The 71,932-nt window shown below is 41.0% G+C and overlaps 2 protein-coding genes and 1 pseudogene across 7 annotated transcripts in view; 1 reads left to right on the top strand and 2 right to left on the bottom strand.

Moving 5' to 3' along the window:
• Positions 1–2,328: 2,328 nt before the first annotated feature.
• Positions 2,329–47,008, top strand: TRMT2B (tRNA methyltransferase 2 homolog B). Of its 6 annotated transcripts, none has more exons than XM_032881764.1 (13): positions 2,329–2,375; positions 3,898–4,167; positions 4,871–4,925; positions 7,902–8,036; positions 8,834–8,933; positions 9,929–9,999; positions 31,176–31,322; positions 34,206–34,300; positions 34,816–35,030; positions 35,390–35,491; positions 36,295–36,414; positions 36,860–36,959; positions 46,730–47,008. In XM_032881764.1, exons 2-13 carry the CDS (start codon positions 3,902–3,904, stop codon positions 46,854–46,856), a joined length of 1,533 nt encoding a protein of 510 aa, XP_032737655.1. In that variant the 5' UTR covers positions 2,329–2,375; positions 3,898–3,901; the 3' UTR covers positions 46,857–47,008. The 6 variants fall into 6 exon arrangements, 5 of the variants coding, with proteins under 5 accessions (XP_032737655.1, XP_032737657.1, XP_032737659.1 ...); XM_032881766.1 differs by having other exon boundaries at positions 36,295–36,424; positions 46,730–46,844; XM_032881768.1 differs by having other exon boundaries at positions 36,295–36,374; positions 46,730–46,844.
• Positions 25,369–25,468, bottom strand: LOC116881809 (annotated as a pseudogene).
• Positions 47,009–68,224: 21,216 nt separating the features above from the next.
• ARL13A (ADP ribosylation factor like GTPase 13A) overlaps positions 68,225–71,932 on the bottom strand; it is a 13,037-nt gene continuing 9,329 nt past the window's right edge. Inside the window, exons 6-10 of the mRNA XM_032881826.1 lie at positions 71,452–71,639; positions 70,745–70,835; positions 70,468–70,645; positions 68,902–68,988; positions 68,225–68,690 (exon numbers count right to left, since the gene is read on the bottom strand). Coding sequence (XP_032737717.1) covers positions 68,683–68,690; positions 68,902–68,988; positions 70,468–70,645; positions 70,745–70,835; positions 71,452–71,639 — 552 coding nt within the window. The 3' untranslated portion in view covers positions 68,225–68,682. The remainder of the gene's footprint in view (positions 68,691–68,901; positions 68,989–70,467; positions 70,646–70,744; positions 70,836–71,451; positions 71,640–71,932) is intronic.

Consider the following 71,932-nt stretch of genomic DNA (forward strand, 5'->3'; position numbering starts at 1 on the left):
TTGTCTTTCTCTGATTAACTTACTTTGCTTAGCATAATACCTTCTAGTTCCATCCATGTCATTGCATATGTCAAGATTTCATTCTTTTTGATGGCTGAGTAATAGTCCATTGTGCATACACACACTACATCTTCTTTATCCATTCATCGTCAGTGGACATCTTAGCTCTTTCTATAGTTTGGCTATTATGGAACATTGCTGCTATAAACATTGGGGTGCAGGTGCCCCTTTGGATCACCACATTTGTATCTTTGGGTAAATACCTAGTGCAAATTCTAGGTCATAGGGTAGCTCTATTTTCAACTTTTTAAGGAACCTCCATACTGTTTTCCAGAGTGGCTGGAATGAATGAAAAGATTTCATTCATTTTCCAGAATGAAAAGTACCACTTTTCATTCCCACCAACATTTTAAGAACTTTCCCCTTTCTCTGCATCCTTGTCAACATCTGTTGTTTCCTGATTTGTTAATTGTAGTCATTCGGACTGGTGTGAGGTGGTATCTCATTGTGATTTTGATTTGTGTGTGATTTGGAGTGATTTGGAGTGATGTTGAGCACTTTTTCATGTGTCTGTTGGCCATTTGTAGGTCTTCTTTGTAGAAATGTCTTTATGTCTTCTGCCCATTTCTTGACTGGATTTTTTGGGTTTTTTGAGTGTTGAGTTTGATAAGTGCTTTACAGATTATGGATACTAGCCCTTTATCTGATAAGATATTTGCAAATATCTTTTCCCATTCCATATGCTGCCTTTTACTGTTTCCTCAGGTGTGCAAAAGCTTTTTATCTTGGTGAAGTCCCAATAGTTCATTTTTGCTTTTGTTTCTCTTACCTTTGGAGACATGTCTAACAAGAAGTTGCTGAGGCCAAGGTCAGAGAAGTTGCTGCCTGTGTTCTCCTCTAGAATTTTGATGGATTCCTCTCTCACATTTAGGTCTTTCATCCCTTTTGAGTTTATTTTTGGGTACAGTGTAAGAAAGTGGCCCAGTTTCATTCTTTTGCATGTGGCTGTCCAGTTTTCCCAACATCACTTGTTGAAGAGACTGCCTATTTTATTTTATTTATTTTATTCATTTGAGAGAGAGAGAGGGTGAGGGCACAAGCAAGGGGGAGGGTCAGAGGGAGAGGAAGAAGCAGACTCTACTAAGCAGGAAGCCTGATGTGGGTCTCAATTCCAGGACCCCAGGATTATGACCTGAGCCAAAGGCAGATGCTTAACCAACTAAGCCACCCAGGCACCCCAAGGCTGTCTTTTTTAAATTGGATATTCTTTCCTGCTTTGTAGAAGATTAGTTGACCATAGAGTTGGGGGTCCATTTCTGGGTTCTCTATTCTGTTCCATTGATCTATGTGTCTGTTTTTGGGCCAGTACCGTACTGTCTTGAGGATTACAGCTTTGTAATACAGCTTGAAGTCCAGAATTGTGATGCCATCAGCTTTGGTTTTCTTTTTCAACATTCCTTTGGCTGTTTAGGGTCTTTTCTGGTTCCATACAAATTTTAGGATTATTTGTTCCAGCTCTGTGAAAAAAGTTGATGGTATTTTGATAGGGATTGCACTGAATGTGTAGATTGCTCTAGGTAGCATAGACATTTTATTTTGTTTTATTTTTTTTAAGATTTTATTTACTTATTTGACAGAGAGAGACACAGAGAAAGAGGAAACACAAGCAGGGAGAGTGGGAGAGGGAGAAGCAGGCTTCCTGCCAAGCAGGGAGCCCAATGCGGGCCTTGATCCCAAGACCCTGGGATCATGACCTGTGCCCAAGGCAGGTGCCTAAAGACTGAGCCACCCAGGCACCCTAGCATAGACATTTTGCCAATATTTCTTCTTCCAGTCCATGAGCATGGAATGTTTCCATTTCTTTGTGTCTTCTTCAGTTTCTTTAATAAGTGTTCTATAGTTTTCTGAATACAGATCCTCTACCTCTTTTTTAAAAAGATTTTATTTATTTATTTGATGGAGAGACACACAGCAAGAGAGGGAACACAAGTAGGGGGAGTGGGAGAGAGAGAAGCAGGCTTCCCTCGGACCAGGGAGCCTGATGCAGGGCTTGATCCCAGCACCCTGGAGTCATGACCTGAGCCAAAGGCTCTAGAGGCTTAATGACTGAGTCACCCAGGCTCCCCCAGATCCTCTACCTCTTTGGTTAGGTTTATTCCTAGGTATCTTAAGGTTTTTGGTGTAGTTGTAAATGGGAAGGACTCCTTGATTTCTCTTTCTTTTTCTTTTTTATTAAAGATTTTATTTATTTATTTCACAGAGAGAGAGAGTGAGCACACAAGCAGGGGGAGCAGCAGGCAAAGTAAGCTGAAGGCAGATGCCCAACTGACTGAGACACCCAGGCACCACATGGACTTCTCTTTTTCTGCCTCATTGTAAGTATATATAAATATAACTGACTTCTGTGCATTGATTTTTTAAAGATTATTTATTTGTTTATTTGAGAGACAGAGTGAGCCATAGAGAGAGAGAGAGTGCAAGCACACAAGCTGGTGGTGGGGCAGTGGGAGAGGGAGAAGCCAGCTTCCCGCTGAGCAGGGAGCCAGGACCCTGGGATCATGACCTGAGCCAAAGGCAGATGCTTAAACGACTGAGCCACCCAGGCACCCCTGTGCATTGATTGTATGTCCTGCCACTTTGCTCAATTCCTGTATCAGTTCTTTTTTTTTAAGAAGTTATTTTTTGTAAAGATTTTATTTATTTGAATGAGAGTGAGAGAGTACGACAGAGAGCACAAGCAGGAAGGAGAGGGAGAAGCAGGCTCCCTGCTGAGTAGGGATCCTGCTGCGGGGCTCTATCCCAGGACCCTGGGATCATGACCTGAGCCTAAGGCGGCTGCTTAACCGATTAAGTCACCCAGGCGCCCCTTCCTGTATCAGTTCTAGCAATTCTTTGGTAGAGTCTTTTGGGTTTTCTGTGTAGAGTATCATTTTTTCTGGGAAGAGTGACAGTTTGGCTGTTTCTTTGCTGATTTGGATGCCTTTTATTTCTTTTTGTTGTCTGATTGCTGAAGCTAGGACTTCTAGTTCCATTTTGAATGACAGTGGTGAGAGTGGACATCCTGTTGAACTTCCTTTTTATTAACCTCCCTATTTCATCTTTATTTCTCTATATAAAGCCTCCATCAACTCACTGCTGCCTTCACAATAAATAATAATATTAATATATAATAATATATATTGTATGTAATAAATACTGTATCATATTCTATATATCATATAATATATAATATATAATAATTAATATTATTATAATATTAATATAATAATTCAGGCATTAACTTTCTTCTAGATCTCACTTTGATGTAACTTTTCAACCTCATTTCCTCTGTTCCCCAAAATGAATTACTGTTTTAGCCAGACTGGTCTAGCCATTGCCCTATAAATATCTGATTCACCTCCCTACCATCCTTTAAGACCTGGTACAAGGCTTACTTGCTCTGGGAAGCTTTTCCTGGGCATTTGTCAGGAACTAATCACATTGTGTTATTTATTCTCATCTTTTCCTGCATCTGGACTTGATCTTCTCTATTAGATTGTAATCTTGTGTGGCACGATGTCTTGCACATAGCACTTACTGAATAGTAGTTCACTGATTGGTTTTTGGGTCGGAGGGTAGAATATGGAGAGGGTCTAGCCATTGGAGTGTATACAGAGAGTTAAACTCTTCCCTGGAGGACAAAGAGTATACTTTCTTCATCTTTTTATTTTGGGAACCTAAGCCAGTACCTGATATGCAGTAATTCAGTTCCATTCAGCAGGCCTGCTTTTACCCAGTGTTGACTCTGTGCCAGGCACTGTGCTGGGGCCGAGCTTCTGTAAGGGTTTGTAAATGAATGAAGGAGTTTGGGAGTTGTGCTTCTGTTTCCCAACTTCTGTTTGTTCACCTTTCATGCAGGTGAATGTCAGCGTTTCTGTGGTTGGCAGAGATTAAGAGAAGAGTCCCAATGCATAGCCCGAGGTGTTTCCTCTCCAGGGTGGGTCCCCTCTCCAAACCAGGATTGCTCCCGTGGTGTGCCACAAAACATCCAGGTTGGTCAAAGCTCTTTTTGGGCTCAGCAGGTGAGGGAAACTTCACCAACGTGATAACCAAGAAGTGTCAAAGAGGACAGAAAAGTCAGAAGAAACCAAGCTACATTGGACCACTTGATGGTTCCTGGCAGGAAAGGTAAGGTCCAGGCAGATACCGTTTTCCATTAGCAAGTCTGAATCTCTGGGCCTACTGAAATTCTGTATTCCTGATGCAACTAATATGGCATTGCAAGTGTTCAAGGGGGCGCCTAAGATAGGATACCCAGGGCAACTTTGAAGACACCCGAATAATGTTGGTGGAAATGCTTTGTGATGGCAGAAAATATTCTCCTTGCCTCTAAGTATGTTTTTCACAGAAATCAGATATTAAACTGGGACCTTGTCTCTATAAAGGTCCAGGGCAGATACACTGAAAACCAGGAATCCAGGGAGTGATCAGATGGCTTACAAATGAATAGTCCCGTTGCAGCCATGCAAACACAAATATACCTCATTTTATGCAACAAATGTATTTTCTAAATCAAATTATATTTTAAAAGCATTAGGGAGGTGAGCTATTTAAAGGAACCCAACAGTGAAGCCTTTTGTAATATGATTAATTACCTCCTGATAAATCTGGATTTTTCTTATATTAAGTTTGCCCATCTGTTCTGCTTTGTTAAGTAGACAGCTCCAAAATGGGCTCTTCTCCCAGACTGTATCTCCCCAGGGGCATGAGAGTTAGGTTTCCTGAATAAGTAAAATGCCAGAGAAAATGGTGGCAGGAAGTACTTATGCATAGTAGGTGCTCAGTACATATTTATATAATGAATGAAGTGCCTGAATTATTTTTTTTAAAGGCTAGCTGATGTTGTGACACCACTCTGGAGGCTGAGCTACGAGGAACAGCTCAAGGTTGGTACCCAGCTTACGTTTTCACTCCCTGATTCCATCAGGGGGAATGGTGCCAGCCTTGTAGGAAGCTTGACTGGACAGCTCTACTCAGATGCCCCAACAGGTGCTTAAAATCAGTATGTTAATGAATCTTGAAAAGTTTTTTTTTTCAAATGCAGTTATTTCTTTATATTAACATATACTGTATTATTAGTTTCAGAGGTAGAATTTAGTGATTCATCAGTTGCAAACAACACCCAGTGCTCATCACTTAGTGGCCTCCTTAATGCCCATGACCCAGTTACTCCATCCCCACACCACCTCCCATCCAGCAACCCTCAGTTTGTCTCCTAGAGTTAGGAGTCTTTTATGGTTTGTCTCCCTCTCTGATTTCATCCTAATTTATTTTTTCTTCCCTTCCCCTCTGTTCATCTGTTTTGTTTCTTAAATCCTACATATGAGTGAAATTGTATGCTATTTGTCTTTTTCTGACTGATTTTGCTTAGCATAATACCCTCCAGTCCCATCCATGTCATTGCAAATGGCAAGATTTCATTTTTTTTGGTGGCTGAGTAATATGGATCTGAAATTTTAACTTTACACCTGTTACGTCTTCCAAACTCTGAAGCCATTATCGGGAAATGCCTGTTTCCTTTCTTCCTTGCTTTTTTGTTATTCTCTGTATGTGTGAGTAGTAAGTACTCTTGCTGCTTTATATGTAGCTGCACTTTCCAGCCTGGTAGCCATGAGCTACATGTGGCTATTTGATTTCAAATATAGTCAATTCTGCTGTAATGCTTATCTTAAAAATACAAATTTGTTCCAAGGGATTGATAGATTAAGGAACAATTTGAACATAATGTAAATTTCACAGTGGCTTACAAGTGATTCTTTTTTTTTTTGTCCACAAGAAACACCAGATGAAAGAAACAAACTGTACCCAGCAGAACTGAGCTGCATTAAGAATATATAAAATGGGGGCGCCTAGGTGGCTCAGTGGGTTAAGCCTCTGCCTTCGGCTCAGGTCATGATCACAGGGTCCTGGGATCAAGCTCCACATCAGGCTCTCTGCTCAGCAGGGAGTCTGCTTCCCCCTCTCTCTCCACCCGCCTCTGTGCCTACTTGTGATCTCTCTTTCTCTGTGTCAAATAAATAAATACAATCTTAAAAAAAAAGAACACATAAAATGAACACATGCACATACCTCAAACATCTACAGGTTCCCACAGTTCACTGAATGTGGCATGGGCCACTCTCATCCATGTCTGCTGCTAGATCTTTCTGTGTGTGACACATAACCATCCTTTCACTGCTTTAGGATCATTCACAAGTGGACAGCCACCTCCACAAGCAAACTTCAGGTCTTTGTCAGGGTAAAGGACCATTCTTACTGTAGTATGTATCTATACATTTCTTTTTTTTTTAAGATTTTATTTATTTATTTGACAGGCAGAGATCACAAGTAAGCAGAGAGGCAGGCAGAGAGAGAGAGAGGAGGAAGCAGGCTCCCTGCAGAGCAGAGAGCCCGATGTGGAGCTTGATCCCAGGACCCTGTGATCATGACCTGAGCCGAAGGCAGAGGCTTAACCCACTGAGCCACCTAGGCGCCCCTGTATCTATACATTTCTTAACCATTTATTATCTTTAATTTTTAAGTTTTTAAAAATATTTTATTTATTTATTTGACAGAGAGACCCAGTGAGAGAGGGAACACAAGCAGGGGGAGTAAGAGAAGGAGAAGCAGGCTTCCCACCAAGCAAGGAGCCTGATGTGGGGCTCAATCCCAGGATCCTGGAATTATGACATGAGCTGAAGGCAATGCTTAATGACTGAGCCACCCAGGCACCCCTAATTTTTAATTTTTTATTATTTTTAAAGATTTTATTTATTTGAGAGAGAGTACACAAGCAGCGGGAAGGTTGGGGAGGGGGAAGCAGACTCCCTACTGGGCAGGGAGCCCGGAGCCTGATGCAGGGCTCCATCCCAGGACCATGAGATCATGACCCAAGCTGAAGGCAGACGCTTAGCCAGTTGAGGTACCCAGATGCCTCATTTCTTAGCCATTTAACGTGTAAAACTGTATTACCCTTTTTGTTAGGTTCCTATCCTTTCTATGTGTGTTATTGATAAAGTTGTGGAATGTGTGTGCCTAACCCCATTTTTCCCATGAGCTCTTTGATTTCTTTTTTTTAAATTTTAATTCCAGTATAGTTAGCATATAGCATTAGTTTCCAGTGTACAGTATAGTGATTCAATAATTCTACATATTAGTGCTCATCAAGATAAGTATATTCTTAATGCCCTGTAATTTCCTTCGTGTGATTTTGCATAGCATAGCATAGAAATGCTTATGTCCTGTTTCAGCAGAGGTGACTGACTGTATACGTTAACTAAAATTAAATGAGATTAAAGGGGCGCCTGGGTGGGTCAGTTGTTGAGCATTTGCCTTCAGCTCAGGTCATGATTCTAGGATCCTGGAATCGAGCCCCACATCGAGCCCCGCATCAGGCTCCCTGCTAGGCGGGAAGCCTGCTTCTCCCTCCCCCACTCCCCTGGCTTCTGTTTCCTCTCTCCCTGTGTGTCTCTCTGTCAAAATAAATAAATAAAATCTTTTAAAAAAGAGAAATGAGATTAAAAATTCAGTTCCTCAGTCACATGAGCCTCATCTCAAGTGCTCATTAGCCACATGTGGCTAGTGGTTACTAAATTATATAGCACATAATACCAGCATAAAACATTTCTGTTATCACAGCACTGACCTATAGCTTGGGTGTTCAATCTGAAAGATCGTTTAAAATGAAGAGCTTACACAAGAGCTCACTCTTTTCTCCCAATACCTTCTTAGGTCTGTTGCTGTCCCATCATTATGGGTTCCTTATCTGCTAAGACCATGACCCAGTCATCTGTGGGACAGCCTTCTCTTTTCCTCTTTGTTTTCCATTCTTTGCGGTGATACTGCATAAGTCTCTTTGTTTCATTACATACATTATTTTGCAGGTTAAATTTGAAGCTCAGAAGAAAATTTTACGGAGACTGGAGTCTTACCTCCAGAAGCTCAATGGAGTCAATGTGACAACATCTGCACCCAGAGCTGAAGGGCTCTCTTGTCTTCTCCATCCTATTATCCCTTCTGTAAGCCACCACTTCCCTATCCTTCATCTACTAAGTCCCCTTAATAGCTAATAATATCAGCTACTACCTACTGGGCACTTTCTGGGGATGAGGCCCTCTGCTAAGTGATTAGCATGCATCATCACTGACTGTTTATAGGCACCCTAAGGGGTGGACACTATGGTTTTACAGATGAAGATGTTGAGGTTCAAAGAGATTAAGTAATTTGCCCAAGGACACACATCTAGAAAGTGCTAGAGCTGAAGCTCACACTCAGATCTGTTCGATGCAAAGCTCACTGTCTCAGCCACTACAGTATTACCTCTGTAGAAGGATTTCAGACTTTGGAAACCTAATGAGGCCTCAAAGAGGCAGAACTTAATTTATGGCAGATGTTGGCAAACTATGGTCCTTAGGCCGTATCTGTCCCCCACCCCTGCTTTATTTTGTAAAGTTTTATTGGAACACAGCTGAGCTTGCTTGTTTATGGATTGTTTGGGGCTGCTTTTGCACTGCATGGTAGAGTTAAGTAGTTGTGATAAGGACCATATGACTTGTAAAGCCTAAAATAACTTGTTATCTGGACTTTACTGAGAAAGTTTGCTGACCCCTGCTTCACGGCAAGATTGAAACTCCTTTCCACTATGGAGTGTCTGTGGAGTGTCCTGACCTCAGCTATGCACTTTCATAAATGCCACACCTTCCGAGCAAGCACCATTTATTTGTCCTTATCCAGAGAACATTCTCACGTTCCTTTTATTGCTGTTCTCTTTGGTTTTGTTTGTCCTGTTGTGCTTCTCCTGCCCTGCCTTCTTCAGCCTGTCATCAATGGCTACCGAAATAAGTCCACCTTCTCTGTGAACCGAGGTCCAGATGGCAACCCAAAGACTGTGGGGTACTACCTGGGAACTTGGAGAGGTCAGTTGAAGGCAATGACTAGTAGAAATAGCAAACCAAGGGCTGTGAGGAGAGGGAAGGTGCAGGAACAACATCAGTGGGCATGGAGAGGAGTGGAAAATACGGCAACCTTGAAGGAGAAGGATGAAGTCCTTGATGTAGAATGGGATCACAAAGTTAAATGCCTTCTGGAGGGTGGCCATTGTCACGTAGTAGTGGGAATCACAGCTTTCACCCTTTCTTCCTCTAAAAGTCATATGCCTGAGGCCCAGTTAGCACCTAGTAAATGTTAATGTTGCCACTGCTCACTCACCATTGTCCTCATCATCATTTTATGCTCCTTTTCCGTACTGGGAGCAGTCTCCTCTTTATTACAGTTGCCTTTTCTATTTCATATCTCCACATCCCTGAAAACTAGAGCTTTCTGTGATAAATATGCCTTAAAGTAATTGGTAAAGGAGGTGAGTGGTGGTAAGGGAGTTCACAGTGGCATATTTCTGAGACTTAATCCCTATACCCATTCCCAGATTCCATTCCTGAACTTTCCATTTGCCCATTTTCAATAAATAGACTTGAAACACCATTATTTTTTTATTAGTCACACTGTTTAATACCCATATGCCTTAAACTACAGTTCATTAGGGTAGGCACTTGTCCTCCCCCTGACCATGTGCTCAATAAAATGAGTATATGACGTCAGTGTTCTATTATTCAGTTATAAAAACAAAACCCATTACATTTTATTTCCCTCTTAAAATCTGAACAGAAAGCAGACCTTGTCATACTGTGCATTTGTGGCAAGAAAGAAAATATTGCAGACTAGCTCTGTTAAGAATCAGTTTTGTAATGGCTAGACCAGGAAACAGGTTTTCTCTGAAAAATGAACTTGAGCTTGAATTAGGTACTTCTTAAATCTGCATATGCCTCTCTGAAGGAGGGGATTTGAATGGCCAGACATTTCTAAATAATCTTTCATCAAGAAAACCATATAAATCAAATTTGTTTTCTTTCTTTAGACAGAAGCATCGTCTGTGTACGGTCTAACCATCTGAAAAACATCCCTGAGAAACACAATCAAGTGGCACAGGTAATGAGAAACAAGGGCTGGCTGAAGATAACCCTAGGCATTGCAATCTGTAACAGTAATGTCCCTGACATTTTAATAATAGAGCGGCCTCTGGTGCTACAGGGGAGGAGGGGCTCTGTTCTGAAAGTGTACCTTATAACACAGAGAGAATATTGCTATGATTGCATTTTAGGGAGGGTGGCGAGCAGGAGAGAGAACTTCATCCATTACTGCACATGTCAGGCATCCAAGGAATTTTTTTTAAGATTTTATTTATTTGGCAGAAGGAGACACAGTGAGAAAGGGAGCACAAGCAGGGGGAGTGGGAGAGGGAGAAGCAGGCTTCCCGCTGAGCAGGGAGTCTGATGTGGGGGCTCAATCCCAGGACCCTGGGATCATGACCTGAGCTGAAGGCAGACGCTTAATGACTGAGCCACCATTTGGATGGCTACTGTTTTCGGCAGAACAGAACTGAGAAATATCATGGGAGATGTAAGCGGTAAGGCATCTACATGGTGGGGTTGGCCTCTAAAACATTTTTATATCCTTCCCTTTTCATGCACCTACTATTTATTGAGAGCCTGTTATGCATTTGACACTCTGCCAGGTGCTGGGGATCCAATGGCTCACATAGGCATGGTACCTGCCCCTGTGGAACTTAAAAAAACAAGTCAAAAGCCTTGCTCATGAGGACTGAGCAGGACTCCCTAGCTGACACTCTTGTTCCCTATTGGTTCTTACCAGCACCCACCCTCCTAGTGATTTAAATTCCTGACACTTGGGTGGTGCCTTCTAATAGGACACATCTTGACCTCCAGGATTTTGCTGCTAGGATGCAGCTTCCTTTTAGAATTGTTCTCCAGAAGTCTTTCTATATGGGCCTAATCAATTTCTTCTCCTATTCTCTTCAGTGAAACCCTTACCTCTCCTCAATTCCCTCCCCTTCACTTCTGCTCTTGCCCTTAGCAGATGACTGTACCTCATTCTTCCCTGAAAAGTTAAGGGTATCACATGAGAGCTCTCTTAGCTTCTTCTAACATCTACCAATTTCACTGAAATCTTATCCCTCTTTTTCTCCTATTTCAGTGAAAGAGGTGGGTTGGCCTTTCCCTGTCTAAGTCTGTCTATCCTTCCTTGAAACACCATTTTGGACTCATCTCCTCCCTCCGTTAGATCCTTGCTCCTTCATTATGTACCCTCTTTCTCCTGTTTCTGTACCTCCTTCCCTATGACCCCTATTGGTTCTGTTCTTGTCTGTCTTCAGCTCAGGTCGTGATCTCAGGGTTCTGGGATCGAACCCTGCTTTGGGCTCCCTGCTTGGCGGGAGGCCTACATCTCCCTCTCCATCCCCCTGCTTCTGTTCCCTCTCTTGCTGTCTCTCTCTCGTCAAATAAATAAATATCATAAAAAAATCTCATGGTTCTTCCACCCTTAATACCCCATAGAGATTGATCTTGTTAAAGTCATCAGTGACCTCTATGTTGCCAACTCCAGTGGAAACTTGCCCTAACTCAACTTTTCTCTGCCTTTGACACCACTTATTTATCTTTCTTCTCTCCTTGAAACATTTTCTTTCTTTGATTTCTGTGATTTCTTTCTCTGATGGTTTTCCTCCTGTCTTGCTGGCCACTACTTAGTCTTTCCCATGTCATCTTTTCCCCCTTTCCTTTCCTACTATAAGCATTGGTACCCCCCAGGACTCTGTCCTTAACCTTCTTTTCAAAACATTCATGGGAGATTGTACCCAAGTAGAGTTGTAGGTGGAATGACCACCTACAAATTGATAAACTTATATTTGCATTCTGGTTCCTTCTTGAGCTTTAGGAGGTGCATTTCTAAAAGTCTCTCAAACTTCCTTACTTAACTGGCCTACACATTCAAATCAGCATTGCCCTAGATCATGGTTTCTCCACTTCTGTCCTAATGACATTTTGGGTTGGATCATTTTTTGTTATGTGGAGCTGTTATAGGAGCATTATAGGACTTCAGCAGCATCCCTGGCCTCTACCCACTAGATGTCATTAGTTGTGACAACCAGAAATATCTCCAGATGTCTCTTGGGGGGAAAAGTTGCCTCTAGTTGAGAAATACTGCCCTAAACCAAATTTATCCTCTTTGAGAATCTGCTTCTTTTTTCTCACCTTAGGAAACGGTAGTACCATGTACTAGAAACACGTCATCCTAGACTCCTCTATCTTAATCCTCACCTTCCTCCTCCAGCCATATCTAATCAATCTCCCAAGTCCCCTCATTTTTCCTTTCTAAAAATACCTTGACTCCATCCTCTTCTATTTCCACCACCATTACCACCACTACCACTCAATTCCAAGCTACCATCTTCTCTTGCTTAAACTACTACAGCAACCTCCAAAGTGGTCTCGCTAGTTCCAGACCCTTACCTTGGTTTATTCTCTACAATGCTGCTGGAGGTGTCCTTAAAATGCAAATAAAATCATACCACAATGTTGCTTAAAATTCTTCTGTAGTTACCCAATAGCTTTTAGAATAAAGCTTAAATTTGTTGTCTTTGCACTGACAGATCTTCATGAGAAGCTCCCTAGCTTCATCTTCTGCCACATTCTCATCTGCTTTCATCTCTCCATTCGTGTGGAACTCAAGTTACCCTGCTGAGCTATCTCACTCCTGCCTGAACTTGTCCTTTCTCCATAGTGCCCTCAGTCTTCTCCCCTTGGCTTCTGCTTATGTTCAAAGATTCATGTCAAGCATTAGATCCTGTAGAAAACCTGATCTGACTCCTCAGTCTGATTAGGGCTCCCCCTTTTCTGTACCCTCATCTAATCTCCCGTTGCTTATCTCCTATTGTTGCATTTGTTACACCAGATTGCATTGTTGTGTGTCAGTGCTTCCCACACGAGACTGCAGAGGTAGCCACTGTGTATTATTTAATTTTGTAGCCCAGCACTTAGCATAGATTCCTACACATAGTAGGTGCTCATCAAATGTTTGATGAATGGATACCTCTTTGCAATATTTTCCCCAGTTGCTAGCCCTTCCAGCTTCTGTGAGGCAAATTGTTTACCCTCCACATCTATCCAGAGGAATTCTCTTTCCCTGCAAAATTTGTACTGGGATCTAAGAACCAATCTAGTAGGTACTCCAATATAGGCCAGATGTTCACTGTAATAAAAGTAATACCATATGTATAGTCCTAGGTTGTTCTCATTTTTTAAATACCTTGATCTCTCTTTCCTCGTTCCTGGTAGTGACATTGCATTCCATTATGATGATAGGATAACCCCAGTTTGCCCTGATATGAGGTTTCAGTATCTCTTCTTGAGTCTTGAGTCAAAATACAAATTTTATGGTTGCTGATAGCCAGAGCTCCAAGACCTAAGAAGCAGTTTATAAATAAAATGCTATCAAGGAAATACAAGTACATAATTTTAAAAGTCAAATAATAGGGGGTGCCTGGGTGGCTCAGTCAGTTAGGCATTTGCCTTTGGCTCGGGTCATGACCCCGGGGTCCTGGGATGGAGCCCCACATAGGGCTCTCTGCTCAGTGGGGAGCCTACTTCTCCCTCTCCCTCTGCCTGCCTCTCTCTCTCTCTCTCTCTTTCTCTCAAATAAATAAAATAAAAAAGTCAAATAGTAATAGGTTAGTAAGGAAAAGTAATGCTCCTCTGTCTTACCCTTCCTTGCTCTTGAGTCTTGCTTTCCAGAAACCACAGCGTTTATTTTAGGTATTTCTTCTGTTGTTCTTATTTCTAAGTAGTATGCTATTCTGATGCGTTCTGCTTTATCCAAGTTACATATTATTTGTTGACTTCCAGTTATGGCATATAAGAATTTCTCTCCCTTACTTTGTCTCTCTTCCTGAAGTGCCCTTCTTCGATATTTATAGCACAATTCTTGGTTAAATTAATATTTAGTATTTCTATTGTTATGAGCACGTAGATCATCATAGATTCATTCCTGAGCCAAGTACACGTACTAAGATTTTGTTTTCCTTCGTTGTACAAATTTTCCTTTCATTTAATATTGTGAAAAATTGCAAACATATAAAAGTAGAGAATGGTGTAATGAACTCCATATACCCATTCCCAAGGTTCAACAACTCTCAGTATGTGTCCAGTCTTATTTTAATCTATACTCTCACCTATCCCACATTATACCAACCCATTTGGATTAGTTTGAGGTAAATTCCAGATATTATATATCATATAAAATGTGAATACCTCAGTGTGAGTTCTAAAAGAATGAACTTAATTTTTTTTAATTTAATTTTTTTTCGGTGTTCCAAGATTCATTGTTTATGTACCACACCCAGTGCTACATGCAATACGTGCCCTCCTTAATACCTACTATCAGGCTCACTCAACCACCCACACCCTCCCCTCCAAAACCCTCAGTTTGTTTCTCAGAGTCCACAGTTTCTCATGGTTCGTCTCCCCCTCTGATTTCCCCCAGATCACTTCTCCTCTCTAATTCTCAATGTCCTTCCTGTTATTCCTTATGCTCCACAAGTCAGTGAAACCATATGATAATTGACTCTCTCTGCTTGACTTATTTCACTCAGTATAATCTCCTCCAGTCCCGTCCATGTTGATACAAAAGTTGGGTACTCATCCTTTCTGATGGAGGCATAATATTCCATTGTATATATGGACCATATCTTCTTTATCCACTCCTCTGTTGAAGGGCATCTTGGCTCTTTCCACAGTTTGACGACTGTGGCCATTGCTGCTATGAACATTGGGGTACAGATGGCCCTTCTTTTCACTACATCTGTATCTTTGGGGTAAATACCCAGTTGTGCAGTTGCAGGGTCATAGGGTAGCTCTATTTTTTAAAAAAGATTTTATTTATTTATTTATTTATTTGACAGAGAGAGAGAGAGGGAGAGTGAGAGAGAGAGTGAGTGCACAGGAGCTGGGGCAGAGGGAGAGGGAGAAGCAGGCTCCCTGCTGAGCAAGGAGCCCAACATGGGACTCAATCCCAGGACACTGGGATCATGACCTGAGCCGAAGGCAGCTGCTTAACAGATTGAGCCACCTAGGCATCCTGGGTAGCTCTATTTTTAATTTCTTAAGGTATCTCCACAGTGTTTTCCAAAGTGGCTGCACCAACTTGCATTCCCACTTAATTTTTAAACATAACTTCATGGGCACCTGAGTGGCTCAGTCATTAAGCATCTGCCTTTGCTCAGGTCATGATCTCAGGGTCCTGGGATGGAGCCCTGCATCAGGCTCCCTGCTAAGTGGAAGCCTGCTTCTTCCTCTCCCTCTGCCCTCTGCTGCTCCCCCTGCTTGTGCTCTTCCTGTATCTGTCTCTATCTCTCTCTCTCTGTGTCAAACAAATAAATAAAATCTTTAAATAAATAAATAAATAGGGACTTCTGGGTGGCTCAGTCAGTTAAGTGGCTGCCTTCAGCTCAGGTCATGATCCCCTTCAATGGGCTCCCTGCTCGGTGGAGAGCCTGCTTCTCCCTCTCCCTCTGCCTGCCACTCTGCCTAGTTGTGCTCTCTGTCTCTCTGTCAGATAAATAAATAAAATCTTAAAAAATATATAAATAAACATAACTTCATACCATTATTACATCCAGAAATAAACATTTATCCCATAATATCATCAAATATCCAGTAAATGTTTAGGTTTGACGCTGATGTATCATATAAATAGCTGGAGTTTTATAGGTGGTTTATTCAAATCAGGATTCAAACAAGGCATACACATTGCATTTTACTAACATGTCTCTTCATTCTCTTTTAATTTGTAAGTACCCTTCCCTCTTAATTTTTTTGTCCTTGCAATTTATTTTTTGAAGAAATTGGTTGGTTTTCCTGTGGAAATTCTTGTTCTGGATTTTGCTGACTGAATTCTCATGATGTCATTTAATGTTTTTTCTCTGTCCTCTGTATTTCCTATAAATTGGTAGACCTACATGATTAGATTCAGATTTAACTTGAGGTGAGAAAATTTTTTAACACATATATGTCTGATGGGCTTTCTTTCAGTGATGTTAAAATTGAACCATCGATTCAGTGTCATCAGCCTGATCCACTCATTAAAAAATTTCTTGTCAGATTTTCACCTAATGGTTTTTGAGTCATTGGTGATCATTGACTACTCTATCACATCTTCATTTATTAGTTAGAATTCTTCTAAAAATGACTTTTCCTTACAGCCATTTGGTTACTTTGATGTACTGATACAATCAAGACAGGGTAAATCCTAGGTTCTTTTTTTTTTTAAGATTTTATTTATTTATTTGACAGAGATCACAAGTAGGCAGAGAGACAGACAGAGAGAGAGGGGGAAGCAGGCTCCCCACTGAGCAGAGAGCCCGATGTGGGGCTCGATCCCAGGACCCTGGGATCATGACCTGAGCCAAAGGCAGAGGCTTAACCCACTGAACCACCCAGGCGCCCCTAAATCCTGGTTCTTTCACCTTCTTCAGAAGATGGTCAATTAAATTTGTTTGTTTCAGTATCATTATGAAATATGGATTTTAAAAAAAAAGATTTTATTTCTTTGACAGAGAAGAGAGTGAGCACAAACTGCGGGGGGGCGGGAGGCGGTGCAGAGGGAGAGGGAGAAACAACCTCCCCACTGAGCAGGGAGCCTGACCCAAGGCTCAGTCCTAGTACCCTGGGATCATGACGTGAGCTGAAGGCAGACGCTTAACCCACTGAGCCACCCAGGTGCCCCACAATCATGGATTTTTAACATACTTGATATGTTTTAGTCCACTGAATTTACTATTATTTTTTGGTACGCAAATTGTTCCATTTTTAGCCAACTGGAACTGCTTTAAGTTGTCTCAGCCTTGGATGGCCCTAGTAGTTCTGGAATGATAAGATATTTCTAGTACATCTAGTCTTTTCTGCTTGAGACTGGGAATCAGCCATTTCTTCAAGGAATCCTTGTCTCTTTTAGTGGGAAATGGTATTTGGAAGCACAGTATGGGAGCTAGGTGTGCTTACTTATTACTTATACTGGGTTGGTAAGACTTCAAGGCCTTCTAGTGGACAGAGCCAGGGAATATTTTTTTTAGGGAGAAAATGTTAGTTCATGTGATATATTAAAATCAAATTTATTTTTTTAATTTTTTTTTAAGATTTTTTTTTTTAATTTGTCAGGGACAGAGGGAGAGAGCGAGTGAGCACAGGCAGACAGAGAGGCAGGCAGAGGCAGAGAGAGAAGCAGGTTCCCTGCCGAGCAAGGAGCCCGATGTGGGACTCGATCCCAGGACACTGGGATCATGACCTGAGCCGAAGGCAGCCGCTTAACCAACTGAGCCACCCAGGCGTCCCTAAAATCAAATTTAGAATGACAGAACTTTTACTGAAATCTTTTGATTTTTATATTTTTATCTTTTGTCTTAAGAATGAAAATTTGAGTCCTGACATTAACATAATTATTCTATCCTACTATATATATATATTTCCATATATGTATATTTCCATATATATGTATATATATAACAATTTCAGAATGTGAGTACCAGTATTACTTACCAATAAGTGATAACTGAAAAGAGCTCAAGATTTTATTTTAAAGATTTTATTTATTTATTTGACAGAGATCACAAGTAGGCAAAGAGGCAGGCAGAGAGAGAGGGGGAAGCAGGCTCCTAGCTGAGCAGAGAGCCCGATGTGGGGCTCGATCCCAGGACCCTGGGATCATGACCTGAGCAGAAGGCAGAGGCTTTAACCCACTGAGCCACCCAGGCACCCCATCCAGTTCTTTTTGTCACATTATTGTGCCTCTTGAAATACTACCTTTTTTTTATAGTTAAGTCACTAACTTGGGGTGCCTGGGTGGCTTAGGCAGTCAAATATCCAACTCTTGATTTCGGCTCAGGTCATGATCTCACAGTCCTGGGATCAAGCCCCGTCCTGGGGTCAAGCCCCGTGTTGGACTCGAGTGCAGAGTCTGCTTGAGATTCTCTCCCTCCCCTTCTGCCCTCCTCCTATTCACACGGTCTCTTTTTCTCTCTCAATAAATACAATCTTTTTTTAAAAAGCCACTAACTTGATACTTGATACACAGGTTCTTTTTTAACTTTTTTCATTTTGCTTATTTTCACATTTTTGAGGTTAATTCTTTTTCATTTTGATTAAATTTTATTTTACAACTTTGTAAAATATTTACATATTTCCAAGGTCAGATCTACAAAATAAGGTCTATAGAGGTCTAGCTTTCATCTCTGTCCCTTCTGCCCTTTTCCTTCCCTCTTTCTATAAGTAACAAGTTTTCATTTTGCTTATTTTTTAAAAAAGTAAGCTTTTCTTAGCTGAAAGAGTTTAATATGGGCCCTGTTCTGCACCTGTGTTTTTTTTCAATTCTTTAAGGATTCCTTCCTTCCTTCCTTCCTTCCTTCCTTCCTTCCTTCCTTTCTTTCTAGATTATTTATTTGTCAGAGAGAGAGAGAAAGCACAAACAAGGGGAGGGAGCAGCAGGCAGAGGGAGAAGCAGGCTCCCTGCTAAGCAAGGAACTCCATGAGGGACTCGATCCTAGGACCCTGGGACCATGACCTGAGCCTAAGGCAGATGCTTAACAGACTGAGCCATCCAGGTGTCCCTTTAAGGTTTTATTTTTAAGTTATCTCTATACCCGATGTGGGACTTGAACTCATAACCCTGAGATCAAGAGTAGAGTGAGCCAGCCAGGCATCCCTGTACCTGATTTTTTTCTTGTAAGCACTTCTTTTTTTAAATTAATTAATTTATTTGACAGAGTTCACCAGCAGGCAGAAAGGCAGGCAGAGAGAGAGAGGAGGAAGCAGGCTCCCTGCTGAGCAGAGAGCCCGATGCAGGGCTCTATCCCAGGACCCTGAGATCATGACCTGAGCTGAAGTTAGAGGCTTAACCCACTGAGCCACCCAGGCGCCCCTGCGCTTCTTTTTTTTTTTTTTTAATTTTATTTTTTTATTTGAGAGAAAGAGTGAGCGAGAGTGAGAAAGAGAGAGCACGAGTGGGAGAAGGGACAAAGGGAGAGGGAGAAGCAGATGCCCTGTTGCTGAACAGGGAACGCAGTGCCAGGCTCAATCCTGGGACTCAGGGATCATGACCTGAGCCAAAGGCAGACACTTAACCAACTGAGCCACCCAGGTGCCCCTGCACTTCCTTTTTTTCCCCCCCCTTTTAATAGCCGCATGCTTCTGTTCAGTATGATGGATTTTTAGAACTTTTTATTGTCATGGATAATTACCTTATTTTTCCATTGGTTTAGTTTTCTAGAACCTATTGCTAATTTTTCCCAAGTACTCTAAAAGCTCTGTCAAACATTCATCTGCATTCTCCATATGCTCAACAACTTGAATTGTTTTTCCCTGAAGACCTTTTTTTCTTGGAATCTTCCATCCTAGGCTCCTGAGGCCTTCAGCATGGCTATTATCCCAGGACTCCTTTTGCTGCTCTCCTGTCTTCCTTTTTCTGGTTTATACCCCCATTTGGCTGGAATACAACCTCTATTAGCTTCCTGAGGAAGGGTGCCTGGGAGGTAAAGTTTTAGAGTCTTTTCATGTCTATAAATGTCTTTTCTTCCCTGACAACTGACTGAAACTTTTTCTAGATTTCTAGATTTGGGTTTGAATAATTTGCTTTTATAAATTTGAAGATATGGTTTTGTCATCTGGCCACCAGTGTTGTGTGAGTCTAAATGCTACTTTAAGTCCTGATCCTTTGTAGGCAATTTCTTTCCTCTTTTTCTCTAAAAGCTCTTAGGGAATCTCTTTATCTCTGAAACTTCATGACCCAGTGGGCCTTTTTTTCTCATTAATTGTGGTGGGTACAAATTAGGACTTGTCAATCTGGAAGCTAATGCTTTCCTTTCAGATGTGGGAAAATTTCCTGTATTATTTCTTACTTCATTTTCTGTATTTTCTTTATATCTCCTATTATTTGAATTTAGGACATCATGGATTGAGCCAGTAATCTGCTTCTCATTCTTCTCCTATTTTCTATCTCTGCCTTTTTGTTTTCCTTTCTGTGAAATTTTTTTATATAAAAGCCAACATCTTTAATGAAATATTTTCTATTATCCTACCTTTAATTTTCAAAAGATTTTTCTTGTTCTCTGATCCTTTTCTATCACTACTTTTTTTGGTAATATAATTAAGTAATGTAGTGTGTGTGTGTGTGTGTGTGTGTGTGTGTGTTTTCTGTTTTTTGAATTGTTTGTTCCTTCAGGAATTTTTTCCTGTTTTAGTCATTGTCTTTCACAATGGAGACTTTAACCAAAGAGCTGATGATACTTGACTATTATTTAAGAGTGAGGTCTTAAAAACCTGAATGGCAGTTCAGCATAAGTGGGTTTGTTGATTCTTGGCTTTACTGTTGGTGATTATGTTAGGGTGTCCCCATATGTTTGTCTCAGGAGATCTTTCCTCTGGAGCTATTCAGTTTCTTGAGAGAATTATCTTGAAGTTTCTTGCCTGGCTGCTGGCTTTTTAGAATTAAGGCATGGAAAAGGGGTAGGATCTCCACCATTCAGAATACAGACTTAATGGAATCTGCCTGTTCCCACCCCTCTGTTACTACAACAATGCCTGGTACCTCCAAATTCAGGGCTTTTGTGGGTACATTTTCTCCTGAGAAAAAGATCTCCAGTCTCTTGCTACAGGAATATGGATGTTCTTGGTAGGATGAGGGTGTTTACCAGTTTTGTGTCTAGACTTTCAGTCACACCTTCTTTTTAAAAACAATTTTGTCAAGCAAACTCCACACTGAGCATGAAGTGCGATATGGGGCTCCGTCTTAGGACTGTGAGATCATGACCTGAGCTGAACTCAAGAGTCCAAGGCTCAACCAACTTAGCCACCCAGGCTCTGCCCACACCCTCTTTCAAACCTTGTGCCTTAATTGGACCTTTGGGTTTGAGCCTTCCCAGGGTTGTATATAGCAGATAAGCCTTATATCTCATCAGGTCCCCCTTTGTAGGCAGTCTGGATATAGTTTCCTTCATCTTGCTTCAGTTGGCACTTGAGTCTGCTTTCCATCTCCTAAGACTTTATTTTGCTCTTTTCTACTCTATCATTATCTTTGTTCTTCCTTTCATGTATTAATTCAACAAGTACTATGGAGTACCTACAAGTGCTTAGGGTATAATAATGAAGAAAATATCCCTTCCCTTGTAGAACTTACATTTTAGTCAGAAAGATAGACTTTTAAAAAACATAATAAAATAAGTTATATGGTATGTTTGAAGTTGATAAGTGTGGCTGTGGTCTGAAACTATGTGTGACCCCAAATATCATATGTTGAAATCCTAACACCCAAGGTGATAGTATTAGGAGGTGGGGCCTTTGGGAGGTGATTAGGTCATGAGGGCAGAGCCCTTATGATTAGGATTAGTGCCCTTATGAAAGAGACCCCAGAGAGCTAGCTTGTCCTTTCCTCCATGGGAGGTTATGTGAAAAGAGAGTCATTAGTGAGGAAACAGGTTTATTTTTATTTTTATTTTTTTACTTTAAAAATTTTTTTAAAGATTTTTAAAGATTTTATTTATTTATTTTATTTATTTATTTATTTATTTATTTGACACAGAGAGAGCCAGAACGAGCAGGGGGAGTGGCAGGGAGAGGGAGAAGCAGGCTCCCGCAGAGCAGGAAGCCCGATGTGAGGCTTGATCTCAGGACCTGAGCCGAAGGCAGATGCTTAAACAACTGAGCCACTGAGGCACCCCTATTTTCTATTTTTTATTTTTAATTCCATTAATTAACATATAGTGTAATATTAGTTTCAGAGGTAGAGTTCAGTGATTCTTCAGTCTTACATAGCACCCAGTGCTCATTATATCATGTGCCCTCCTTAATGTCCATCACCTAGTTACCCTATCCCCCCACCTGTCTCCCCTCTCTTCCAGCAACTGTAAGTTTGTTTCCTATGATTTAGAGTCTTTTATGGTTTGTCTCCTTCCCTGATTTCATCTTTTGTTTCTCCCTTCCCCTATATGCTCCTCTGTTTTGTTTCTTAATTTCCACACATGAATGAGATCATATGGTAATTTTCTTTCTCTGATTGACTTATTTCACTTAGCATTATACCCTCTAGTTCCATCCACATTGTTGCAAATGGCAAGATTTCTTTCTTTTTGATGACTGAGTACTATTCCATTACACACACACACACACACACACACACACACGCATGCACGCGCACATGCACGCACGCACGTACACCCCATATCTTCTTTATGCATTCATCTGTTGATGGACATCTGGGCTCTTTCTATAGTTTAGGTGTTGTGGACATTGCTGCTATAAACATTGGGGTGCAGGTGCCCCTTTGGATCACTACATTTGTATCTTTAGTGTAAATACCTAGTGGTACAATTACTGGATCATAGGGTAGCTCTGTTTTCAACTTTTTGAGGAACCTCCATACTGTTTTCCAGAGTGGCTACACCAGCTTGCATTCCCATCAGCAGTGCAGGAAGGTTCCCCTTTCTCCACATCCTCACCAGCATCTGGTGTTTCCTGACTTGTTAATTGTAGCCATTCTGACTGGTGTGAGGTGGTATCTCATTGTGGCTTTGATTTGTATTTTCTTTGCAGAAATGTCTGTTCATGTCTTCTGCCCATTTCTTGATTGGATTATTTGTTCTTTGGGTGTTGAGTTTGATAAGTTCTTTATAGATTTTGGATACTCACTCTTTATCTGATAAGTCATTTGGAAATATCTCCCATTGTTGTCTTTTGGTTTTGTTGAATGTTTCCTTTGCTGGGCAAAAACTTTTTATCTTGATGAAGTCCCAGTAGTTCATTTTTGCCTTTATTTCCCTTGCCGTTGGAGATGTGTCTAGCAGGAAGTTGCTGTGACCGAGGTCAAAGAGATTGTTGTTGCCTGCATTCTCCTGTAGGATTTTGATAGATTCTTCTCTCACATTTAGGTCTTTCATCCGTTTTGACTCTATTTTTGTGTATGGTGTAAGGAAATGGTCCAGTTTCGTTCTTCTGCATATGGCTGCCTAATTTTCCCCAACTCCATTTTTTTGAAGAGACTGTCTTTTTTCCATTGGACATTCTTTCTTGCTTTGTTGAAGGTTAGTTGACCATAGAGTTGTGAGTCCATTTCTGAGTTCTCTGCTCTGTTCCATTGACTTATGTGTCTGTTGTTGTGCCTGTACAGTACTGTCTTGATGATTACAGGTTTGTAATACAGCTTGAAGTCCAGAGTTGTGATGCCACCAGCTTTGGTTTTCTTTTTCAACATTTCTTTGTCTATGGGGTCTTTTATGGTTCCAAACAAATTTTAGGATTATTTGTTCTAGCTCTGTGAAAAAAGTTGATGATATTTTGATACGGATTGTATTGAATGTGTAGATTGCTCTATGTAGCATAGACATTTAAATAATATTTGTTCTTCCAGTCCATGAGCATGGAATATTTTTCCATTTCTTTGTGTCTTCCTCAATTTCTTTCATAAGTGTTCTATAGTTTTCTGAGTACAGATCCTTTGCCTCTTTGGTTAGGTTTATTTCTAGGTATCTTGTGGTTTTGAGTAGAATTATAAATAGGATCAATTCCTTGATTTCTCTTTATTCTGTCTCATTTTTAGTGTATAGAAATGCAACTGATTTCTTTGCATTGATTTTATATCCTGCCACGTTCCTGAATTGCTATATGACTTCCAGCAATTTTGGGGTGGAGTCTTTTGGGTTTTCCACATAGAATATCATGTCATCTGCCAAGAGTGAGAGTTTGACAACTTCTTTCCTGGTTTGGATGCTTTTAATTTCTTTTGTTGTCTGAAGCTAGGACTTCTAGTACTATGTTGGGTCACAGTGGTGAGAGTGGACATCCCTGTCGTGTTCCTGACCTTAGAGGAATAGCTCTCGGTTTTTCCCCATTGAGAATTATATTTGCTGTGGGCTTTTTGTTTATGGCTTTTATGATATTGAGGTTTGTTCCCTCTATCCCTACATGCTGGAGAGTTTTAATCAAGAAAAGATGCTGTATTTTGTCAAATGCTTTTTCTGCATCTTTTCAGAGGATCATATGGTTCTTGTCCTTTCTTTTATTAATGTGATGTATCACATTTATTTGCTGTTGTTGAACCACTCTTGCATCCTGGGAATAAATCCCACTTGGTCCTGATGAATAATCCTTTTAATGTACTGTTGGATCCTGTTGGCTAGTATCTTGGTGATAATTTTTGCATCCATGTTCATCAGGGATATTGGTCTGCAATTCTTCTTTTTGGTGGGGTCTTTGGTTTTAGGATCAAGGTAATGCTGGCCTCATAGAATTTGGAAGTTTTTCTTCCCTTTCTAGTTTTTGAAACAGCTTCAGAAGAATATGTATTAATTCTTCTTTAAATGTTTGGTAGAATTCCCCTGGGAAGCCATCGGGCTCTGGACTCTGATTTGTTGGGAGTTTTTTGATTGCTGCTTCAGTTTCCTTGCTGGTTATAGGCCTTTTCAGGTTTTCTATTTCTTCCTGTCCTAGTTTTATAGTCTATATGTTTCTAGGAATGAATCCATTTCTTCCAGATTGCCCAATTTGTAGGCGTATAGTTCTTCATAATATGTTCTTATAATTGTATTTCCTTGGTGTTGGTCATGATCTCTCCTCTTTAATTCATGATTTTATTAATCTGGGTCCTTTCTCTCTTCTTTTGGTAAGTTTGGCTGTGGATTTATTGATCTTATCAGTTCTTTCAAAGAACTAGCTTCTACTTTTGCTGATCTGTGCTATTGTTCTTTTGGTTTCTATTTCATTGATTTCTGCTCTGATCTTTAGAAGTTCTCTTCTCCTGCTGGGTTTAGACTTTATTTGCTGTTCTTTTTCTAGCTCCTTTAGGTGTAAGGTTAGGTTGTGTACTTGAGACCTTTCTTGTTTCTTGAGAAAGTCATGTATTGCTATATACTTCCCTCTTAGGACCGCCTTTGCTGCATCCCAAGGGCTTCGAACAGCTGTGTTTTCATTTTCATTTGTTTCCATGCATTTAAAAAAATTCTTCTTTAATTTCCTGGTTGACCCATTCATTCTTTAGTAGGATGCTCTTTAACCTCCATGTATTTGAGTTCTTTCCAAATTTCTTCTTGTGATTGAGTTCAAGTTTCAAACCATTGTGGTCTGAAAATATACAGGGAATATGAGGAAACAGATTCTTGTAAGACATTGCATCTGCCAGTGTCTTGATCTTGGACTTCCCAGCCTCCAGAACTGTGAGACATAAATTTCTCTTGTTTATAAACCACCCAGTTTGCATTATTTTTGTTATAGGGGCCCAGCCAGATTAAGACAAGTGCCATGAGAAAAGTACAGCAGTATCAGGAGGGTAAGAAATGCTAGGGTTAGGGGAAGCATAGCTAGTAATTTTGTTGTTGTTCTAGAACTTAAAAATACTAAGTAAGCTTATTTAGAGAAGAGGTAGAGCATTAAATCTTGATTCTATTCAGTGTTTATCCTTTGAGATGATAAAAATATGGAATGTTTCATGAATTTGTATGTCATTCTTGCACAGGGGCCATGCTAATCTCAATATCATTCCAATCCTAGTATATGTACTCCTGAAGCAAGCATGGGTTATAATTTTAGATGGGGTCAAGGATAGGGTTCATGAAAAAGACAGTATTTGAATAAAGCAGTGGCTCTCAACCGGGGAGGGGCAGTTTTGCCTTGCATAGGACATTTGGCATTTTCTAGAGACATTTTTGGTTTTTATCACTTGGGGATGATTGGGCATTGCTACTGACATCTAGTGGGTAGAGGCCAGAGATGCTGTTAAACGTCCTCTAGCACATGGGACAGCTCCTCACAACAAAGAATCAGACAGCCCAAAATGTCAGTAGTGCTGAGGATGGGAAACCTTGCATTTAAAACTTAGAGGCTGAAAGGGTGTGGGCTATGTAGAGGTCTGAGGGAGGAGCTTCTGGGAAAAGAAAACCCATACTAAGGTGGGAACATGACAGGCTTTTTAGAGGAACTGAAAGTAGGCCCAGAAGTGTTGGACATGGGGTGAGATGGTAAATGAAGGCAAGGTTATGTAGTGCCCCAGGGTGGTCATTGTAAGGACTTTGACTTTTATTCCGAGCCATGGGTGGTTTTGTTGGTGTGGGGGGTTATGTCATGATATGATTTAGGTTTTACAGAATCACTGTGGCTGTGGTGTTGTGTATGGATTATTGGAGGAAAGGATCGAAACAAGGAGAGACCAGATGGGAGGCTGTTGCAGTATTCCAAGTGAGAGATGATGTAGAGCAGTGATAGTAGTGGTGGGACGGATGGATGTTGAATTGTATAACAAGGACATCATTGGTGACCTTAACATGAACCATTTTGGTGGAGTGGTGGGGACCCGATTCTAGTGGGTGAACAGAAGGAGAGGAGTGGGAAGCAGTGAATATATATGGTTCTTTTGAGTTTTTCTGCAAAGACGAACAGCAAAATATAACAGTGACTGGTAGAAAGTGGGGTCAGGAAGTTCCCTTTCTTTGTTAAAGGTGGAAGAGTAAGAGCATGCTTATATATTTATGGAGATGTTCTAGTAGTGAGGCAGGAAAATGATGGTGCAGGAGAAAGAGAAGGGAGAATTGGTAAGTAATAAGCTTAAATAAGCTTGTGTCTTTTTTATTCCTTTATTTCATTTTAGTAGGATTTCTTTAGGAGAGAGCGAGTGAGCACACTTGCATGCAGGGGCAGGGAGGGGCTGAGGGAGAGGGAGAGAGAGACTCTTAAGCGGGCTTCCTGCCCAATATGGAGCCCAATGTGGGGCTCGAAATCATGACCTGGGATGATGACGTGAGCCACAGTCAAAAGTCAGACGCTTAACTGACTGGGCCACCCAGGCAACCCCATTTTAGTAGGATTTCTATGAGGATTATTCTGTTATTTTAACCAGAAATCCCTTTCATTCTTTTTTCTTAGGGATTGCCATACAGGAATTGGAGTTTCAGTCTCCATTTTATAAATGAAGAAACCAAGGTCTCAGTTCATACAGTGGCGGAGTTGTATTTCCTATCTATTTACCATTATCTTTTAGGTCAGACTCAGTTTTTCAATTTCCCATCCTTCCAGGACCCCAGTGACCTTTGAATCTTGCTTCTAGAAAACATTGCTTTCTAACCAGCCAGTAACAAACAGATGAACTGGTCTTTTTTCAAATCACCAACCTCAAAATTTGAAAAATATGTTCAGTGTAGTTAAGCATGTCCTCTATTGCATGTATGTGACAGCATAGCAAAAGTGATTAAGTGCAGCCTTAATTGATTTTACCCTCTCAGGCAGCATTATTTTTTGGTATAACTCCTCCTTCCATGCATCATTTGGGGTATATTTGAAAATACAGTAGAACTAGAACACATGTGTCTTGTGGTGATAGCAACTGGCTTGTGTTTGAAAAGTTTAGCTTTAAGGATTTTTGCTATCCCGACCACTAAATCAGGATTGCCTCTGACTTGTACTCAAAAGGAGGAAATGAAGCATCCAAATAAGCCGTGGTGTAGTTGGTACCTGGTTATCTGACGGAATATAGAAATGATGGGTTTCTATCAGGGAGTTATAAGTAAGAGTGGAATCATGGCAACCTAGTGCTATATTAGGAATTGCTTCCAGGAGGAATTCACAGAAATAGAAGATTATTGTTATTCATACTCTATATAGAATAAATTGAGACTCTCCATAGAAATACCTTTCCTGTTCATTCAGTCATACTTTCCTTGAATAACAATTATTGAGCACCTACTGTGTGCCAGACTAAGGCTACAGCTCTAAGCCTTCATGGAACTTAGTGTTTGGAATACAATGGGTAATATTCCTCTGTAAGGTCGCAGGGCAGGGATCATGTTTCTTACACCACTGCATTAGTTTGGTAGAGCTGTCATAACGAAATACCACAGACTTGGCAGCTTAAACAATAGAAATTTATTTCCTCAAATTCTGGAAGCTGGAAGTCTAAGATTAGTGTGTCAGCAGGTTTGGATCCTTCTGGGCTTCTTCCCTTGCCCTGCACATGGCCACTTTCTCACTATGTCTCTACACACAGTCTTTTTACCTCTGTTTACACCTGCATCCCTGATGGCTTTTTATGTCCAAATTTCCTCTTCCTATAAGGACAACAGTCAGATTAGATTAGGGTCCATCCGAACTACCTCTGTTTTTTTTAAGCAGGGGGAGTGGGAGAGGGAGAAGCAGGCTTCCCACTGAGCAGGGAGCCCGATGCGGGGCTCGATCCCAGGACCCGAGATCATGACCCGAGCCGAAGGCAGACGCTCAATGACTGAGCCACCCAGGCACCCCCTAACTACCTCTTTTTAACTGAATCACCTCTTTAAAGGCCCTATTTCTAAACATAATCACATTCTGAGGTGTTGGAGATTAGGACTTCCAACATATCAATTTTAGGGGGACACAATTCAGCCTCTCTCTATCCTTTGGACCCCCCAAATTCATGCTCTCCTTACATGCAAAAGACATTCACCCCTTCCTAACAGCTCCCAATTTTTTAAGCTCTACACCCAACATAGGGCTTGAACTCATGACCCCAAGATTAAGAGTCACATGCTAGCCCCAGATTTTTTATTTTTTTAATTTTTTAAATTAACATATAATGTATTATTTGCCCCAGGGCTACAGGTCTGTGAATCATCAGTCTTACACATTTCGCAGCACTCACTATAGCAATACCTTCCCCAATGTCCATAACCCAGCCACCGTATCCCTACCCCCAACCCCCTAGCAACTCTCAGTTTGTTTTGTGAGATTAAGAGTATCTTATGGTTTGTCTCTCGATCCCATTTTGTTTCATTTTTTCTTTCCCTACCCCCCACAACCCTCCCTCAAATTCCTCATATCAGAGAGATCATATGATAATTGTCTTTCTCTGATTGACTTATTTCGCTCACCATAATACCCTCTAGTTCCATCCACATCGTTGCAAATGGCAAGATTTCATTTCTTTTGATCAACCCCAGCCTTTTTTTTAAGATTCTATTTATTTATTTGACAGACATAGATCACAAGTAGGCAGAGAGGCAGGCAGAGAGGGGAGGGGAAGAAGCAGGCTCCCTGCTGACCAGAGAGCCCGATGATGCGGAGCTCGATCCCAGGACCCTGGAATCATGACCTGAGCCAAAGGCAGAGTCTTTAACCCACTGAGCCATCCAGGCACCCCCAGCCCCAGATTTTTAACCCATTACAACATCAACTCTCAATCCCAAGGCTTATCTGAATATCATCTAAATCAAATGTGGATGAGACTCAAGGTATAATTCATCCTAAGGCAAAAACCTTCAAGGGCACCTGGGTGGCTCATTCGGTTAAGTGTCTGCCTTCGGCTCAGGTCATGATCTCAGGGTCCTGGGATTGAGCCCCTTGTTGGGCTGCCTGCTCAGTGGGGAGCCTGCTTCTTCTCTATCTGCCCCGCCCACTGTTCATGCTCTCTCTTTTGCTCTCTCTCTCTGAAATAAATAAAATCTTTAAAAAAACTTTTCAGCTGTGAACATGTTAAACCATACAAGTTATCGGCTTCTAAAATACAAAGGTAGGACAGACAAGAGGGTGGTCATTCCCATTCCAAAAGGGAGAAATTGGAAAGATGAGAGATATTATAGGTTCTAAGCAAGTTTGAAACCTAGCAGTGCAAATTCCATTAGATTTTAAGGCTCAATTAGATTTTTTGGCTTGATGCTCTGTCCTTTGGTCTACTGGTGCGTTGGTGTGGCAGGCTGATGCTTCAGGCCCTGGACATTGGCAGTCTGGCCCACTGAAAGTGAGGATACAGCCTTGCTGTCCTGGGGCCTGTCCCCTCTGGGCCTATAGTGGCAGCATCAGCCCTGCTGATCTCTGAATTGCCTTGGGGGTCATTCTCTTTTCTTGAGTGATAACACCTGCTGGCAGTCAGATAGGTCTATTGTCCTGTCTAGTGGAATCCCAGAAGTCTGATAGCCTTCCTTCATTATATCTTATGCCTGTCCTCATTATACCTTATGTCTGTCCGCTTTAGTCTAAGCTAGCAGTTTCTGTTGATCAGACTTCTCTGTATTCCTGGGTTCTGCTGAGATGGCTGATTGGATCCGTGAGTCACACCTGTAATCTCTTTATCAAAAGATTGTCCAGCCTTAAAAAAAAAAAAGATTGTCCAGCCTTAACCTCGGTTTTGTCTGCTGAACAGGCTTCATATTATATGGATAAGCTGAGATTTTTCCAAATCTTCAAGTTCTGGTTCATTTTTGCTTAATAATTTCTTCTTCTTCTTCTTCTCCTTCTTCTTCTTCTTCTTCTTCTTCTTCTTCTTCTTCTTTTTTTTTGAGAAGCAGGCTCCCTGCTGGACAAGGAGCCTGATGCAGGACTCGATCCCAGGACCCTGGGATCATGACCTGAGCCGAAGACAGCAGCTTAACCAACTGAGCCAACCAGGCGTCACTTAATAATTCCTTCTTCAATTTATTTTTCTCCTCTCTATACATTTTACTATGAGCAGCAAGCAGAAACCGGGCCACACCTTCAACACTGCTTAGAAATCTCCTTAGCTAAATATCCATGTTCAGCACTTAGAATTATTACCTTCCACCCAACACTAGGACACCATTCGTCCAAGTTCTTTTTTACTTTATAACAATCAACTTTGGTCAAGTTTCCAATAGCATGCTCGTCATTTCTTCCTGAGATCTCACCAGATCACCTCTAATATCCATATTCCTACCCATAGTCTCTTTAAGACAATTTAGGCTTTTTCCAGCATGCACCTCAAAATGCTTCCAGCCTTTACCCATTCCCAGTTTCAAAGCCACTTCCATAGTTTTAGGTATTTTTTACAATAGCATGCCACTTCTTGGTACCAAATTGTGTATCAATCTGCCAGGTACATAACAAAGGATCACAGACTGTGTGGCTTAACCAACAGAAATGTATTTTCTCACAGTTCTGAAGGCTAGAAGTCCTAGATAGAAGTTTCTTCTGAGGCCTGCCTCCTGGCTTGTAGGTGGCCAACTTCTGTGATTTCACATGATCTTTCATCTCTTTGGGCATCCCTGGTGTCTCTGTGTATGTCCCAATTTTCTCTGTCTTAAAAGGACACCGGTCAGTTGTATTAGGGCCTCATTTTAATTTAATCACCTCTTTAAAGACCTTATCTTCAACTATGGTCATGTTCTGAGATACGGTGGGTAAGGCTTCAACGTATACATGGGGCTGGTTGCAATTTAGCCTATAACAATCACTCAGCAGGAATAATCATCTGTGAAACTTGTTAGATTTGTCTGCGTAACAATGCTGTTTTCTTCCTAGTATTATGAAGTATTCCTTCGACAGTCCCCATTGGAACCCTGCCTTCTGTTTCATGAAGGTGGGTACTGGCGTGAGCTCATAGTGCGCACCAATAGCCAAGGGCACACGATGGCCATCGTCACTTTCCATCCCCAGGAATTAAGACAGGTGAGACTCACAGAATGGTAAGGGGCGACTTATTTACACTATCCTACAGTTGGTTTTGGAAGTTTCAGGTCAGACAGCAGAAACTGCACATCCACAGACTATATGTGTGGGTTGGGAAGAGGAGTCGTGGGTGAGGAGGAGCAGATAGCGAGGATACTCTTTAACCGCACTGCTGGCATAATGAAACCACAGACTGAGGTGAGGTTACCAAGTTAATTATCAGGTAAGGACTCCCAAGTATTTTCATAAGAACTTTGCCCGTGGAAGTTGGTAGGTATTCTACTGACTCTAAAAGCCAATTAAAGAGAGGAGAATATAGTCAGAATTTCATAACTCAAATAATACTTTACATTTGTAATTCACTTAGGGCTTTCAAACATTCCCATGTTAAAGTATTCCTATACTTAATTTGATCATCTCAACCCATTTGTAAAGTAGGCAAGAGAAGGAAAAGTATTGTCATCCTCATTTAGATGAGCAAATGGAGGCATAGAAGGCATAGAAATGGGGCACCTGGTGGCTCAGTCCATTAAGCATCTGCCTTTGGCTTAGGTCATGATCCCAGGGTCCTGGGATCAAGCCCCATGTGGGGCTCCCTACTTAGCAGTGAGCCTGCTTCTCCTTCTGTTTCTGCAGCTTCCTCTGCTTGTGCTTTCTCTCTGTGTGTCTGTCAAATAAATAAATAAGATCTTAAAAAAAAATGAAGTACCCAATGTTGAAGAGCCAGTAAATAGCCAAGCTGGGGCATAATCCCATGTCATTGATTTCTGACCTTTTTTTTTTTTGTAATTAAAAAAATTGAGTATAGTTGACACCATTCCTGACCTTTTATTTTTATGCATATTTTCATACATGTGCAAATATGCATATTTGTTTAAACAGATACAACTGTTAATATCAAAGTAGATTCTAAGGCAGCAGGTATTACTAGAGATAAAAAAAGAAGACTAGAAGGTTCAATTTAAAAGGAAAATAAAACAATTTAAAATTACATACATCTAATAGCTGAGAGAACTACAGGAAAATATACAATGTTAATTTAATGGGAGATTCAATAAGTACTGGTGAGATAACAATAAAATATATTAGTAAGTTTAATTTACATATGTCAAAAAACCATTCATTCATTCATTCATTTAATTCCAGTGTAGTTAACATACAGTGTTATATTAGGCTCGGGTGTACAATATAGTGATTCGACAATTCCATACATATCACGTGCTCATCACAACAACTGTACTCCTTAATCCCCATCACCTATTTCACCTGCCCCCTTACCCACCTCCCCTGTGGTAACCATCAGATTGTTCTCTATAGTTAAGAGTTTTCTTGGTTTGTCTCTCTCTCTCTCTCTCTCTCTCTTTTTTCCCTTTGCTCATTTGTTTTGTTTCTTAAATGCCATATATGAGTGAAATCATACGGTATTTGTCTTTCTCCGACAGATTTATTTCACTTAGCATTTATACTGTCTAGCTCCATCTGTGTTGTTGCAAATGGCAAGATTTCATTCTTTTTGATGGCTGAATAGTATTCCATTACACACACACACACACACACACACACACACACACCACCTCTTCTTCATCCATTCATCCATTGACGGACACTTGGGCTGCTTCTATAATTGGGCTATTGTAAATAATACTGCTATAAACATCAGGGTGCATGTATCCCTTTGAATTAGCATTCTTGAATTAAAAAATGGGCAGAAGACATGAATGGATATATCTCTAAAGAAGACATACAGATGGCTAGCAGACACATGAAAAAATGCTCAATATCACTCATCAATGCAAGTGAAAACCACTATGAGATAATCACCTCATACCTGTCAGAATGGCTAAAACTAGCATGGAGGACATGGGGAGTTAGGAGAAGGGAGTTGGGGGAAATTGGAAGGGGAGGTGAACAATGAGACACTATGGACTCTGAAAAACAATCTGAAGGGTTTGAAGAGGTGGGGTGGTGGGAGGTTGGGGGAACCAGGTGGTGGGTATTAGAGAGGGCACGGATTGCATGGAGCACTGGGTGTGGTACAAAAAACAATACTGTTATGTTGAAAATAAATTTAAAAATGATAAAAATAAATAAATAAAACTAAAAATACAAGTGTTGACAAGGATGTGGAGAAAAGGGTACTGCAATGTTGATAAGAATACAAACTGGTATGACCCCCAGTGTGGAAAACAGTATGGACAGTGTGGAGGTTCCTCAAAAAGTTAAAAATAGAACTACCCTATGATCCAGTAATCACACTACTGGGTATTTATCCCCAAAATACAATTCATGGCCTTTTAACTCTAGAACTCCGACATAGTTTATTGTGGTATATCCTGTGTCAAGCTAATGTTTAGGCTCTCTGCAGTGATGTAAAAATTTCAGAATGTTCGGAATCCAAAGAAAGAATTTAGTTACCATGATCATTCCCTTCCATGCCCTCTTTCTTTTCTTTGAGGTGGTGTTTGGGTGGGTGGTTGAGATATTCGAAGTAGAGAGGTATAAAGGAAATTGAAAAGTTATTGCTTCTTTATAATGAGGCAAAAGCTTAGTTTAGCTCCTTGTTTACAATAGGGATGACTCTCACACTTTCTTTAGAAAACTATTAAGGAGGCTCAAACTAGAGAAAGCACTATGTCTACGGTATAGGATTTGTCAAAAGCTGATAAGCAAAGCAGTGTCTCTGCCAAGATGGGAAAATAGCGTATTCTTTTTTTTTTTTTTTTTTGGTCATACAGAACCTTGCTTTATGTTAAGTGTTATAATAAGACTTGAGAAATGTGCCTTCTTGTCTGACTACTGCAGAGCTGATTACTGTAGAGCTTGGAGAGAAAATTTGTCTGAGATGAGTTTTGCTTGACTCCTCTGATTTTGTGATCTGAGCAGGAGGAGCTCGGGGTTCAGAAGGAGGCTGTAAAGAAGTTTTTCACCACTGGGCCAGGAGCTGTCTGTGACTTGACATCACTTTACTTCCAGGAAAGGTAAACCTGGGGTAGCCAGACAGCAAGCAGGATGGCTTGCCATATTCTGAGTTGTGGCTTACTGAGGGGAGGGCTTCTGACCGTGGAGGAACTGGATTAACTGATCCCAGCTCTTGTACACCAGTCAGGTCCCAGAAGCCAGGCTGGATTTAGATGAGAGGGCATCTGCATATACTTCTATCCTCTGAGAGGGAACTCCTCTAGACCTCTCAGGGCCATGCCATGGAGGCTGTGTCTTTGGGCTGAGATGCTGCCCACCCCCCAAACCACTAGAGAGGGAACGGCCTGCTATTCCAAAATGCTTTTTTTAAAATTCTTTTCCAGGGGAGCCTGGGTGGCTCGGTTGGTTAAGCGACTGTCTTCGGCTCAGGTCGTAGTCCCCGGGTACTGGGATCGAGCCCCGCATCGGGATCCCTGCTCAGCGGGACATCTGCTTCTCCCTCTCCCTTTGCCCCCTGCTTGTGCTCTCTCTCTCAAATGAATAAGTAACATCTTTAAAAAGGATTCTTTTCCAGCACTGTGACACGTTGCAGCCATCAGCAGTCCCCCTATCAGCTCCTGTCTGGGGAACCCTACCTCTTTGAAGATCTCCTGGGCTTGAAGATCCGCATCTCTCCAGATGCCTTTTTCCAGATTAACACTGCTGGTGCAGAGGTGCTGTATCGGACAGTGGGGGAGCTGAGCAGAGTGAACTCTAACACCATTCTCCTTGATATCTGCTGTGGAACCGGCAAGTGACGGCTCAGGGCAGAATCTACATGCTGCTTAGCTTCCATCCACCCAGCAGCCAGGGCCCAGGTGGGGAGGCGATGGTGATGGTGCAGACACACCATCTTTGGTTTAAAATCCTCAAATAGGGACATCTGGGGGGCTCAGTCAGTGAAGCATCTGCCTTTGGCTCAGGTCATGATCTCATGGTCCTGGGATCAAGTCCTGCATTGGGCTCTTTGCTTGGTGGGAAGCCTGCTTCTCCCTCTCCCTCTGTCTGCTGCTCCCCCTACTTGTGTGCTCTCTCTCTATCTCTATCTCACAAATAAGTAAAAGAAACAAATCCTAAAATACCATCCTCTTATCCTTTTATTTCCTCAGGTGTGATTGGTCTATCTCTGGCTCAGTATGCCTCCCAGATCCTTGGGATTGAGTTGGTGGAGCAGGCAGTAGAGGATGCCAGGTGGACTGCAGCCTTCAATGGTACATTGCTCACATTCTGGAGACAAAATGAAGAGCTGCAGTTGTTTCTGTGCTTGTAAAGGATTGTGTGGGCAAGGGCATTGACTGTATCCATGACCTGTGCAGAGGGAGGGAGGGTGTCCTGGAGTGATTGGAGTTGGGTCCTAATGGTTTTCTAAAAGAGGTTCCAATAGCTAATCTCCACCCCCCTTTTTTCCTTCTGTCCAGAAGAAAAGCCTGAGGCAATGAACAGGCCTACATGATAGGAGGAGAACTTGGCAAAACTTTGGGTAACATAGAAGAGCCTTCATGACATTAGACTCATGAGGCATTATAACATAATGCAGTAGATTTCTAACAACTATTAGCAACAGAACCTTTTCTTTGAACAAAATCATATGCCAAACTCTGATGTAGAAAATAGGTCTCCTTGTTCCCTCTACCCTACCTCCAGACAACCCTTGAGGCTCTGAAAATCTCTAATGTAGCAGAAAGAGCACTTGAGTAAAAGTCAAGGTTTTCTTCTTGGTATAGGTACTTATGTGCTACATGTCGCTAAGCTTTAAAATAACATGTTCTAGTATCTCAAGCTGAAAGGCCTACTGAGATATTGGAAAAGAAAGTGTGTTAGCAACAATGAGGCAGGTCCAAAGCGGTTTTTTTTTTCCTCGTTATTCAAAGGTGTGCCAGACCCAAAGGGAAGATGGCAGAGCCCTGGCTCCTGTACATTTCTGTAAAGCTGAAATACCCCCCCTCCACCGCACCCCTTCCCTCACTGTTGGGCTTGAGTTTTGAATTCTGTCATGTGGCCCTCTCTTCTATAGGCATCACCAACTGTGAATTCCACACTGGTCGAGCAGAGAAGATTTTACCACAGCTACTAAAATCAAAGGAAGATGGGCAGGTCATTGTTGCTGTGGTGAACCCAGCTCGGGCGGGACTGCGTAAGAATGGGTAGCTTTCCCATTAACACAGCTAGTTGGGTGTTCTCATGGTGTCCACCATCTTTAGTCCCTTACTCCCATACAGTGCTAAAGGGGCTCCCAAGTGGGCTGGCTCTGAACCTACTTCTCTATTCCTAACCAATCCTAGGTGCTAGCCAGGTGGTAGTTTCTGATAACCCAGACCATGATAGTTTAATTACATTAATAGCGGGGTACCTGGGTGATTCCATTTATTAAGCGTCTATCTTTGGCTCGGGTCATGATCCCAGGGTCCTGGGATGGAGCCCCATGTGGAGCTCCCTGTTCAGCGGGGAGCCTGCTTCTCCTTCTGCCCCTCCCCGCCCCCACTTGTGCTCACTCTGTCGTTCTCTCTGTCTCAAATAAACAAAATCTTCAAAACAAAACAAAAATAGTTATAGTAATAGCAATGTGTTTCTTCCTTCAGACTATCAGGTGGTTCGAGCCATTCGAAACTGCAGGGCTATCCACACACTGATTTTTGTTTCCTGCAAGCCCCATGGTGAAGCCACAAGGAACATCATTGAGTGAGTCTTGACTTCTTTTTTAACTATATTTTTAAAATTTTTTTAGAGATTTTATTTATGGAGAGAGAGCATGAGAAGGGGGGACAGATGGAGAGAGAGGAGAGGGAGAGGCAGACTCTCCACTGAGCATGGAGCCTGATGCAGGACTTGATCCCAGGACCCTGGGATCATGACCTAAGCCGAAGGCAGCTGCTTAACCTACTGAGCCACCAGGCGCCCTGACTGACTTCTTTTTTTTTTTTTTAAAGATATTTTTATTTATTTGACACAGAGAGAGAGAGAGAGAGAGACAGCAAGAGAGGGAATACAAATAGGGGAGGGAGAAGCAGGCTTCCCGCTGAGTAGGGACCCCCCCCATGCAGGGCTTGATCCCAGGACCCTGGGCTCATGACCTGAGCCTCAGACAGATGCTTAATGACTGAGCCACTCAGGTGCCCCCGATTGACTTCTTTTTTAAATTATTTTTTCCTGATTATCAAAATAATCTGTACTTACTGTACAGATTAAGAAAACAGAGCAATATAAAGAGACAGAAGGAAGTCATTATACTACATCAACAGTTAGTTGTGCAGCCAGGTCCTGAGTAAGGAAAATAAAGCCACTTACTTTGGGTGGAAAATTTAGTGAGAGGGTGCACAAAATCTCGGTAATTAAGATATATTTATAATGCATCACTTTCAAAAGTCAAAATTAGTCCCAAGAAATCCATGATGAAAAACACATTAAGATCTTTTAAAAAAAGCAAGATCAACTCCTGTGCTTGCTAAACCCTGTCTCAGTCACCTTACTCTAATCCTGGTCCTGGTTCCAATAAAACTTTATTTTAAAAAGCAGGGAGTCAGTCTGCAGGTTATTTCCAATTTTATTTTCCAAAATGTTGCATTAAAATATATTATTTTTTTGATTATTGAATTTTTTGACACCCTCTTAAATTTTGCACCCAAGGTGAATGCCTCTTGCTTCACTCCAGTTCTGACCCTGGTCAATTCTTTTGAATTTTGAAAAGTTTTTTCCCTTCTGTCTCTCTCTTCCTCCCTCCCTCCCTCCCTCTCCCTTTTACATAAGCAATACAATTTGCAATATTTGAGCAACATAGGTGGATATGAAGTAGGGGTGATACACCTGGATAAAATAAGTGAGAATTAAAAGTAAATGAATTGAGCTGTTGAGGTAGTTAAGTTTGCTGAGCTGTCAAGTCAGTGATCTAGAAAAAAGTAATAAACCTAAAGGAAACTGAAGGGAAAAATTAATGTTAGATAAAATCCAGAAATGAATGAATGAAGTACCCCACAAAAAAACCTGGTAGACTTGACAAATAAGCAAGAAGATGTTATTAAAAGATGAAAAATAAATTAGAAGAATATAGAAGATTAGAAGAAGAAAATTAAAAAATATATAAATCTAATCAAGAATATAAAGGAATAAAACATAAAAATAGAAAGCCTTAAATGAGAAAAAGCAGAACTACAGCTATGAGGAAATTTTTAAAAATAATGAGAAAGTACTTTGTACATCTTGCTTACAATACATTTGAAAACCTAGGTGAGCAATTTTCTGGGAAAATGAAAATGGATAGTATTAATTGCAAAGGATGTAAGTAAACCTACACAGATTGGTAACCATGGAAAAGAATTGAGAAAGTTGTCAAAGAGCTTTTACCCAAAATAAAAGCATGAGGCCCATGTATTTTCACAGTCTCATTTCCTTGTCTATTCTTACGTGTTTACCTCTTCCAGTTGTCCTTTACTTTAATTTTTGTTATACTATTTAAAAATGTTTTTGAGTATATGATAAAGGTGGCACCTCACACCAATGGGAAAAAGATGGACTGTTCAATAAATGGTGATGGACAACTGGGTAGTGAGGGTGAAAAAAAGTTGGATCTGTATTTCACACCTGTTACACCAGGAAAAAGCAGTCAGAAATTGAAATGTAAGAAGGAGAACCATAAATGTACCCTAGGAAATCATAGAATTTCTTTATAATCCTGGAGTGCAGTAGCCCTTTCTAACTATGAACATTCAAAAGCCATATAGTGAAAGGTAGTTAAGTTTGCTGACAAAAAAATAATTTCTCCCTTTTTACACCATACACAGAAATGAATTCAAAATGGATCATAGAACTAAATGTAAGAGTTGAAACAGGGATAATCTTTGTGACCTTGGGTTAGGCAAAGCTCTCTCAGATATGATATCAAAAACCCAAGCAACAACAGTAACAGCAAAAAATACATGTATCAGATGTGTGCGTGTATAATTGGACATCATCAAAGTTAAAAAAAAGCTTTTGTGCTACAAAATGATACTATCAAGAAAGTGATAAGACAACTCATAGAATGAGAGGAAACATTTGCAAATCATTTATCTAGTAAGGGACAGGTATCCAAAAGCCAGACACAAAGGGCCACATCTTACATGATTCCATTTATAGGAAATGTCCAGACTAGGCAGATATCAAGAGAGAGAAAGTAGATTTGTGGTTGCCTAGGGCTGAGAGTTGGAGGGTTGCAGAGAAATGGGGAGGGAGGGCTAAAGAGTGCGTGATGCCTTCTTGGGTTAATGAAAATATTCCAAAATTGATTGTTCTGGTAGATGGACAACTCTGTGAGGGTACTAGAAACCACTGAACAGTATAAATGAGTGAGCTGCATGGTCTGTGAATCTCAAACTGTTAAAAAAAATCAAGAACTTGCATGACAAAAAGCACCAAAATCAAAGATGGGAGGCAGTATACAAATTGGAAAAATAGTTGTAGTTTATATCATAAAGAATTTTTTTCCTTAATTTATAACAAACTCCTAGAGATTGATTTTAAAAAATGACATATCTGGTAAAGGGTTAGTATCCAAAATGTACAAAGAACTTAACTGGGATGCATGGGTGGCTCGGTCAGTTGGGCGGCTGCCTTTGGCTCAGGTCATGCTCCCAGGGTCCTGGGATCAAGTCCCACATTGGGCTCCTGGGTCAGTGGGGAGTCTGCTTCTCCCTCTGCCTGCTGCTCCTCCTGCTTGTGCTTTCTCTCTCTCTCTGACAAATGGATAAATAAAATCTTTTTTAAAAAAAGAGCTTACCAAACTCCCAAAAAACAAATAACCCAGTTAAGAAATGGGCAGAAGACATGAATAGACATTTTTCCAAAGAAGACATGCAGATGGCCAACAGACACATGAAAAGATGCTCAACATCACTCATCATCAGGGAAATGCAAATCAAAACTGCACTGAGATAATACCTCATTCCTGTCAGAATGGCTAAAATTAACAACACAGGAAACAGCAGGTGTTGGCAAGGATGCAGGGAAAGGGAACCCTCTTACACCGTTGGTGGGAATGCGAACTGATGTAGCCACTCTGAAAAATAGTATGGAGGTTCCTCAAAAAGTTAAAAATAGAGCTATTCTGTGATCCAGCAATTGCTCTACTAGGTTTTTACCCAAAGGGTACAAAAGTAGTGATTTGAAGGGACACACGCACCCTGATGTTTATAGCAGCATTATCAACAATAGCCAGATTTTGGAAAGAGCCCAAATGTCCATTGACCAATGAATGGATAAAGAAGATGTGGTGTGTATATATATATGTGTGTATGTGTGTGTATATATACACATGTACACACACACACACACGCGCACGAGAATATTACTCAGCCATCCAAAAGAATGAAATCTTGCCATTTTCAATGACATGGGTGGAGCTAGAGTGTATTATGCTAACCAAAATTAGTCGGTTAGAAAAAGACAAATACCATATGATTTCACTCATATGTGGAATTTAAGAAATAAAACAGATGAACATGGGGGGAAAAAGAGAGGCAAACCATAAAAGAGACTCTTAATTGTGGAAGAACAAACTGAGGGTTGCTGGAGGGGAGGTGGGCAGGGAGATGGGTTAAATGGGTGATGGGGATTAAGGAGGGCACTTGTGATGAACACTGAGTGTTGAATGTAAATGCTGTATTACTAAATTCTCTTGAAACTAATATTATACTATATGTTAACAAACGAATTTAAATAAAAGCTTGAAATAAAAAGAAAACACAAGAAAAATGAACAGAAGAAATAATATAAATTTATGAACTATGAAAGGATGCTCAGTCTCTTTCATTATAATGGAGATGCAAATTAAATGTACCCCGAGATACCACTTTTTACATTTCAGATTGGCAGAAAGAAGTTCAAAAGTTTGATAATACACTGTTGGCAATACTAAGAGGAAACATGAATCCTAAAAAATTACTAGTCAAAATGTAAATTGGTAGCATCTTTATGGAGGAAAATTTAGCAATATAGATTATAAATGTGTATATATACCCCTTAAACCAGAAATTCCATTCCTGAGGCTTTTTCTTTTTTTTATTAACATATAATATATCATTTGCTTCAGGGGTACAGGTCTGTGAATCATCAGGCTTACACATTTCACAGCACTCACTATAGCACATACCCTCTCCAATGACCATAACCCAGCCACCCTATCCCTACCCCATCACCCCACAGCAGGCCTCAGTTTGTTTCGTGAGATTAAGAGTCTCTTACAGTTTGTCCCCCTGAGGCTTGTTCTTTCAAAGGTACTGACACACACCTAAAATGACATAGATAAAAAGTTATTTATTGCAATATTAAAACAGCAAGCAATGAAATATACTAAAAGTCCATCAGTGGGGAACTGGTTAAAATCAACACTCTATCCATACAGTGCAATACTGTGCTGCTATAAAAAGGAATGCAGATGTTCTGTGTACAGATCTAGAGAGATCTCTAAGGTGTGTTATTTTTAAACAGATTGAGACATAATTCACATATAAAATTCATCTATTTAAAGTACACAATTCTGTGGGTTTTAGTATGTTCTTGGACTTGTGTGGCCATCACCACTATTTCCAGAACATTTTCCTCACTTCAGAAAGAAACCCTGCACCTCTCACCTGTTACTCCCCATTTTTCCCCAAGCCCCAGGCTTTAGGCAACCACTAATCTACTTTATGTCTTTATGGATTTATGGATTGTTCTGCACACTTCATACAAATGAAGTCATACAAAATGTGGCTCTCTGCACCTGGCTTCTTTCACTTATAATGTTTGCGAGGTTCATCCATGTGGTAGGATATATCAGTTGTTTCATTATTTCATGCTGAATAATATTTCATTTTGTGGATATATCACATTTTCTTTTTTTTAAGATTTTGTTTTATTTATTCAAGAGAGAAAGCGAGAGGCAGAGCACTAGCAGAGGGGGTGTGGGCACAGGGACAGGGAGAAGCAGACTCCCCACTGAGCAGGGAGCCCAATTCGGGGCTTGATCCCATGACCCTGAGGTCATGACCCAAGCTGAAGGCAGATGTTTAACCAACCCAGGGAGCCACCCATGCGCCCAAATGTATCACATTTTATATATTCACGTGTTAATTGATGGACATTTGGGTTGTTTCCGCCTTTTACCTCTTGCAAATAAGGCTGCTACGAACATTCATATGCAATTTTTTCTGTGGATGTTTGCTTTCATTTCTCTTGGGTGCATACCTAGGAGTGGAATTGCTAGGTCATGTTGTAACTCTATGTTAACCTTTTGAGGAACTGCCAGACTCTTTTCCAAAGAGCTGTCCCACTTTACATTTCCACCAGCAGCCTATTAGGCTTCCAGTTTGTCCACATCCTCCCCAACTCTTGTCAGTGTCTGTCTTTGATATTCATTCTAATGGATAAAAAGTGGTATGTCCTTTTGGTTTTGGTTTCCATTTCTCCAGTGGCTAATGATGTTGAGCATTTTTTCATGTGCTTGTCATCCATTTGTAAATCTCCTTTGGAGAAATGTCTATTCAGATTCTTCCCATTTTTTAACTGGATTGTCTCTTTATTATTGAGTTTTAAGATTCCTTAATATATTCTAGATACTACTCCCTTATCGGATACGTGATTTGCCAAAATTGTCTCCCATTCTGTGGGTTCTCTGTTCACTTTCTCGATGATGTCCTTTGAAACATAAGAGTACTAGTTTCCTTTTTTTAAAGATTTTATTTATTTATTTGAGAGAGATTGCACAGAGGGAGAGTGAGAGGAAGACGCAGACTCACTGAGCAGAGTGCCTGATGTGGGGCTTGATCCCAGGACCATGACCTGAGCTGAAGGCAGATTCTTAACCAACTGATCCACCCAGGCACCCCAAGAATACTAATTCTCTGTATGTCCAGATTGTTTTTTTTTATAGCTTGTGATTTTGGTTCTAAGGTCTGTTACTAAGTGGAAATAGTAAGGTGTGCAGAATTGTTTATATAATCATAAACTATCTTTGTAAAAAAGTACAAAAGACTAGGAGAATATGGATTTATATTTGTATAGGCATAGAGAAACTGGTAATTTATATAAGAAACTGATAATAGTAGCTATCCATGGTGGGAGAGAACTGTGGAGATGGGTGTCCTAGCTGGGAAGGAGACTTCACTGAATACCTTTTTATATTATTTCATTTTTGAATATAATGAAAATATTTATTATGCAAGACAATAAATTTAAAAATGTAATGATTTAGAGTAAAGCTAGCATTCTGCTAACATAGTGAGTAAAATAATAAACATAGCCTCAAAAACGTAAGAAAAATTTATCTTGAAAAGACAGTATGTGGGGCGCCTGGGTGGCTTAGTCATTGGGCGTCTGCCTTCAGCTCAGGTCATGGTCCCAGGATCCTGGGATCGAGCCCCTCATTGGGCTTCCTGCTCAGTGGGAAGCCTGCTTCTCCCTCTCACCCTCCCCCTGCTTGTGTTCCCTCTCTTGCTGTCTCTCTCTCTCTCTGTCAAATAAATAAATAAAATATTTGTTTAAAAAAAGACAGTACCTGCATATGGTAGAAAAATTCAAACAATACAAGAATATGCAGTGAGTAATGACTCTCTTTCTTACTCCTGACCCCTAATCCTTCAGATGTCACTACTCTTAGGTTTCTTGTGTAGCCTGTCGGAGAGATTATGTGACTATACAAGTTTGTGTGTGTGTATGTGTGTCTGTACACATATGTGTATGTATACATACATCCTTCTCTTTTTTTAACAAATAGAAACAGACTAAAACACTATACTGCACTATGCTTTTCTTTTTTTATTATTATTTTATTTTATTTATTTTGACTTATTATCGATCCCAGGACCCTGGGATCATGACCTGAGCAGAAGGCAGATGCTTAACTGACTGAGCCACTCAGGCACCCCTGCACCATGCTTTTCACTTTTTTTCACTAACATTAGATTGTTGAGATTGTTCTACAATGATGTAGAATCTACATCAATACTTACAGGTCTACTTAATTTTTTAAATAGGCTATGTAATTTTAACTTACCTGAATATGTCATTTTAACTAGTCCTTTGCTTATGAATTTTGAGATTGTTTCTATTCTGTTGTTACCACAACGTTACAGTGAATATCCTTGTGTACATAATGTGCAGTATGTAGGTATTATAAGTGATGAGTAAGTGTATGTGATAGTATATATAGTTGATAAATTCCTGTTCTGGAGTTGCTAAGTTAAAGGATATTTACATTAAACATTTTCAGCTGTTTTCTAAGAAAGCTCTAGAATCAACTTATCAAAAATATCCTTTTGGGATTGTGATTAGAAGTACATTGAACTTATTAATTTAGGGAGAATTGAAATCTTTACAGTATTTTTTCTGTCCAAGTATATGGTATGTCTCTTCAATTACTCTAGTCTTTTTTTAAGGTTTTATTTATTTATTTGACAGAGATCACAAGTAAGCAGAGAAGCAGGCAGAGAGAGGGGAGGAAGCAGGCTCCCTGCTGAGCAGAGAGCCCGATGCAGGGCTCGATCCCAGGACTCTGGGATCATGACCGGAGCTAAAGGCAGAGGCTTTAACCCACTGAGCCACCCAGGCACCCTGAATTACTCTAGTCTTACATAATTCTCTAAAGCTATATCTGTATCTATATATCTCTATTTAGATAGATAAAGCTTTTTCTAATTTTTTCCAATATAGGTCTTTTCTTCTTAAGGTTAATATAAGATATTGTAAAGTTTTTATTGCTATTATGAATGGGATCTTTTTCATTACTTTTTCTAAGTGGTTATTGCCAACCTTGTGTCCAGCTTCCTCATTCTTTTATTCATTTTATTTGTTTTCTAGTTGATCGTCTTGCTTGGTAGCTGGCCATGTGACCCCCATCTCAAAACCAGTTCTGTCTCTCTCCTTCCAATACATTTTTTTCTTTCTTATTACATTGGATAAGAAAATGTTGCATTTTAGGGACACCTGGGTGGCTCAGATGGTTAAGGGTTGGCCTTTGGCTCAGGTCATCATCTCAGGGTCCTGGGATCAAGCTCCACATCGGGCTCTCTCTCAAATAAATAAGGAAAACCTTTAAAAATATTTTTTTAAGAACATGTTCCATTATAGAAGGAATAGTGAATATCTTGCCTTGTTCTGATTTCAGTGGGACAGTGCTATTTAAACTGTTGAGAGTCAGCCAGGGAAACAAGAACTCTTCTGTTTTGTTGGTTTGAGAATAAATTGGTACAACCTTTTTTTAGAACAGTTTAGTGGTATATATGTTAGGGCCTTACAAACATATAGGCCCTTCAACTCAGCAGTTCTACTAAACAATTAAAAATGTATGCAAAGATGTAACTATTAAGGATACTCATGGAGGGACTTTTTGAAATAGCAAAGTGTTAGAAACAGTTTAAATTTCCAGTAGCAAGGGATTAGGCAGATAAACTATGATTAACACATTTAATGGAATACCATATAGCCAATAAATGTGAGGTAATCTGACATATAGTGGAAAGATGGATGTGATCTATGATGAACTGAAGAAACTAGTTGTAAAGCAGTATGTACAATATGTACAGTGTGACTTCATTTTAAGAAACCAATTTAAATATACATATTTAGAAAGATGCATCCTGAGAAGTCAGCAGTGGTTCTTGGTGAGTTTATAGGTGAATTTTTGTGCTTATTTTTACTTGACTGCCTTTGAGATAAGTGAAAAGAGTAATCTGCTTTGAAACATTTCAATAGAATAACTTAATCCAGTAATATTTGTTAATTAATTACCTTTCATATACAAATTATACAGAAGCATATATGACTTAGCTTGCTCCATTCACTACTGAACTCTCTATCACAAACTGGGAACACAGAGATGAATAATACGCAGTTATTGCCTTGTTTCCACCCTTGAAAAGGTTATATTCCACTGAAGAAGAAGGTTTAAAAAAAAAACCCAGGTTAGTTACACTAAATATGATAAATGCTGTTATTGAGAGAAACATAGGGGACTGTCAGAATACAGGGAAGGGCTTAATTTTTTTTAAAGATTTTATTCATTTATTTGATGGGGGTGGCGGGGAGAGAGCACACAAGCAGGGAGAGAAGCAGGCAGCCTGATGTGGGGCTCGATCCCAGGACCCTGGGATTATGATCTGAGCCGAAGATAGACACCTAACCGACTGAGCCCCCAGGTGCCCCGGAAGGGCTTAATTTTTAAGAAATTGTGTTCCTGGGGCGCCTGGGTGGCTCAGTGGGTTAAGCCGCTGCCTTCGGCTCAGGTCATGATCTCAGGGTCCTGGGATCGAGTCCCGCATCGGGCTCTCTGCTCAGCAAGGAGACTGCTTCCCTCTCACTCTCTCTGCCTGCCTCTCTGCCTACTTGTGATCTCTCTCTGTCAAATAAAAAAATAAAAATAATAATAATAAAAAAAAAAGATATTGTGTTCCTATAGGTTCTCCTTGGTATCGAGGAACTGATATTATGCTCTGTTTCTCTAGGCTGTGCTGTCCTCTAGACTCGGCTAAGAAGCTCCTTGGTGAGCCTTTTGTCCTGAGAAAAGCTGTGCCTGTGGATCTGTTTCCCCACACCCTACACTGTGAGCTGGTGCTCCTCTTCACTCGATAAGCAGCCTCCTGCGGGACTGTAGGCTGTTAAGGCTGAAGTTTCAGTTCCTTCCAGGTTTGGCATCTTGCTACATTGTAGAACCTCAGAGCATTATTGGAGAAACCAGCCTTTGGATCTATCTCAGGACCCGAGATGATGACCCGAGGCAAAGGCAGAGAGGCCTAACCATTGAGCCACCCAGGTGCCCCAAAATCTAGCTTTAAAAAAAAAAAAAGCAGAGTAAGCTATAATGTGATTGCGGGGTGACTGCATGATCTCAGAGCTTCATTCCTTTGGGTTTTCTAGGCTTTGAAGTTCTAGAATACCCTTTAAAAATGATAGGAACAATAGCACCAATCAGCTCTCACCTATGGAAGGAGAATTGGTTATAGTAGAGACACTGGGAAAGAAGATCTTCAAAGAAGAGACTGAATACCTATAATTGTGCTATGTAGTGTGAACGCAGAAAGCTCCAGAATCCCCTAATGATCCAGTATATACTATAATAAACTGGATATGGAAACTGACATTCTCTGGTCCATAATTTCTTCAGCTCTGGAGTTGTCCTTGGTTACTTCCCCAACAATTTAGATTATGTTTTGAATCTTTTAATAGCCTGAGGACATGTACAAAAATCTGATTTACAAAATGATATTGGGTCAAGTAGTATTTTTCTCAATCCTAAATACTTCTGGAGAAGGCTCCTTCTCAAAAAAAATGTGGCTATTAAGTCTACTATATACATATCCATTTAAAAAAATGCTAGAAGGAAATAAAGTGATTAAAAAAAGTGTTGACTTATGGCAGTCAGATAAGTTTTATTTTCATTTCCTGATTTTTCATTTTATGTAATGGGACAACGACTTTTATCTTCTCCTTTTGTTGGCCATATCTGTAAATGGCAAAACTATCTATTAGTTATCTAAGCCAGAAACCAGAGTTAGCTCTCTCAGTCTCATGCCCAACTGCCTACAAAGGGGGTTTCACCTGGATATCTTCCAGATACTCCAAACTCAATGTCTAACGTTGCATGCTTCACATCTGTCCCCCAAACTTGTTCTTGCTCCTATATTCCCAGTCTTGATGAATATACCAATCTACTCAGTCACTCAAGTCAAAAACTTGGGAATGATATCTGAGTCCTTCTTCTCTATCTCCTTCCCCCACCCAACATATCACCAAGTCTCCATCCCTGTAGGTTACCATAATTTCTTACTACATTATTGCTCAAAAGGCTCTCTTCTTTTTTTAAGATTTTATTTATTTTGTTATTTATTTGAGAGAGAGAGAGAGAGAGAGACAGACAGACAGAGCACAAGCTGGGGGCAGAGGAAGAGGGAGAAGCAGCCATCCTGCTGAGCAGGGAGCCTCACTCGGGGCTCAATTCCAGGACTCTGGAATCATGACCTGAGCTGAAGGCAGACGTTTAACCCACCAAGCCACCCAGGCACCCCTCAGAAGGCCATCTTCTTAACTGCTGCTGCTCTATCCACTCTTGCCCCCATTCATTCCATTCTCTGCAGCCGTAGTGTGTTTTCTAAAATGCCAATGTCATTGTGTTTCTCCAGTGCTTAAAATATTATTGACTTCTTACTGCTTTTAAAAAATCCAAAATTCTTTTTTTTTTCAAAAAATTTTTTAAGATTTTATTTATTTATTTATTTGAGAGAGAGAGAGCGAGAGAGAGCATGATCGAGGGGTAGGGCCAGAGGGGAAGGGAGAAGCAGACTCCTTGCTGAGTAGGGAGCCTGACCCTGGTGGGGGGGCTTGATCCCAGCACCCTGAGACCATGACCTTGAGCTAAAGGCAGACACCCAACCGACTGAACCACTCAGATGCCACCAAAAGTCCAAAATTCTTGATGCACCCTCAACACCCCTTATAATCTGGACAGCCTCATTTTTCTATATGCATTAAATTCCTTTCCCTGGAAAAGATAAATTTCTTCTATTCTGGTCCTTTTCATACTCTGTTCCTCAGCTTGGAATGTACTTTTCATTGCCTCTTCTGGCTAATTTTACTTATCTTTATGTTTTTAACTTAGGTATTCCCCCAAGGAATATAGAATTAGCTGTAAATAATCAGCTTCCTGCTAATTTTGTTGGTGTCATTATCTTGTAAGATGATTTTAGAATCATGCTTCTGTCATCTTTATCCTGAAAACTTTGAAATAGACAAGAAAGTTGGAAGACTAGTGCAACGAACACCAGTATATTCACCAAGATTCAACAAATGTTAGTATTTTGCCATATTTGCTTTGTCTGTATCTGCTCTTTGGTAAACTATTTGAAAGTAAGTTGTAGACATGACATTTCACCTTTAATCCCTCAGCATACATCTTCTAAGCAGGACCTTTTTCTCTGTAACTCTATGATACATCATACCGTAAGCACAGCTGAAAGAAATTAACTGTACTTCACCGATCTTTGCCTCACCAATCTTTGCAAATATTGTCTAATATCTAACCAGTGCTTCCTGAAGTATGGTTTGCAAACTGCCTGATGGTACACAGGGAGTTAAGGAGCTTGGACCGTAGTAAGTCAGTGCACTGCCTACTTCACTGAGAAAGTTTTGTCATAAAAAAATTCAGCTGAAAAAAATGTTCTTAGTGACATTGTTCATTTACATTTCTAGGCTGGCTGAGTAGCACTGCTCTGTATTCACATTTCCCCAGCTGTCTCCTAAATGTCTTTTTTTTAAGTTAGTTTATTTATGTATTTATGTATATATGTATGTATGTATGTATATATTTATTTATTTATTTGACAGAGCGAGAGAGAGAAAACACAAGCAGAGGGAGCATCAGAGGGAGAGGGGAGAAGCAGGCTCTCTGCTGAGCACAACGAGGCAGGGCTCCATCCTAGGACCCTGGGATCATGACCTGAGCTGAAGGGAGGTGCCCAACTAACTGAGCCATCCAGGCACCCCGAATGTCTTTTTTTTAAACGATTTAATATATTTATTAGATAAATATATATAAATTTATTTTATATATTTTAATTATAAAATATATATTTTATTTAACATATAAAATATATATTTTATGTATTTATTAGAGAGAGTACACGCACACCAGAGGGAGAGGGAGAAAGAAGACTCCCTGCTGAGCAGGGAGGCTGATGCAGGGCTCAATCCCAGGACTCTGGGATCATGACCTGAGCCAAAGCTGCCTTTGGCTCAACCACTGAGCCATCCAGGCACCCTCCTAAATGTCTTTTATAGCCAGTTTATAGGTTGCATTTGGGTGTGGTGTTTCTTTTAATTTACAACAGTCTCTCCACTTTTTTTTTTTAATGGTACTAACATTTAGAGATTGGCTCTGCCCCACGTTAGGAATCTGACTGTAGTGTCACCAGCCATCCTGGTTTGCCTGTGACTGTCCTGCTTTAAGGACTGATCCTGTATCCCTCCCGGGATCGGATGCTTTGTTTCCTTATGGTGGTCTTTAGCTCTTCCTTCCAGCCCCTGAATTTCCCAGAAATGTGAAGTACTTGGGATCAGAAGCTTGATTTGATTCAATTAAACCATATTTTGATAAGAATGCTTCATAAGCAATGTTGTGTGCTTTATGTCAGTCACATCTTATCAGGAGACACGTAATGTCAGTTGTCCACTCTTAGGTTGATGATTTAGGTGGTGGCCCTCAGAACTCTCCATGTGATTTTCTCTTTGTAATTAACAAGAAATCTGTGGGGTGTTACTTTGGTACAGTGTGATTGTCCTGTCCTAGAGAAACTAAAGATTTTAGCATCATCTGTTGGTTATTGTTTCCTTATTTAGTAATTTGGTTTTCTGATTTTTAAAATGTATTCCCTGGCTTGGTGATTTAATTGGGGTTGGAGAATGTTGATTTCCTAATTCTGTCATCCAGTCTATATTTCTTAGCTGTTTTGTGTTTTGTGTTTCTTGTGTTTTGATGAGATTTTCCTCATCTGTGGAATATGAATCAAAAAGGGGAAGTAAAAACCTAATTCTTTCTCCTTGAACACCAATTTTCAGAGCAAGAAGTTGATGTAATAGTTCCAGTAGTAGCTAGTTTTACTGACTTATTTTCATGTCACTTGACTCAGTGTTTTTCTTATTTAAATTCAGTATTATACACTCAGTTCAGACATTTTCTTTGTAATATTAGCTCAAATCTTCTCATTTGTCCAGTGATATAGTCCCTTGAGGCTGGCTCCCATGTCCTTTTTTTGTACATTTTTAAAAACGATTTTTATCATTTGACAGAGATCTCAAGTAGGGGGAGAGGCAGGCAGAGAGAGAGAGGAGGAAGCAGGCTCCCTGCTGAGCAGAGAGCCTGATGCGGGGCTTAATCCTAGGACCCTGGGATCATGACCTGAGCCGAAGGCAGAGGTTTTAACCCACTGAGCCACCCAGGCACCCCATTTTTAAATTATTTTAATTCCATTTAGTTAACATACAATGTAATATTAGTTTCAGGTGTACAATTTGGTGATTCAAGAATTCCATGCACCACCCAGTGCTCATGCCAACAAGTGCCCTCCCTAATCCCCATCACCTATTTAACCCACCCCCACCTTCCTCCCCTCTGGTAACCACGAGTTTGTTCTCTATCATTAAGAGTCTGTTTCTTGGCTTACCTCTCTCTCTCTTTCTTTCTTTTTTCTTTGCTTGTTTGTTTTGTTTCTTAAATTCTACATATGAGTGAAGTCTTTCTCTGACCTATTTTGCTTAGCATAATACTCTCTAGCTCCATCCATGTCATTGCAAGTGTCAAGATTTCATTCTCTTTATGGCTGAATAATAATCTGTGTGTGTGTGTGTGTGTGTGTGTGTGTGTGCATGTATAAAAAACTAGAACACTGGGGTGCATGTATCCTTTTGAATTAGTATTTTTGTATTCTTTGGGTAAATGCCTAGTAGTGCAATTGCTGGATTGTAGGGTAGTTCTATTTTTAACTTTTTGAGGAGCTGACTGTGTGAGTTTGCCTTCCCACCAACAACAGTGCAAGAGGTCTCCCCTTTCTCCACATCTTCACCAACACCTGCTCTTTCTTGTGTTGTTGATTGTAGTCACTCAAGAAATGAATAATCCAATTAAAATATGGGCAGAAGACATGAATAGACATTTTTCCAAAAAAGACCTACAGATGGCCAACAGACACATGAAAAGATGTTCAGTGTCACTCATCGCCAGGGAAATGCAAATCAAAACTACAATGAGGTATCACCTCCCCCTCTCAGAATGGCTAAACTGTCATGTCCTTTTGACATTCCTCCATGAGTCTTCGAGCACTTCCTTAGATTCTGGTGCAAGATTCCTAGGCTCAACCATACATTTCCCTGCCCCAGTCCTGGAAACACCCATTTCCAAGGAATGCTCGTTCCTTTTAATGGAGAATGGTATTTAGAAACCAAGTTCTGGATGCTGAATGTTAGAAGCAAAATTTAATAGTTACTGCATTTCTGTCTGAGCTGTAAAGCATTAGTACAGTGACCAACTGTCCTGATTTACTCTGAACCTGGAACTTTCAGTGTTAAAACCAAGAGCAGGGGCGCCTGGGTGGCTCGGTGGGTTAAGCCGCTGCCTTCGGCTCGGGTCATGATCTCAGGGTCCTGGGATCGAGTCCCGCGTCGGGCTCCCTGCTCGGCGGGGGGCCTGCTTCCCTCTCTCTCTCTCTCTGACTGCCTCCTCTGCCTACTTGTAATCTCTCTCTCTGTCAAATAAATAAATAAAATCTTTAAAAAAAACAACAACAACAACAAAAAAAAACCAAGAGCATCCTATGCAATCAGGTAGAACAAGGTGGTGACCCTAAATTGGTCACGTTGTTAATAGTAATGATTAAGAAGGAACAATGGAAATTGGGGTTGTGATATGTATACTGGTAGTAGCTAAAGTAGCTGTAAATTACCAGGGGATTTAAGGGTTTGTATTAAATCTATTCCAGCTGTAAAATATCTAGGTCTAGAGCAGTGGATCACAAACTTCACTGTGCATTAATATCACCTGGAGAGCAATTTAAAGTACTGAGCCCAAGGGCTGCCTGGGTGGCTCAGTGGGTTGAGCCTCTGCCTTTGGCTTAGGGTCCTGGGATTGAGCCCTGCATTGGGCTCTCTGCTCAGCAGGGAACCTGTGTCCCCTTCTCTCTCTGCCTGCCTCTCTGCCTACTTATGATCTCTCTCTGTGTCAAATAAATAAAATCTTAAAAAAAATTAAAGTACTGAGCCCTGGGCCAGGGACTTTACAATTTAATTGGTTTAGGAGGAGTCTCAGGAGTCAGTATTTAAAAATTGTCCCCTCTCCCAATGATTCTCATGTGCTGCCAGGGTTGAGAACCAGTGATCTGGGCAGGGCTTTGCCTTTCCTAGTGTGGCATCTGGACCAGCAGGATTAGCATCATCACTTAGGAGCTTGTTAGAAATGCAAACTTTCAGACTTCATCCCAGCTGGATGAGAAACTGGGGATGGGACCCACCAATCTGTGGTGTAACATACTCCCCAGGTGGTGCTGATGCTCACTCAAGTTTGAGACCCACTTGTTCAGAGCAACTGTTCCTCAGCCTTGGTTGCACACTAGAATCACCTGGAGACCTTTCAAAACAGGTTTCTGGGTGTCACCCCTTCAGAGAGTCAGATTGCCTTCATTTTGGGTGTGGCCCTAGCATTTTTTTTTTCTTCTTTTTTTAAAAATTTTTTTTTAATAAACATATATTTTTATCCCCAGGGGTACAGGTCTGTGAATCGCCAGGTTTACACACTTCATAGCACTCACCATAGCACATACCCTCCCCAATGTCCATAACCCCAACCCCTCTCCTGACCTCCCTCCCCCCAGCAACCCTCAGTTTGTTTTGTGAGCATTGTTATTTTAAAAACTCCCTAGATGACTCTAATGTGCAAGTAAGGCTGAAAACCGTGACCTGGGGTTTTTGTCTCCAAGCCCGGTGTTTGACTTGATGAGCAAAAATGCACATCAAATTGCAGATAAAAAAAAAAAAACTAACTACAGCAAAGGAAACAGTCAAGAAAACAAAGAGGCAACCCATGGAATGGGAGAAGATATTTGCAAATGACAGTACAGACAAAAGATTGATATCCAGGGTCTATAAAGAACTCTTCAAACTCAACACACACAAAACAGATAATCATATCAAAAAATGGGCAGAAGATATGAACAGACACTTCTCCAATGAAGATATACAAATGGCTATCAGACACATGAAAAAATGTTCATCATCACTAGCCATCAGGGAGATTCAAATTAAAACCACATTGAGATATCACCTTACACCAGTTAGAATGCCCAAAATTAGCAAGACAGGAAACAACATGTGTTGGAGGGGATGTGGAGAAAGGGGAACCCTCTTACACTGTTGGTGGGAATGCAAGTTGGTGCAGCCACTTTGGAGAACAGTGTGGAGATTCCTCAAGAAATTGAAAATAGAACTTCCCTATGACCCTGCCATTGCACTACTTGGTATTTACCCCAAAGACACAGAGGTAGTGAAAAGAAGGGCCATCTGTACCTCAATGTTTATAGCAGCAATAGCCACGGTTGCCAAACTGTGGAAAGAACCAAGATGCCCTTCAACGGACAAATGGATAAGGAAGATGTGGTCCATATACACTATGGAGTATTATGCCTCCATCAGAAAGGATGAATATCCAACTTTTGTAGCAACATGGGCAGGACTGGAAGAGATTATGCTGAGTGAAATAAGTCAAGCAGAGAGAGTCAATTATCATATGGTTTCACTTATTTGTGGAGCATAACAAATAGCATGGAGGACATGGGGAGTTAGGAGAAGGGAGTTGAGGGAAATTGGAAGGGAGGTGAACCATGAGATACTATGGACTCTGAAAAACAATCTGAAGGGTTTGAAGAGGTGGGGGGGGTGGGAGGTTGGGGGAACCAGGTGGTGGGTATTAGAGAGGGCACGGACTGCATGGAGCACTGGGTGTGGTACAAAAACAATGAATACTGTTATGCTGAAAATTTTAAAAAAATGATTAAAAAATTAAAAAAAAAACTAGGTGTGTAATGCATAGGCCAAATAGCTTGCTTTTTCGCTTCCTCCTTGTCTAGCCCACCCAGGGTCTCTAAGCACTGGTTTGTACTCCTTTGAAAAGATTTTCATCCCTTGAGAGCATTCCCTTTCCCATTCTTCCAGCAGTTAATTCTGGTGGGTGTGGTAGTGAGCGGGGCTTGAGATACGATCAGTTGCTATTAATTCTAGCCAGGCTTTAATGTAACCCTCAGCCATTGCAAGAGAAAAGTGAACTCATTTAAAAAAAAGAAGATTTTATTTATTTATTTGACAGAGAGTGAGCACACAAGAGAGCACAAGTAGGGGGAGCAGAAGAGGGAGAAGCAGTCTCCCCGCTGAGCAGGGTGCCCAATGCAGACCCCAGAATGTCGACCCCAGAATCCCAGGATCATGACCTGAGCTGAAGGCAGACACTTAACCACTGAATCACCGAGGTAGCCCAAAAAGTGAACTCTTTTAATATTAAAGTAGGACAGTTGTTTTAAGGATTTCTATTTAGCCTGTCTCTACCTGTCTTCCAGAACTAGCTTCTTCTCATTAGGCTCAACCTAGAGTTGCTGAATCTATGAGTGCGATTTTGGCATTGCCCTGAATGCAGTCTTAGAATTTTACCTACGGCAATGGTTCCTAGTCTTAGCTGCACGATGGACTCATCTGGGAGCTTAAAAAAAAAAAAAAACTCCTGGTTCCTGAGGCTTGGTCCCTAACCCCAGACATTCTGATTTAATTAATCTGGGGTGTGGCTCAAGGATCTGGGGTTTTAAAGGATTCCCCAAGGTGATTGAAATGTGCAGTGGGGGTTATGATCCTCTGATTTGGGCTGTGGTTCCCAAACCTGTCCACATAATAAAATTACCCAGGAATCTTTTAAAGCTTCTAAAACCCAGGCCACACCCTGCACCAGTTAAATAATCACAGCCTCTGGAGTGGGACATAGGCGTTGGTAATTTTGAAGTTTCCCCATGATTTCAATGTGCAACCAAGTGTTGAGAACCACAGGGTGAGGGTATTTGATTTTGGGGGGTTTGGGAGAGAGAATAGGAGGATTGTCATTTGCAGAGATGTAAGTCTTCCAACCCTTCACCTTCAAAATCATATTGTCAATTTATAATTGACAGGGGCATCATTGTCATTTTTCTAAGAGATGTATTTCAAAATGGCATGGTCATAAAATGCAGTCATGAACCAATTGAAGCTCCCTCAGAGCTTATCAATTAATTCAAGTGCAAAAGGACAATTGAAATGGAATATAATTATGTCCCAGACTTAAAAATTTTCTATCACCTGATTTGGTTTTATCACTATATGTATTTCCACATTATATTTCCCATTGTTTCTTGTCAAAGATTAAGTGGGATGGCAATGCTGACATGTAGCCCAGATTCTATGTAGTGGAGGAACATGTCAATACCAAGCCCATTCCTAACGTTTAGGGATCCTCAGAGTACATGGAGGGGGAGAGGCCTTTGTTCTCAGGACTGAAAAAAGGAATTTAAATATTTAAAACTGTTGGGATGTACTGCTTGCATTTTACTGATTACCTTTATTTGTAACCAGTCCAAGGAATACCTGAGGAGAGGGCCTTATCATATACTTAACTGTTTGTTTTCCTCCTCCAGTTAGACTGTAAGTTTGAAGGCATAAGGCTATCTCCTGTTCACTGTTGTATCTCTGTTTAGTACCCAGTCCAGTGTCTGAAATGTACAGGTGCTCAGAGAGGCAATATAGCATACCGGCCAAGAGGACCAGCTTTGGAATCAGTCTGATCTAGCCTTGAATCCTGACTCCATCACGTACATGCTATGTGAACTTGGGTGAGTTATTAACCTCTCCAACCTGTTCCTGCTCCCTGTCCCTCTGCCTGTAAAAGAAGGGTAATAATAGTACATAGCTCATGGGATTGTCGTGACCCATTTAGCAAGACATTATTTGTAAAGCACCTTGCAAATTGCCTGGCACATAGTTTGCATGCAGAAAGGCAGGAGTTACTCTTTTTTTTTTAAGATTTTATTTATTTATTTGACAGACAGAGATCACAAGTAGGCAGACAGGCAGGCAGAGAGAGAGGAGGAAGCAGGCTCCCTGCTGAGCAGAGAGCCCGATTTGGGGCTCGATCCCAGGACCCTGAGATCATGACCTGAACCAAAGGCAGAGGCTTTAACCCACTGAGCCACCCAGGTGCCCCTCTTTTTCTTTCTTTTTTTTTTTAAGATTTTATTTACTTATCTGACAGAAATCATAAGTAGGCAGAGAGGCAGGCAGAGAGAGAGGCGGAAGCAGGTTCCCTGCTGATCAGAGAGCCCGATGCAGGACTCGATCCCAGGACCCTGAGATCATGACCTGAACCAAAAGCACAGGCTTAACCCACTGCGCCACCCAGGGGCCCCTCAGCAGGAGTTATTCTTAATAATCCAATTACTAGTTAAAGGAATAAATGGATGTCATAGTCTGCTTTCCCTTCCCTCTCTTGAGGTTAACGAACCAAAGTAACCTAATCAATTTGGTTTCTGTCGGATTTCGACACTTAATTTCAGGCAAATAAAACCAACCACACATTGGAAAGAGTCTCTTCCCTGTTGGTGTTGGTGTTTCTCAGCATTTATGTTATAGTCAAATAATGCAACTTCTAGTAAAAAGTTTAAATAGAGTTTGGAGGAAAAAATGAAGCATAGAAAACAGATAAGGCCATCCCTCTCATTTTGTCACCCTCAAAATATTGGTTACTAAAATAACCCATTTGTCAAATCCCTTTGTACTGCTGTGAGAAGTGCTAATGTAAGACATGTTTTCTGAAAATAACCGTCATGAGGTGTCATGAATTAAGGGCTTTGGTACAGAAGTGATAAAGTTCCCTTCTGGGTAGAATAGCTCAGGATCATAAATTTCACAGAACCTCTCTTGGCTTACCCTTTCCACCTCTTAAAAGGAGGTGCTGCATAGGATTCTAGATTGGATCCTAAACAGAAAAAGGATGTTAGTGGAAAACCCGGTGAAGATGGAATAAAGTCTGTAGCTTAGTAAATAGTATTGTACTATATTGTTATTGTCCTGGTATTGATCACCATACTAGTGTTATGTGAAGTGTTAATGGAAGCTGGGTGAAGTATATACAGTAACTCTGTACTATGTTCACAGCTCTTCTGAATATCTGAAATTATTTTGAAATTTAAAAAAACACCCTAAACATAGTCTTTTAAAAACTAAGCATACTGATTGAAAGCTAATTCTAGTAAAACAAAGTGTGGGCAGGTGTTCAGGCCAGGGCTCCGGGGATAGAGTAGTGTTCACCCAGATACCTAGTTATTTGCATAAGCATTACCTGTGATAAGGTGACAAGGGGCAGGAGTAGCATATAACAGTTATTTTACAATAAGGAATTTCTGGCAGCCTATCAAAAAACAGTTCCTTTCTTTCAGTATAAGTTAACCTGGCTCAGAACACAGCAGCCTGACCTAAAGAGGCCTAAATATAAATGCTCCAATCAAAAGACATAGGGTGTCAGAATGGATTTAAAAAAAAAAAAAACAAGACCCATCTACATGCTGCCTCCAAGAGACTCATTTTACACCTAAAATACCGCACCGTTGAAAATGAGGGGATGGGGCGCCTGGGTGGCTCAGCGGGTTAAAGCCTCTGCCTTTGGCTCAGGTCATGATCCAGGGGTCCTGGGATCAAGCCCCGCATCAGGCTCTCTGCTCAGCGGGGAGCCTGCTTCCTCCTCTCTCTCTGCCTACCTCTCTGCCTACTTGTGATCTCTGTCTATCAAATAAATAAATAAAATCTTGAAAAAAAAAGAAAATGAGGGGATGGTGAAGTATTTATCATGTAAATGGGTGTCAAAAGAAAGCTGGAGTAGCAATATTTATATTGGGCAAACTAGATTTTTTTTTGAAGATTTATTTATGTATTTGAGAGAGGGAGTGTGTGCAAGCTTGAGTGCATGAATGGGGTGAGGGGCAGAGGGAAAGAATCTCAAGCAGACTCCCTGCTGAGTGTGGAGCCCAACCTGGGGATCTATCTTGCAACCCTGAGATCACAACCTGAGCCAAAACCAAGAGTCTGACACTCAACCGATTGAGCCACTCAGGTGCCCCTGGACAAACTAGACTTTATTTTATTTTATTTTATTTTATTTATTTGCCAGAGAGAGAGAGAGAGTACACACAAGCAGGCAGAGAGGTAGGCAGAGGCAGCGAGAGAAGCAGGCTCCCCACTGAGCAAGGAGCCCGATGCAGGACTCGATCCCAGGACCCCCGGATCATGACCTGAGCCAAAGGCAATGGCTTAACCAACTGAGCCACCCAGGCGTCCCCAAACTAGACTTTAAAATAAAGACTGTAGCAAGAGGTAAAGGAGGACATTATATCATAATAAAGGGGACAATCCAGAAAGAAGACATAACAATTGTAAGTAGTTATGCACCCAACATGGGAGCACCCAAATACATGAAACAATTATTAACAGACATAAAGACACTAATTATAATACAATAATAGTAGAGGGCTTTAACACTGTACCTACATCAGGGGACAGATCAGCTCACCAGAAAATCAACAAGGAAACAATGGCTTTGAATGACATACTGGACCAGATGGACTTAACAGATATAGTCAGGACATTCCATCCTAAAACAGCAGAATACACATTCTTTTCAGGTACCTATGGGACATTCTCCAGAATACATCACATATTGGGTCACAAATCACGAATCAATAAATACAAAAAGATCAAAGTCATACCATGCCCCTTTTCTGACTGCAGTGCTATGAAACTAGAAGTCAACCACAAGAAAACATTTTGAAAGACTACAAGTATATGAAGGTTAAGCAACATGCTACTAAACAATGAATGGATGAACCAAGAAATCACAGAAGAAATGAAAAAATACATGGAAACAAAAGAGAATGAAAATACAATAATCCACAACTTTTGGGTTGCAGCAAAAGCAGACCTAAGAGGGGATTATATAGCAATATAGACCTACCTTAAGAAGCAAGAAAAATCTCAAAAAACAACCTAACCTTACACCTAAAGGAGCTAGAAAAAACAAAAACAAATGAAGCCTAAAGCTAGCAAAAGGAAGCAAATAATAAAGATTAGAGTAGAAATAAATGATATAAATTTTAAAAAAGAACCTAGGGGCGCCTGAGTGGCTCAGTGGGTTAAAGCCTTTGCCTTCGGCTCAGGTCATGATCCCAGAGTCCTGGGATTGAGCCCCGAATCGGGCTCTCTGCTCAGCAGGGAGCCTGCTTCCCCCACCTTCCCCACACCTTCCTCTCTGCCTACTTGTGATCTCTCTCTGTCAAATAAATAAAAATCTTAAAAAAAAAAAGAACCTAATAAAACAGACGATTGAAACTGGGAGCTACTTCTTTGAAACAATTAATAAAATTGCTAAACCCCTAGCCACACATAGCAAAAAGAAAAGGGACCCCTAGCCACACATAACAAAAAGAAAAAGGAAAGGACCTGAATAAGTAAAACCACAAATGAGAGAGAAATAATAACCAACACCACGGAAATACAATTATAAGAGAATATTATGAAAAACTCTATGCCAACAAACTACACAAATTTGTTGTAGGAAAAAATGGATAAATCCCTAAAAACATAAACTATCAAAACTGAAACAAAGAAATAGAAAACATGAACAGACTGATAACCTGCAAAGAAATTGAATCAGTAATCAAAAATCTCCCAACACTGATAACCTGTAAAGAATTTGAATCAGTAATCAAAAATCTCCCAACAAACAAAAGTCCAGGGTCAAATGGCTTCATAATGAATTCTACCAGACATTTAAAGAAGAGTTAATACCTATTCCTCTCAAACTATTCCAAAAAGCAGAAAAGGAAGGCAAACTTCCAAATTCATTCTATGAGGCCAGCATTACTCTGAGAGCAAAACCAGATAAAGGCTCCACTGAAAAAAGAAAAATATAGGCCAGTATCCCTGAGGAACATGGATGCAGAAATTCTCAATAAATATCAGCAAACTGAATCCTCCAATACATTAAGAGAATCATTCACCATGCTCAAGTGGGATTTATTCCTTGGTTGCAAGGGTGGTTCAGTATTTGCGAATCAATCAACGTGATATACCACGTTAAGAAAATAAAAGATAAGAGCCGTATGATCATTTCAATAGATACAGAAAAAATATTTGACAAAGTACAGCTTCCATTCATGATAAAAACCCTCAACAAAGTAGGTTTAGAGGGAACACACCTCAACAGAATAAAGGTCATACATGAAAAAACCCACAGCTAATATCATCCTCCATGGAGAGAAACCGAGAGGTTTTCCTCTATAGTCAAGAACAAGACAGGATGTCCACCTTCATCACTGTTATTTAGCATAGTACTGGAAGTCCTTGCCATAGCAATCAGACAATAAGAAGGAAAAAAAGGCATCCAAAATCATGGAGGAAGTAGTAAAACTTCCACTATTTGCAGATGACATGATACTCTTCATAGAAAACCCAAAAGACTCATCCAAAAAACTACAAGAACTGATACATGCATTCAGTAATGTTGCAGAACACAAAGTCAATGTACAGAAATCTGTTGCATTTCTTTTTTTAAAAGTAGGCTCCATGCCCAATGCGGGGTTTGAACTCATAACCCTGAGATCGCGACTTGAGTCAGACGCTCTACTGACTGAGCCACCGAGGCACCCCATTACATTTCTATACACCAATAATGAAGCAGCAGGAAGAAAAATCAAGGAATCAGTCCCATTTACAATTGTATCAAAAAAAAGTAATATCTCTAGGAATAAACCTAATAACTAAAGAGGTGAAAAACCTGTAATCTGAAAACTATAAAATACTGATGAAAGAAACTGCAGATGACACAAAGAAATGAAAAACATTCTGTACTCATGGATTGGAACAACAAATACTGTTAAGATATCTATACTACTCGACTGATGAATCAAGACCTGTATCCCTGAAACAAATACATCGTATGTTAATTTTTTAAAAAGTTTTCTATACTACCCAAAGCAATCTACACATTTAATGCAATCCCTATGAAAACACCACGAGCATTTTTCACAGAGCTAGAACAAACACTCCTAAAATTTGTACGGAACCACAGAAGACCGTTGGATAGCCAGAGAAACCTTGAAAAGGAAAAGTGAAAGAGAAGGCATCACAATTATGGGCTTCAAGTTATATTACAAAGCTGTAGTGATCAAAACAGTATGGTACTGGCACAAAAATAGCCACATAGAGCAATGGGAAAAAATAGAAAACACAGAAATAAACCCACAACTACATGGTCAATTAATCTTTGGCAAAGCAGGAAGACTATCCAATGGGAAAAAGCATTTTCAACAAGTGAAGAGCTACATGCAAAAGAATGAAACTGGACCATTTTCTTACACACAAAAATAAATTCAAGATAAAGACCTAAATGTGAAACAGGAAACGATCAAAATCCTAGCGGAGAACACAGGCAGTAACCTCTTTGACCATGGTCATAGCAACTTCTTTCTAGTTATGTCTCCTGAGGCAAGGGAAGCAAAAGCAAAAATCAACTGTTCAGACTTCATCAAAATGAAAAACTTCTGCACAGTGAAGGAAACAACAAAACCAAAAGGCAACCTACGGAATGAGAGAATGTATTTGCAAATGACATATCTGATAATGGGTCAGTATCCAAAATGTGACTTCTAAAAGGCAACATCCAGGGGTGCCTGGGTGGCTCAGTGGGTTAAAGCCTCTGCCTTCGGCTCAGGTCATGATCCCAGGGTCCTGGGATCGAGCCCCGCATCGGGCTCTCTGCTCCGTGGAGGGCCTGCTTCCTCCTCTCTCTCTGCCTGCCTCCCTGCCTGCTTGTGATCTCTCTCTCTGTCAAATGAATAAATAAAATATTTTTTTTAAAAATGGGTAAAAAACATGAATAGACGTTTTTCTAAAGAAGACATACAGGTGGCCAACAGATAAATGAGAAGATGCTCAACATCACCTACCAGGCAAATACAAATCAAAACTACAGTGAGACATGACCTCACACCTATCAGAATGGCTAAAATCAACAACACAAGAAAGAACAGGTGTTGGTGAGGATGCAGAGAAAGGGAGCCCTCTTGCACTGTTGGCGGGAATGCAAACTGGTGCAACCACTCTAGGGAACAGTGTGGAGGTTCCTCAAAAAGTTAAAAACAGAATTACCCTACGATCCAGCAATTGCACTAGTAGGCATTTACCCAAAGAATATAAAAACATTAATTCAAAAGGATACATGCACCCCACTGTTTATAACAATGTTGTCTACAGTAGCCAAACTATGGAAACAGCCAGTGTCCATCAACTGATAATGGATAAAGAAGAGGTGGTATACATATACAATGGCTTATTACTCAGCCCCAAAAAAGAATAAAATCTTGCCATTTGCAATGACGAATAGAGTAGTAGAGAGTATTATATTAAGCAAAGTCAGAGAAAAATACCATGTAATTTCACTTATATGTGGAATTTAAGAAACAAAACAAATGAGCAAAGGGAACAAAAAGAGAGGCAAACCATAAACAGACTTTTTTCAAAAAGATTTTATTTATTTGAGAGAGAAAGAGAAAGCATAAGTTGGGGGGGAGGGGCAGAGGGAGAAGGAGAAGCAGACTCCCCACTGAGCAGGGAGCCTGACACGGTGCTTGATCTCATGACCAGGAGATCATGATCTGGGGCTGAAGGCAGACGCTTAACCGACTGAGTCACCCAGGTGCCCCAAGAAACAGACTCTTCACTATAGAGAACAAACTGATGGTTGGTTTCCAGAGGGGAGGTGAGTATGGGGGGTGGGTGAAATAGGTGATGGGGATTAAGGAGTGCACTTGTGATGAGCACCGGGTGATGTGTGGAAGTGTTAATTTACTGTATTGTGCACCGAAAACTAACACTGTATGTTTACTGGAATTAAAATAAAAATGGAAAAAATGAACAAATTAAAACAAAAAAAAAGAGATCCAAATATATATGTTGTCTTAAACTCCCATCTTAGAGTTTGGTCAGCTAGGTGTTTGGAAGGAATTTTTCACTGTAGTGCTAAGCCTGAAGTGGTAATTTCATGCCCTGAACATGAGAGGAGTGGGAAGAGTAAAGATCTAGCCCATTTTAAAGCACCAGGCCCCTTAGCACTCAGTTCCTTCTCTATTCCCTGGATCAAATGAACTGTGGCGTTAACTCCTGTTATCAGCTAAAAAGCAGGTGTTTGTGTAACCTAGGGTGACCAGATGACAATTTAAAAAGTGTTGGCAGAGGGGGAGTGGAATCAGAAAGGACTGTGGCACTCTTTGTTCTCTTAGGTTCTTTTGGGATGAACTCTTCTATGTATGTTTTTCAGAGTTCTGATCAGCATGTGTACGTGCTGTTTTCTGTTTTGCTGTTTTCATTTAACATTTTACATTCTGCCTCCCACTTGCGCAGTGCATGTAATTGTCATCTTTAATGGCTGGGTAACATTCCATTGTATTGAATAGCATGATAGTTCTTAGGACTGGGCTCATTTCTCTAAGCAGATATAAAAGGCTTGCTGTTTCTTAGCACCAGAGGTCTATTTTAGTTCCTGGAAGTGGAGACTAGCATGAGCGTGGGATTGCGTGGGATTCTTGAGTCATCCTCACGCAGCACAGTTTGAGTGCTTTGTTAACATCACTCAGCCCACCACCCGACAGCAGAGCCTCCTGGGCTCCCTGGACCTGAGCCGTGCACTTCAGAGGCATAGGGATGGAAATACAAGCCCCCCGACTCTCACAACCCCCAGCTGATACTATCTCTGTGCCAACAGCGAGAAGTTCTTGCTCCTTTCTCACTCACCTGGGATAGCTCCACCTGTTTCACATAGAGATACGAGAGAAAAGGCAAGGAGAGTGGGAAGATGGACTATTATAGCTAAAGAAGTTAAGGTGCAGGTAGGTCAGAGGTGCCATGGCTAAGATCTTTGAGGAACACCTGTGAAAAATGAAGTAGGATGGGATGATTTCCAGCCCTCAGTCTCTATATCTCATTCCTGTCAGAAATCCCAGTTTGGGTCATCCAATAAAGGGTTAAATGGGATTTAAGACAAAGCAGTGAATCCAGGCTTGACCTCTATGCCACCCATGGCCAAGGGCATTTTATGGTTAAGAATGCTAGTTGGCAAGATTCTCCTGAGAAGAGTGTTATATTCAGTGCGCTTGGTTAAATCTCACTAGTAGCAACTGCCTTGAAAATGAGTGATTCTAATTGGTTATTGGGAGGGAAGAGTGATACTCAAAACACAACTGGTATGGCCCAAGCACCAAACACTCAAACGGTCAGGGATTTATGGCTATGTTGGCTACTACTGGTTTCCATGCTCTAATGCTAATTGATCCCTGTTCTTTCTGAACTCTTGCTGTGTACTCATTATATGACCTGTGTTCTGCAGATCGCACTGGATAGGATACCAGTATTGCTGAAAGGGTACTCCTGGCAGGTAGAAACAACATATAAATGAAGAGTGGTGAGTAGATGTCAGGAGTTGAAAACCATTCCAAACAGAGGGACTCCCCCCACCCACCTGTGCATATTGAATTCCCTAGTCTGAAAACCTGGGCCTGTCCTGCCAGACAAAATCAACAAGTGCTCAGAGCCATGTGGGGCTTGTTGAATGATGGACCAAGGTCTTTTGCTCACAAAGTGCCTCTGAAATGGAGGCAAGCTTTAAAAGTCCTAGAGGAGGGAAGCCAAGACCCTGACAATGAAAGGAGAGAAACTCCTAAGGCAGCCACTTGCCTGAAATAAAATTTGCCTCTGAGGGTCAAGAAACTATCCTTAAGCTAGGTCTTGGGCTGCCATGATGAGACATGGATTTGTAAGACCTCTTTGGCACATCTGGATGTTCAAAGACAAGGATATGGGAGGCAGTGGTTAGCAGTGGTTATATAGTTACCCTAAATTCTCCATGCTCTTTTCACATTAGAATCCAAGGCATCTCTGTTTGGGTTTTTCTTTATAGAGAAGAGGATGCCTTTCCCAGAAGCAGGGGTGTAGCTGTCTAATGATCTAAGCTTCTCCCCTAGTCATAATAATAGCCTCTAACATTTAATGAGCTACTTAATATGTGCCAGGCACTATGTGAAATATTTTTATGTGGATTTTCCCCTTTGATCCTGACAACAACTCTGTGAGGTAGGTACTCTTAATTCTGTCTTCCTGGGGGAAATTGCCAAGGTTACCCAGCTTGATATGGGATTTGGAAAGTACAGTAACAGCCTGTAGCAACAAAATTAAGATTCACTCAAAAAATAAATAGAGGTATGCAGGCTGTATTTGGGGGGATATTCTTGAAATAACTGTGATTGATGGATTCTATGTAAGAAAAATTTGGTTGACGCTCAGGAACACATACATTGTACAAAGGGAAGCATGCCAATATACTGAAATGCGGATTTATCAGGTTGTTTCAACTTAAATTCCCCAACTTGCCCACATTCATAGGTAGCACTCCCGCCCCCTTTTAACCACACTTCCCTCTTGGCTGAGAAAGCATGCGTGCCTCATAAACATACATGCTGTAAAGACAAATGTGGGTGATCCAGTTTTCTTAAGAACCCAAGTTTGTTGAATTACATTTCCTGTTTGATAAAACTCATCTTCAGTAGAGCTATTTGCTGACTTGCTGGGTGAGAATAATTGTCAACAGAATTCTCCAGTGACATTAGGCAAGTTGGAGGAAAGTAGGTGGGTCGAGAGTGGCCATGGAAGACCCAAGGAGGAAGCAGTATATTTGGACTAGAAAGATACAGTACTGGCTTGGGCATACAGGAGATGTGGATTTTAAGAGCAGCTCTGTCAATGGTCAAGTCACTTAACCTCTCTGTACCCTAGACTTCTCATCTATTTAACAACTGAGGTTGGACTAGAGGCTCTGTAAGGTTACTTCCAGCTCCATGACTAATAGGCTGAGCCTCAGTCAGAAGCCTATCAAACATCCACAAGTGGGGGGTGCCTGGGTGGCTCAGTCAGTTGGGTGTCTGCCTCCCACTCAGGGTATGATCTCGGGGTCCTGGGACCGAGCCCCGTGTTGGGTTCCCTGCTCAGCCGGGAATCTGCTTGTCCTTTGCCCTCTGCCCCTCCCCTCTCTCATTTTCTCTCTCTCTCTCAAATAAATAAAATCTTAAAAAAAAAAGATTCAGGGGTGCCTGGGTGGCTCGGTTGGTTAAGCATCTGCCTTTGGCTCAGGTCATGATCCGTGGGTGCTGGGATCAAGCCCTGCATGGGGCTCCCTGCTTAGTGGGGAGCCTGCTTCTCCCTCCCCCTCTGCCTGCTGCTCCCCCTGCTTGTGCTCTCTCTCCATCAAATAAATAAAAGAATAAAATTTAAAAATAAAAAAGATCCAGAAGGTGCCTCGGTGGTTCTTTTGGAGATAAGGCCATGTGTAATGCATAATAACAAATGATGCAGGCTTAGACAGTGTCAGGCACTCTAGATGGGGTTGTAAGACTGATCATTCCATGCGAGGTTTCTATCCTTCAGAAACAATTAGGGGCTAGTTGAGGGAGCATAAGGTAAGAGTTAAGAGCATGAGTTCTGAGGTTGGATCTTAGTTTGAAAACCAGTTCTGCCACTTCCTCATGGGTGCCCTGGGACAAATGATTTGACCTCGCTAAATGTCAGTTCCTGCTTCTGTAAGATGACAAAAGCAATACTATGTAAGCACTTAGCCCAGCACCTGGCCAAACAGAAGTACTCAGTCACCACATCTGCCACAGCTATTGGTGTGCTTATCCCTATCAAAGTTAATTCTCCTGACTTGGGCATGGCTACACTTCACTTTTCCTGGATGTAGCTTTTCCTTTCTGCATGGAATCTGAGAGAGCATAAACAAGTCTTTCTGGCCTGCCACCTTCTCTAGAGTCAGATCTGGATTCAAATCCCTGTTCCGCTTCTTACAGGGTGTGGGACCTCGGGCAAGTCATTTAACTTGTCTGCTCCTTAGCTCCTGCATTTGGGAAAATGCAGGTGGGTCTACTGCCTACCCTTAAGGGTTGTTGTGCATAAGATGATGAATGTGAAGAATTTAGGCCTGTGCCTAAGGCCTGAGGTCCAGAAGGTACCCGATCAATGTGGTGAAAGTAATAGTTGTAGGAATAGTAAATACTACCACCACCTTCCTTGGGATTATCAGAGGGTTGAATGTGTACAAGCTCATACAGCATTTGCATACCTAATCCAAGTGTTGGGAGAGGCAGCCATTGCCGTTTCTTGGAGCGATAGTGAGGGAATTGTTGCCACAGGCTCCACAGACCATGGCTGGCCATTTAAAACCAAGGTGTTTTTTTGTTTTTGTTTTTGTTTTTTTTCTGGAGGCATGACAAAATGATTCAGTAGGACACAGTTCTCAGCAGCGAAGTTCTATTTATTTCTACCAGTCCCCTTACACCCAAGAACCTCAGGGGTGGAGAATGGAATTCCAACCTGACGCTTTACTTCTAAGGCTCAATTTCAGTTGGTCACCCATGACTTATTGTTCATGGGCTTCATGAGGAGCACCCAGGGGCAGAGACGTAACATCTCTGTTCTTCTTTGCCAAAAGCATCTTCGTTCTCAAATGGATGCCGCCTAACTTTTCTTGAGCCTCTTGGGGCAGGTGTAAGCTTCACTTGACAGATGGTAGGAACAATGGGAGTCCACAGGGATGTGGTGTTAAAGTAGGTGGAGTTGTAGGTAGGGGGGACTTTAGTGGTATTAACAAATAGAAATGAAAAAACTGAGCAGTCCTGATGGTTCTTAGAGATGAGCCTATTTACTGAGGGAATGATAGGAGATTTTTTTTTATTTCCCTCCATTTTTCTCTTGTACTCTGTTAAAAGTCTGATAAGAGAAAGAAAACAGTGAGTCACTGCAAAGTGAAGCTAAGCACCAGGTTTCCTGTCCTTCCCAGATCACTCCCAGTTGGGAGGGTGTTGGCCCCTACACCCAACAGGGGTGTAGACTGCATCCCTCCAGACACCTGCCCTCTGCCCTGGCCTCATACTTTCAATCAGTCTTGCCCTCTTCCCTCTCCCCTTCATGGAATACTAACCACAGGATCCAAAGGCTTCTTCACAGGGATTTTCCAGTAACATCTCTTCTGTGTCCCATGTCTCCAGCTTTTTTTTTGCCTTGGGTTCTGAGATTATAGAAATGAAAAATGAATTTCAGTTTTGGACAGAGATTTAGGGGTAATTCCTCACATCTAGAAAAACACTTCCTCTGCATGTCTACCAGATTTCTTCCACTCAGCTCTCATCCTCACCCCTTGTCCCCGGAGCAGTGCCTTTCTCCTCCTCAGTGGCCCTGGCCAAGGCTAGGCCCCTCCGTATAGGTAGAACAACCCAAGGCTCTGGGGTGGCCTGAAGGGCTAGATCCCTTGGAGAGCAGAGGTGACATAATATTGACAGTTGACTATCATGGACAGTGGGGTCCCAAGAAACACTGGAAAGGAGTGGCCATTAACAACAATGGGCCTTCAAAGTCTCACAGTTTTTTTTTTAAATGCCTTTATTGTATTAGGAATGATTGTATACGCTTATTAGAAAAACTAGAATTTCCAAAAAGCCATACATCCAGAGAAAGTCACCTAGGCCTTTTACTCCTCAAAATCACCTAGTACCTCACCCCTAGAGAAAACCACTGCTGTTTTGGTGATTTCCCTTCAGATATTCTGTGCATGTGTACATATCATGCTGAACATGCTAGACTCTGATTTACCATTTTCTCTAGCAAAATATCAGGCTATGGAAAACTTTCCATGTCAGTAAATATTATGCCAATAATATTATGTCAACATTATGCCTTGTAATGTCTGCCAATAATATTATGTCAACATTATGCCTTGTAATGTCTACATAGTATTCGATTGTATGAATGCACCATAATTTATTTAGCCATTTCCCACTATTAGTCCTTTAGCTTGTTTCCAACTTTGAGCTGTTGTACACAATATTGGGTTTCCACATTTTAAAAAGAGATTTTATTTATTTATTTGACAGAGAGATCACAAGTAGGCAGAGAGGCAGGCAGAGAGAGAGAGAGAGAGAGAGGAGGAAGCAGGCTCCCTGCTGAGCAGAGGGCCCAATGCGAGGCTCAATCCCAGGACCCCAGGACCACGACCAGAGCCAAAGGCAGAGGCCTTAACCCCCACTGAGCCACCCAGGCACCTGGGTTTCCACATTTTTAACGTGGAATGTGTGTGTGTGTGTATACACACACACCCAACTTTAAGTGGAATGTGTGTATATGTATATGTATACACACATACACACACATACATATTGAGAGAGGGAGACAGACAACCAAACTACTCACCATAAAGGTTGTATCAATTTGTACTTCCACCACTGGAAATCATAACCTTTAAGATAACCTGATAGCTGTGCAAAGATCTTGTGTCAGCCAGTGCTGGAGTGCTGGGAGATCTTACTGGGCTACCAGAGGGTAGTCCCCAAGCACTCTCCCTCTACCTCACCTGCTTCTTCTACCCACCAACCATAGTATGAGAAAAGAGTTTCCAACTCAAAATAGGAATACTCTTTTATAAATTACGAGAGAAGGCCTATATTTTCTTTTCTATCTTTTCTGTTCTAACTAACCACTGGTCCAGCATTACCTTCAAAAAGATCATTGACAATTGGAGCTGGGGTCTGCAAGTCATCACTTTGATTGTAGCAAAGCTCAGTAGTGTTCCAAGTTCTGTTTCCACCAGAGCATTCACCTTCCTCCATGGGTTCATCTAAAGCAAATGTTACTGATATATTCTTTTTAGGCCTTAATCTTATACCTTCTTTCTGTACAGCAAGAGGATGGAGAGGGGAAAAAAGTCAGTTGTTGCTCTGACAGTTCAGGGATTGGTCCCTGGGGCAGTAACATTTAAAGAGCCACTTAACCTGTAGGATTGGTTTTAGGGGCCTAGCTTCCACTGAGTGTTGTCCTAGATGATGTCTTTTTTCTTTGGACATTCCCATCCTGGTAGCAAAGCTGGGGAAGAGAGGAAAGACAGAGCAATAGCAAAATAGACAAACTTCAGCCTCCTTAATTGAATGTAGCTATGACCCTATCCCTGCTATATGCCTTTGGACATTGGAGGGGAAGACAGAGCAAGAGGACATTTAGATCTTTTATTCTTCAAAGCCTTAATCAACTCCTGTTTTTTTTCCCTTTTTCTTTTCCATATTCCTGTTGTCCCTCATCTTTCCTAATTACTGGGAGGAACAGAGAACTTAAAGCAGAGAATGTAGAGTAGATTTACGACTCTTTGCCACAGAATGTTTCAATCAGCTTCTTAAGGAGCTCATGTTCCTTTTCTCCTCTGTGTGGCAAACCAGGCAACAGGAACCTTGTTTTGCAGATGCTCTAATACCGATAGGTTTGGCCTTACCTTTCTACAATGCATTCCACTAACATGAGGGGAGGGGAGGTCTAACAACTTTGGAATGTTCATGGTCATTGCCCTAGCCCCATTTGGGTCAACTGATCTGGAAACACTTGCTCAGCATAGCACAGAATCCAAACACCACCCAGACCTCCCTGCATACACTGAAGACTGATTCCTGCATCTGTTCTTATTAGTACACCTAATAGAGGCGCTCAGTACCTGTCTGATGAGCATCTTTCCCCAGAGTCTCTGATGCCCTTGGAGGTTGGGATGCTCAAGGTGAGTGCCTGTTGGCGAGTACACAGCTCATCATACTTATCCCCAATGGCAGCTAATAGCCAGCGCAGCCCTTCAATTATGGGCTGATGGTTCCTTTTTTGTAGGTTTTTGATGGCTGAACAGGGTTCCTGTGACAGAAAGAGAAGAGAAGGCTCTAACCCAAGGGACTGGAACCCTTGAGCCCAAAGTCCGAATCATTCTCAGCCAAGAGCAGAGGTACCCTTAAGCTCTGCTATGCCTATAGAGGCTCTCAGACTTCCTAGGAGATACCCAGGACCCACCCCTGAGAAGGTAAACGAAAAGAGAAGAGTTAAGGTCCTTTAATAAAGTGATTGTGGTGTCATGTCCTGGATGCGTGACGTTGGGCAAGTCACTCCTAGCCTCTGAGCCTTAGCTTTCTTGTCCATAAAATGAGGCTATT

The sequence above is a fragment of the Lontra canadensis genome, unplaced genomic scaffold, assembly GCF_010015895.1.
Source record: "Lontra canadensis isolate GAN:19392208 unplaced genomic scaffold, GSC_riverotter_1.0 scaffold77, whole genome shotgun sequence".
Lineage (NCBI taxonomy): Eukaryota > Metazoa > Chordata > Mammalia > Carnivora > Mustelidae > Lontra > Lontra canadensis.

Excerpts from the sequence above, each read along its gene's own strand:
- TRMT2B (XM_032881764.1), top strand. The coding sequence starts at position 3,902 with ATGTCAGCGTTTCTGTGGTTGGCAGAGATTAAGAGAAGAGTCCCAATG. Across the intron at positions 4,926-7,901 it reads GCTACGAGGAACAGCTCAAG|GTTAAATTTGAAGCTCAGAA; the intron begins GTTGGTACCCAG and ends ATTATTTTGCAG. Across the intron at positions 35,492-36,294 it reads GTGGACTGCAGCCTTCAATG|GCATCACCAACTGTGAATTC; the intron begins GTACATTGCTCA and ends TCTCTTCTATAG.